This window comes from Oryctolagus cuniculus, chromosome 16, assembly GCF_964237555.1.
Source record: "Oryctolagus cuniculus chromosome 16, mOryCun1.1, whole genome shotgun sequence".
Lineage (NCBI taxonomy): Eukaryota > Metazoa > Chordata > Mammalia > Lagomorpha > Leporidae > Oryctolagus > Oryctolagus cuniculus.
The window spans coordinates 12,048,657-12,116,352 of NC_091447.1; the positions used below are offsets into that span (position 1 = coordinate 12,048,657).

Consider the following 67,696-nt stretch of genomic DNA (forward strand, 5'->3'; position numbering starts at 1 on the left):
AGATACACATGTGCATCATAATTGTTACCTGAAGAGGATGAAAGACGAGCCTAATTAACTATCTCAACTAGATTTCCTTGTTCCTTAAACAACAGACTGAGCAACCAAAATATATCCTCACATATACTATCAAGAAAAAGCAATAACTGCCTTTTCTTTTTCTGATAATAGTTGCAATGATAATAATAACAAAAATAATAAAATCCAAATACAGTTGTGGTCAAATCAGACCAGAATCCAGCAGAGCTACCCCCTTTTCAGGGCCAGAACTCTACATCACATCCATTGATGCTATCTCATTTAGGTAGGATTCTTGTTTGGGCAGTAACCACTTTATACTTGATACTGATGAACTCACTGGCAATTAAGATTTTGTATTTGTATGCCACATTTTCCCATCTTGTACTAATACAATTGGTTTTCCGTATTCAAGTATAGATCCTAGTATTTATTTCTACTTAATGTCATCTAATTAGATTAGTGAAATATTGCACTCTGCCACAATCATTTTGGATCATAGATTCTGTCACCTATCATACCACTAAATCTTCAGTTTGCCATTGTATTTAAATTTGGAAAAGATGGCTCCTTTTTCTTTGTCCCACTCACTGACCAGAATGCTCCACCAAGAGAGCCACAGGCAAGCTGGTGTTAATTAGCTCCATTTTGGAAAGAGTCATCTAAGTGTTGCTTTTCAATCTAACTGCTGTTGTATTTGGCCACGTTCCCTCTCTCTTGACCTTAAGAACATCATGAGAAATCTTCTTAAATTGCTGCTGAGGGCCAGATATGTCATGCTTAATACATTTCTCTGACCATCTGTTCAATAATCCCATCAAGTAAAGAAATGAACTATATCTACCATGACTTGTTCTAAGTACATACTTGCTGATTCCTCATAATCACTTCTTTCTTATGTGCTCAAAACCCATCCTTTTAATAATGTTCCCTAAAATCTTGTTGAGATAAAGCCCTTGTCATTGGTCTATTTTGTGCAGCATGCTGTCTTTCTCTGCTTGACAACAAGAACTTTTGCTAGCTAGCAGCCACAATAAAGGAGACAATGAAGAGAATTTAGTAACACTCAAGACTTAATGGAGAAAATTAGCATTCATATGATACAATATAAAATTATATTGAAGATGAAAACAAAAATTAGCTGGTTATGAGCCAGGGAAAGGAGCTTATCCTTTCATCAAAAGAATGAGTAGAGACTGATGACAAGCAAAGGAGAGAGAGAAGGAAAACCATAAATGTATGCAAAGTGAAAAGACTGCTCATCTAGTATTGGCAAGATCCAAAATGAGAGACAGAGAACCCAAGGTGTTAGAGTCGCACTTTATTATGGTACAAGAGGGAAATTTATTATATTCTCACCAAATCCCACCAGAATGGAAGAAAGATCCAAGACAAGAGATAAGCAAAACCACAGTTCACAACACACTCTTGACAATTCACGCGCGTGTGATAAGTCTTAAGAGGGCTAAGAGAACCGAGATGGTGGAGAAAGTTAGGGTAATTCTGATTTACTCTGAGCATCTCACCCCTACTCTACAGAAAACTAAGGAGATCCCTTCCAGGACACGTAGCGCTGATGGCACAGAGTGGCACACTCCGAAACTTTGCATGGATTATCTTCTTTAACAAAACAAGTACGTGGGGAGGTTTTATGTTTTGTGGATAGATAAATTGAAATTAACAAAGGCTTAGTAATTTTTCTCTAAGTTACACTCTAGTGAGTGGTGATGATGTCTTGTTACCTTAGATGATGTTCCTTCAGACTTTAGTTTCTTTATCATAAGCTTTGAACCCAGCCCATTCTACTTGATATTTCACTATTGCTTTTCCTTAAAATTAGGCATAACTAAACATAAAATGGTGATTGTTTTTTCTGAATGTGTACACCTAAACACTCTTAAAGGTAATCCAGATAGGAGCAATCGAGATACAAACATGTCACACAAACAAAAAACAAACAAACACCGCTAAAGAAGCTGGCTTTGTGGCACAGCGAGTTAAGACACCACTTGCAAAGCCCAGCATCCAACCTTGCAGTACTGATTCCAGTCCCTGATGTGCCTCTTCTGATTCAGCCTCCTGTTAATTCACCTGGGAAGGCAGCAAAGGATGGCTGAAGTACTCTGGTCCCTGACACACACATGTGGGAGACTCAGATGGAGTTCCTGACTCCTGGTTCTAGCTTGGGCCAGACCTGATTGTTGCAGTCATTTGTGGAGTGAACGATGAGATGGAAGATTCTCTCTCTCTTTCTCTCTCTCTCACACACATACTTTCAAATAAATATTTTTTTTCAAATAAGTATTTAACCCTTTTTTTAAAAAAAGATACCATGAGGGGCGTAGCAGGTAAAGCCGTCACCTGCAGTGCCAGCATTTCATATGGGTGCCAGTTTGAGTCCTGGCTGCTCCACTTCTGATCCAGCTCTCTGCTATAGCCTGGAAAAGCAGTGGAAGTTGGCCCAAGTGCTTGGGCCCCTGCACCCATGCGGGAGACCCAGAAGAAGCTCCTGGTTCCTGGCTTCAGATCGGCCCAGCTCTGGCTATTGTGGCCATTTAGGGAGTGAACCAGCGAATGGAAGACCTCTCTCTCTCTCTCTCTCTCTGCCTCTGCCTCTCTGTAACTCTGATTTTCAAATAAAATCAGTAAATCTTAAAAAAAAAGAGACCATGAAATAAATTTCTAGACTTTATACCCAAAAGCAGAAAGCAGATTCTTATAATGGTTAGGTGCAGTAGTTTCTCAGGCCTAAGTGGTTCTTCTTCCTGTATGAAAAATGAAGCAATAAGATTACCCTAAGACCCTATTTGCTCATTGCTCCCATCTTTAAGTATAGTAGGATTCAGGATATTTTGGCAATGGAAACTCTATTTATTTTGTGCAAGTCCAAAAAAATTTAGCCATGCCCAACATGTTTAGTGCTGCAGTTGCTGTAGTCCAGGGGGAGTCTGCCTGCCGTGGCAGATGCCTGGATGGTGAGGGCAGAGTGGGACAGTGCAGTCCAATGTTCCTAAGAGGCTTGAGATGAGCCAAGGCCTATTGCAAATTAGACTGAATCAGAGAAAGCTAGCTGGGCAAAGCCAAGTGAGAATCCTTCAAGGAGATATGAAGACACATAGATGGCCAAAAGAATGCAGATGCCAAGCTCAATTCCTTCACGATTTTCAGACTTCAAACTGGGTTATTACAAAATTCTCTAGAAAAGTGACTTCATCTCATAAAAATATTCAACTTTGACCAATTGGAATAAAACAATGTTTATGTTTCATCAGCCATCTCATTGGATTATCTGTTGATGATCAAGTCCTGGTACATTTCCTTTCATTGGGACAAACACTCTGAAGTTTGGATGCTAGCAGACGATTCAGGCTGTCTGCAGACTTTGGACCTACAAAAAATGGACTGGAACATTTTCAACAGCCATTTGTATTTTCTGGTCAGAATTGTAGTCCAACTTGTTTCCTGTTGGTCGGGAAATACCAAAAGGGCAGACTTTCCTGAGTTATTTGGCCATGTAGCTTCCAATTCTTGGCCAGAATTTAAACAGGCCAAATATAGGGTTGAGGGGGATACAGAAAAGAAAGAGTAAATGCCAAATATTTTAAAACCAGGACAGAGATAATTGGGTAATTTTGGAGTATGTGGTGAAGAATTCAAAAAGAAATCAGAAGGAGAGCAATCTCCCTTTTACACCATTTGGCTTAATCGAGGTTACCATTCTATAACACTGATGATTAAAAATATCAAAACAAATATTTCATAAATTCAAACAGTGAAATACGTCACTAACATGTCTTTGATATGATGGATCAATGTTCTTGGTCCTCTTTGACAGACAAGATGGCAATTATAGCATATTTCAACATAGGATAGATGTGATAATTGGATAAGACATTAGCTATTATTGACCTAAATCTTAGGTAAGAAAACCTAAAAGCAGAATCTTGAATGTTTCCCAAGCTTGAGCCATATCTAAACTTTTGTTTCATTTCTACCTGGAAGAGAGAGAGAATTAGGAGTGAAAAGTCTCCAACATGGTATGAAAAGGGCAGATTCCCAGGAAAATTCTGGATGGTAGACAGCTCTGGCCGCTCTTCAAGGATCAGGAATCTGGGAGTGACTGGCTAAGGCAGCGGACTGTGGTCTAGACACTGTGAAACTCAATCTGGCAGCACTGCATTTGACTTGGGACTTAGTTAAAACTCCTGCAGTGGGTGGTTCTGAAAATAAAAATCCAGTTAAACCATCTGGCCTTTTAGCTCTATAAAATAAGACAATGTGCCTGGCTTCCTCCTTCCACCATTCCCTCTGATGACTTTCATTGCTAGATTCTATTTTTAGCATTCTTATATCAGAAAAAAAAAGTTGAGCATACTGAATGCATCTCTCTCAACAGACATGGGTAGCAAAGCTTCTCACAGCAGCCATAGATAAATTACCTTGTGGGGAAATGCACACGCACACACAAACGTTATTCTAGATATTTTCATATTTCCTCTTACTATCACATAGTTCTATTATTTGAAATGAAGCTATATATAGACACGACTTAGTGCTGCGGTGGCTGGATTTTAAGGGTTTTATAAGCTAGCAAACCATTATGTAACCTACTCAAATAATAAATCTTTTAAAATGGAAAACAGCCCTTCATAAAGTGATAACAATACAGGGAAAGAAAATGAGTTCAGGTAGCATTCATATTTAATGGAGATAAACGCCAAGGGCTGTGGAATTCAATGCTAAATATAGTTAATCTAATTTGCTAGATAATCTTATCCTTTAAAGCAACCCACGCTTTCTTAGAGAATTAAATAAGTATTACATACGCATTTTTGGAATGCACAGTTTTCTTCTGTTAAATATGTCTAGAAAAACACACAAGTAAGGATTAACAGTTTAACGAAGCCAAATGGAATGTGTAGTTTAAGGAATTATTCCTTTTGATTTTAGACACATTTCTCATTTCCCCTGACAACTGTCTCTTGGCTCCTAAATATAAACATATTCAAACATATTCAAGGAATTGTACATTCAAACAATAAGAGATCCTTTAACACAACCAATTTGAAAAAAATATTTAAAAGAGCCTTAGTTACTCAATATTTACTGACCCAATGAAGAGATATGCATACCTATATACTGCTAGTAATAGTATAAAATAGTAGGAAATTCCTAGAGTGTTATTTGACACAAAATAAAAAAAAATTTAAAATAATATTTTTAATATTTTTTAAATAAATGATTCTTGATCAAGCAATTTCATGTCTCACATTTTATTCTAATGACATAGTGGGAGGAATGTGTAGACATATATATATTTATACATATGGCAGAAGAAGTTACTTTTTATGATACATGTATGTATGCACATATCTGTGTATATAGATTGATATTTACATATATACATATAATATCATTTATGTTGGAAAGTTAGGAATAAATAAGCAAAATTAAAGTGTGATTTACAATGCATGGCATATCCAAAGAAAACAATGGTATGAAGTGAGGAATAATTGTGATTTTACATTTATCTTATTAATTTCCGTTTTATGGATGTTGACAGTACGAAGCAAGGGGTATTTCCAGGATTTCTGGGCAGTACAATGATCTTCTCTGTTTTCGAAGTGCTTGTATGTGAATACTGGGGGAGGGGACCAGAGGAAACAAAACATGGGGGCTGAGTGACAAGTGCACGAGAGCCTGTGCTACACAGGCTCCATTTGTTCCTGTTTGAGAAATTTCATGACTGCTGTTTTTCAACTGAACACTACATTCTCATTTTCAGTAGTAATAATTTCAGGTGGTTGTGTTGTGAATGGTTTTCTCTGTTTTTGCTTATCATTGATACATGTTACTAGCAGATTTAAAAAAAAAAAAGATTTATTACTTTATTTGAAAGGCATAGTGTCCAAGAGAAGGGGAGAGACAGAGAGACAGAGAGGTCTTCCATCTGCTGGTTCACTCCCCAGATGGCCACACAGCTGGAGCTGGGCCAGGCCAAAGCCAGGATCTAGGAACTCCATTCAGGTCTCCCAGGTGGGTGGCAGAGGCCCAAGCACTTGGGTATAATCTGCTGAGGGGAGTTGGGTTGGAAGTGGAGCAGCCAGGGCTTAAATATCCAATACGGAATACAGGATATCACAAGCAATAGCAGCTTAAACTACCACATCAAAACACCATTCTCCGGTGGACTTTTTTAAGTGCAAAAATCAACAAAAATTAGAATTAGTTAGTTAACTTGTAGTTTACCCAAACCTGAGCTCCATCCCAGTGCCGTGGACATCTCAGCCTCCTCTCTCAAACTATCTTGCCATCCAAAGCCAACTCTCTCCCAGGGATAACTGGCTACAATAGGTTCTACTCCATCATACCTTTGGTTCAGCTTCAATCTCTTTGTAGCTGAAACCTTGATACCTATTGCCTGTCTACAGCTATGCTAATTCTTCTATTACCTAGAGCCAATACTTAAGTCTTAGCAATTTTCCTGGACTAATTTCCTTCTCCTTGTTGACTGAACATCAGCATTCCGGTTTGTGTTTGCGTGCTCAGGGACAAACACATATGCCTGCTTCCCTGCACCTTAGCCAACCCCCATCCTCTCCAGTCTATCTTCACACTTGACTCTGTCCTTTTTCTGCTCTGAACTTCTCCCCAGTCTCCCTGGATTCCTGACATCATTTATTTTTCTCTGGTTAAATATCTTTATCTGCTACTTAAGCCGACTGTCTCCATGGACTGCAGAGTTTTGGTGCATACCAAAGGAGACCATTATTAGCAGGGAAAGCAAACTCCAGTGCTTCAATTGTGAATGACTGGTCTAGAATTTTTGGACATCTAACATCCTCAGAGATGTAGCATATGTCCAGAGAAGATGTGGTTGACTCTGAAGCTCATCTGCTGGACTTGATTGTTGGATCCACAACTCGGGAGCTATGAGATTTTTAGATAAATGGAAGTGCCTCAATATTACCATAAGTAAAATGGGAACAATATTTGCTATGAAAAATAAATGAGCTAGTGCACATAAATCCCTTGAGACAATACTTTTCCCATGGAAACACTAAATTAGTATTGGTTCTTATTGTTAGCTTCAATATTCATTTTTAAGTCCTTTCAATATAGATAGTAATTAGTAAAAAGATTATCTGTAGAAGAAATTTGGAATGCATATGAAATAAAAGAATAGCAAAATCCAGAAAATTATGTTTTGAAGCAATGTGTGAATTTGATTATTCCTATAATAAATATTTATTGAGTTTCTGTGAAGAGGCAACTATTGTGTTAGATACTGGGCATATGATCGAGAATAAAATAAATGAAGGCTTTGCCCTTGTGGCACTCACATTTTAATGGAGCTTAAATTTGAGTTGATGAATGACTGCATCAATGGCTTTGTGAATGCCAAGGAATATGATTGTAACCTTTATTCTGAAGTGGCTTTCTCTTTGCCAGATAAGTAAATCCATCTCCTCTCTGGGTGTGTTCAATTATTTTGGAAATTGTACCTCTGTTCTTTGTGACCTTGAAAGCTGATTTATGATTCTTTATTTATTAATCATGTTACAGGTTGCACCCTCATTGTGTAAGATCTAATTTTAATAACATAAGCTGTTTATTAAAATCCTGTGTGAGGAATCTTGTAGCAAACAAATGCTAGTCTCCTTGTAATGTATTTAGCTTTTTTGTTTTTCTTACAGATTTCCACAAGAAAAAAAGAGTTTTATTATATGATTTTAATGGAACATATTTATTGACAAACTTTAATAATACAACGAAGAGTGAAGTAAAATGGCAATGGGCAGTTCCCATGAGATGAAACTGTTAATTATTGGTGATATCTTTTCATGAATCTCTTTATGTACACATATGCATATATAATATTGCATAAATGGGACTGTGCTGGGTGAGAAGCTTGAACCACGAATACCTTTACTTCCTTCTTTCCTTCACTTTTCTCTTCTTCCTTTGATTTTTTTGCCTTTTTAAACAAAGCTGAAACAAACATCTAAACATATGAAGAAACTACAAAAAATTGTGTAAAAACAGAATTAAAAGATGTGTATTTTGCAGCAAAGTTTTAAGCCTATGCATAGTTTTTTACAATGTGCATTTTCCACGAACACTTTGAAGTCCCTTTATATAGTTTTAACTTTTACTGAATCTGCCACAGTGCTTTTCGAGTGGTCGTGTCAATTTATCAGCACTTTAAGGGAGTTCTCATTGTTCCTCTATCTTCTCATCATTCAGGATGTTTAGACTTTTAAAAATTTTAAGTTTATTGAATAGAATCATATGTCATCTGAATTTTGACTTATATTTTCCTGATTTAACCTTCTCAGAATTGTCTTCTCATTTTTGAGAGCTTGATGAACTTCCTAAATTGAAGGGTTTTTTTCTTTCATAAAATCTGGAAGATTTCTGTAATTATCTGCTCTAATTCTGCCTGTCTCATTCCTGCTGTCTCTGTCTGGGATGCCATTGAATATGTAAGCTGCATTCAGTCCTTTTGGCCACTTAATCATTCTTTCATATTTCCCATCTTATTTATCTCCCTGTGGTATTTCTATCTAATATCTCCAGATTTCACTTCACTAATGATTTACTTGGTTATATCTAAGCAAGGATTTCCTTTCTACTGGTTCTCATTTCAATCCTTTTGATCTTTCTAGTAGACTTACTTGATTTTTTTTTTCAGATCAGCGAGTTAATTTTTAAATTGATCTCTTTTTTTCATATTGTCCTTAGTATGTTCTTTAAAAGGCAGAGATTCAGAGAGAGACAGACAAAGAGAGATCTTCCATTCAATTTTCATTCCCCAAGGGCCTGCAGCAGCCAGAACTGGATCAGACTGCAGCCAAGACACCTGGAGGGAGGGACTCCAGTGCTTGAGCTGTCACTTGCCACCTCCCAGGTGTGCATCACAGGAAGCTGGACTGGAAGCAGAGCTGTGTCTCAAGTGCAGACTTTCAAATATGGGATGTGGGTATCTTTTTTTTTTTTTTTTTTTGACAGGCAGAGTGGACAGTGAGAGAGAGAGACAGAGAGAAAGGTCTTCCTTTGCCATTGGTTCACCCTCCAATGGCCACCGCGGCCGGTGCGCTGTGGCCGGCGCACCGCGCTGATCCGATGGCAGGAGCCAGGAGCCAGGTGCTTTTCCTGGTCTCCCATGGGGTGCAGGGCCCAGGTACTTGGGCCATCCTCCACTGCACTCCCTGGCCACAGCAGAGAGCTGGCCTGGAAGAGGAGCAACCCAGACGGAATCCGGCACCCTGACAGGGACTAGAACCCGGTGTGCCGGCACCGCAAGGCGGAGGATTAGCCTAGTGAGCTGCGGCGCTGGCCCAAGCATCATCTTAACAGCTGTGTCAAACATCTGCCGTTCCTTTTATCTTATGTTCTGTGTATCTTACTATTTTATATTCTGTGTGCGTCTGATTTTGAAGAGATCAATTTGTTTGTAGTTGCACTAGTTGTTTTTTGAAAGATTACTGATAAGTGAGTCTTTTTCAAAAATTTTACATATATACTTTCATATTTTACATACTTAGAGAGACAGAGAGAGAGCAAAAAAAGTGAGATCTTTCATCTGCTGGTTTACTCCCCAAAACCTGTAACAATTGGATATGGACAGGCTGAAGGCAGGAGCCTGGAACTCAATCTGGCTCTTCCACATGGCTGGCAGGCACCCGGGACTTGAGACTCTCTGCTGCCTCACAGAGGGCATTCATGGTAGTGCAACTTGTTAAGCTGCTGCCTGGGACATTCACATACCATATTAGAGTACCTGGTTTGAGTCCTGGCTACTCTGGTTTCAGATCCAGCTTGCTGTTAGTGCAGCTGGGAGACAGTGGATGGTGACCCAAGTACTTGGTCCCCTGCCACCCATGTGGGAGATCCTGATGAAGTTCCAGGCTCCTGGCTTCATCCAGGTCCAACCCTGGCTGTTGTGGGCATTTGGATAGTGAACCAGCAGATGGAAGATTCTCTCTCTCTCTCATCTCATATTTCAAACAAATACTTTTTAAAAAAATATGTGTAAATGTAATTATCCATGCATTGCACATAACACATTTCCTCTTAAATTTCTCTATCTTATCCTCTCAAGAGAGTAATCACCATTTCCAAAAATAAACTACTGTGGGGAGCAACCCGGACTGGACTGAGTTACTGGAATTAAGACTTATTCTATGCATCTGCTCTCCCACAATATGGCGCTGGGAGAGGAGAAAACAGCTTCTACGCAGCTGCCTCTTGCCAGCTTGAGTGATGACCTCCAGGAGCTGATCCTGCTCCTGATTGGAGGAGAGCAGCGTACTCGGCGTGTGGGCAGCCGAGTTGGGATTGGCGGAGGAGGACTATAAAGGAGGAGAGAGACAACATGCACCAGGAACATCTATCTGAAGGAACACCTGTGCAGCCCCCGAGAGAGCCGGCCGGCGGTGTGCCGCTCCCCTGCGGAAGTGGGGAAAGTGGCCAGGGGGAACCTCCCTCCCACGGAGGTGGAAGGGACAGTAGCCAACCCAGGAAGAACCAGCAGCAAACCCGGGGAGGGCCGAGCAGACGAAAGAACAGCGCAGGGTCCTGTGTCGTTCTTCCACGAAGAGGGGGAGCGACAAACTACAACGGTTAATTAAGTATAAATCACTCAAAAATTGATAAAAATGACATTTAAATAACTGTGAATTCTTATTTAATTTTGAATAATATTTATTCATCATATAAATAATTGGTATATATGCTAGTTAAGGTAATTCTTGCTACTATAATCCACAATTACAATGTACACTAGTTTAAGAATAATAGAAGTTTCTTGCTCACTCATGTAAAATCCAAATCCCTGATAAGTAGGTACCTCTCCTCTCTGTAGTGATTTAGAGTACCAGGCACCTTCTATTTTGTAGCTCACCCTCTAGCATGCTATTTTTAATTTGTTCATCAATAATGAATGGGTGAATGAGTAAAAGCATGAGTAATGATATGCAGGAGGTTTTTATGGCCCAAGTCTGTAGATGGCAAACATCACTTCCATTCATATTGTGTCACATAGCCACATATCACTGCAGGAAAAGCTTGGAAGTAGTGTTGATCCGCATGATCAAGAACAAGAAATAGCTGATGAATAGCCAGCTAGTACCCAACAGTGAGTAATTCTAAATATTTTGTTGTACTGTTAAGAAACAAGGAAAAAATGGGGAATATTGATTATCTGCAAGGCATATGTATAATAACTGATTATCACATAGCTATTGAAATCACAGGGGGGGAATGATGGTGAACAGAAACATAAAGATAGACGCATTAAAGAATATGGAAGAGTGGCCTGAATTGCAAAGTTACAAAGTAAAAGGAGAGGGCGGGTTGAACCAACTGTGTCAGTGTCATACAAGAAGACACTGCCGGAAGTGTTGGAGAGCAGGGGGTGGGTCCTGCAGCAGAGAGCAAGAATGGCTACCCTTTCTCTTGTGGGTCAGGAAGAGAAGGAGCTCTAGATTGTAACAACACCTGGAAAGCCCATTTTCTTAACGTATGAGGGATTTCTAGGTGTGGTTTTGAGTAGGTTGGGGTGTTTGAAAAAAGACGGCATCACAGGAAGGTGAAGATTTTGAATGTTAGCCCCTTAATAAGGCGAATGTTTGCTTCATTAGGGTTGGAGATGATAACAAAAAGAGGAAGTAGAGATCCAACGGTGCCATGCAGTGGGTTTTGCCAATGCTTGGGGTGGCTACATCCCACATCAAACTGTCTGGGATGAAGCTTGTCTTTGTTCTGATCCAGTTTCCTGCTAATGCTCCTGGGAGGCAACAAGTGATGACCCAAGTAGCTGGGTTCCTGCCATCCACGTGGGAAACATGGATGAGGTTCTTGGCTCGTGCCTGTAGCGTGGTATAGCCCTGGCTGTTGCAGGTATTTGGGAAGTGACCCGGTAGTTGGAAAATCCCTCTCTGTCTGTTTCTCCTCCTCTCTCTGTCCCTCTGTCTTTCAAATAAATGAATAAACAAGTAAACAAACTTTAAAAATAGAGGAAGCAGGTTTTTTTGAGGGCTGCACTGTGTGGTGCAAGATGTATTAGCCACATATCTAGCCTTTACTCCCCAGTAGAATTATATCAAGAAAGCGCATGGAGGCTGGTGCCATGGCTCACTAGGCTAATCCTCCGCCTTGCGACGCCGGCACACCAGGTTCTAGTCCCAGTCAGGGCGCTGGATTCTGTCCCGGTTGCCCCTCTTCCAGGCCAGCTCTCTGCTGTGGCCAGGGAGTGCAGTGGAGGATGGCCCAAGTGCTTGGGCCCTGTACCCCATGGAAGACCAGGATAAGTACCTGGCTCCTGCCATCGGATCAGCGCTGTGCGCCGGCCGCAGCGCAGCGGCCACGGCGGCCATTGGAGGGTGAACCAACGGCAAAGGAAGACCTTTCTCTCTCTCTCTCTCACTGTCCACTCTGCCTGTCAAAAAAAAAAAAAAAAAAGAAAGAAAGAAAGAAAGCAAGAAAGCGCATTGAATCTGTTGGTGGGAGGGAAGTTATGGGGGGAAAAAGCCATTGTAATCCATAAACTGTACTTTGGAAATTTATATATTAAATAAAAGTTAAAAAAAGTAAAAAAAAATTAAAAATAAATAAATTCCAAAAGATTTATTTATTTATTTGAAAGAATGAGAGAGAGAGAGTGAGAGAGACCCCACCCATCCACTGGTTCACCCCCCCCCCCCCCAAGTAGCCACATTGGCTGGGGCTGGGCCAGGCAGAAGCCAGGAGCCTGGAGCTTCATCCAGGTCTCCCACGTGGGTGCAGGGGCCCAAGCACTTGGGCCATCTTCTGCTGCTTTCCCAGTCACATTAGCAGGAAGCTGGATCAGAAATGGAGAAGCTGGGACTTGACCCAATGCCCATATGGGATGCTGGCACTGCAGATGGCAACTCAACCTGCTGTGCCACAGTACCAGCATAATAATTTAAAAAATGAACTAAAAAGAATAGAGGGAGTAGGATAATTTAAATTTGTTTTAATGGCTTAATCAAGTGACCTTATTTTGTGAGCCTACTCTGTGTTAGGTGTTTTGTTAATCACTGAGATAGATGGTATGATCTCATCTTTTTTTTATGCAGTAGATTAATTGCCACATGTCCTCTAGGTTGGTAACAGGTTGGGCTATAATTAGAATCCCACTCACATTGCCTTCAGAGTCATTTAAGCATTTCCTCAACCTGTTATCATTTTTTGTCATCTATTGGTCTGTTTTATTTTTATACTTTTTTTAAATTTGACAGGTAGAGTTATAGACAGTGAGAGAGAGAGAGACAGAGTGAAAGGTCTTCCTTCCATTGGTTCACCTCCCAAATGGCTGCCATGGCCGGTACTGCACCAATCCGAAGCCAGGAGCCAGGTGCTTCCTCCTGGTCTCCCAAGTGGGTGCAGGGCCCAAGCACTTGGGCCATCTTCCATTGCCCTCCCAGGCCACAGCAGAGAGCTGGACTGGAAGAGGAGCAACCGGAACTAGAACCCGGCGCCCATATGGGATGCCGGCGCCGCAGGCAGAGGATTAACCAAGTGAGCCACGGCGCTGGCCCTGTTTTGTTTATTTTTAATCAAGTCAACTAAGTGACATTGACTACATAAGTTGTTTAGAGAATACTATAAAATACTGACACTATGAAATTATTTTCAAGTTCATTAACATCAATCAAATGCAGAGCTTAAGTTGCAATTTTAAGGAGGAAAAATAGGAACGATTAAGTAGAAAATGAGTGGCTGAGAGTACTTGATGCTATCATTCTATTTTTCAGCATGATTTTTAAGTTTGAAACCTTCACTCACCAAGTTTAATTTATAATACAGCAGTCATTGCACAAAATGCAAGTTGTGCATTTACAAAATCATCTGGAAATAGAAAATGTCACTAACTCAACTTGGTGAATTTTCATTGGTACATACAATCCTAAAGATAAATTTTTATTAAATAATTAGTTTTGGAAGGTATCACACCTAATATTTAATTGCTACTACACACTGAAAACTTTCAGCTTTTTCCTTCCCTTTAAAAATTATGTTAGCCAAATGTCACTAAAGTAATACATATTTTTTAAAAAAGAAAACCTCTACATTCTAATTAAGGGAAATTGGGATTTAATAAAATGAGTTTCACAGTCCTTTTACATTTAAAATATTCTTCCACCTTGAGAAATATAAAAATAAAATGGTTTCTACAGTTAACAATACTCTAGTGTATGCTTGAAACTTGCTAGGAGATATTATTTGTACCATTAAAAAAAGAAAAAGACACAAAACAAAATAGCAGATATGTTAATTAGGTTGATATTCAAAACATCAACTTGTAGACTGTAAATATATATTTTTCGTGCTTTCCAGGTGTACCTGAATAAAGCTGAAATTTAATTAATCAACAATTTTATAAAGGACAAGTAAGCTCATTTGAAATGTCTAGGATACACTTCTGCCTTCCCCTGTCCTTCGCTGGCAAATTCCTTCAGATTGAAATCTGAATGTCACTTTGCTCATATACATTACATTTTTCTGTAGTCTACCAGTTCTTAGTACCTAAGATAAGCACCTGGGGAACTGGAGACATTTAACATGGTTCTTGAATGGTGAAGGCTTCTTTTGGAAAAGTATAACATTGGCTTTGTTTCTTAAACATTTGGAATACCTTCTCAGAGAAAACACTGGGTTTTACAATTTTCTTAACGGACTGTTTTTTTTTTTTTTTCTGCTGACTTCATTTATTGAAAGTATTTATACAGACATCTGGCTTTCTATTTCTTTAGAGCCAAATTTAGTGAGATACATTTGCCTTGGAATTTGTCCTACCAGGTAGGTAGGAAGGGACCCTAACTAAAGTTGCTCATGCTATCATTCCAAAGATTGTTACTGTTTTATAGATTAACTACACTGATTGTTTTTGTTTTATAGATTAATTGAATTGTGGTCAGAAAAGATATTTTGTATGATTTTTGTACTATGCCAAGATTTGCACTGTAGCCAAGAATTTTTTTTTCCTGTTTTTGAAAACCATAAGCAAATTTAGTCAAACTATATTAAATGACAGGTCATAGCTGCTGAGGTTGAACTCTTTTATTTTTTTCATTTTTTAATATAAAAATGATTTTTACCCTTGTATTGTGGGAATTCGTGTTGGCTGGGTATAGAATTCTAAGTCTTTCAAAACATTTCACATATTCCATTAAATCTGGCTTCCACTGTTGATGCTAAGAGGCCAGCCCTAAATGTAATAGTGATTCTCTTTGCAGCCTGGCTGCTTTAGATTTTGTGTTCCTTGGTGTGTGAAATTTCCTGGTGCTGCTTGGAGATGCAGATCTCATATCACTGATCTGCCTGTTCTTGGTTAGGATTCTTGAGCCTGTGGATTGGTGGCAACAGCCATGGAAGATATTCAGTCATTATCTTTTCAAAGCCCAATAAAAATGAGATGCTTGACTTTCTGTCTGAATAATCATATAGAATATCTTTCCACTTCATATTCTGTCTCCCACTCCTCTGTAATTTTCAACATTTTCTCTCTCAGTGTTGTATATTAGTTTATTTTTGTTGATATGCCTATGAGGTTTTTTAATTATCTCATCTGTACTTAAGTAGTTGTTTCGATTCTCTTTTGGATTTTGTATTTTCCTATTTTTTTATCTCTAAAATTTTCTCTAGTAAACACTCTATAAACATATAAAGTACTTACGTTGCTTTTCCTTTTGTGTTGCTTGCAGATATTTTCATCCTGTATTTCCTTCGCTTAAACATGCAGGCATGGTTGGTTTAGTGCTCTCCTATAATAACCTGTATCTGAATATGAACATTCCCATTAGTTAGGATTTTTGTCTCTTCTCATTAATGGTGCAATATATCATTAAGTGCTTTGTTATATTTTATTTGCTGTTTATCCTTTGTGAAAAGAAAGATCTTCTTTGACTTTGAAACTAAGATAAATGTGCCTCCTTTCCAAAAGGATTTGCGGTCACCTCTGTGGTCTCCCTCCGTGCAACTCTAGCCCACACCAACCTTCAAGCAAATACAGAGCCTGTGATTCCTGGACTGTCCAGGCAAAGGGGACTTGTGCTGAATATCCTGCCAGGGCTGGCTGGGTTTCGGTCCACTCCCATCCTTTGGTGCAGCCATTGCTGTCCTGAATATAAGCAGAGGAGCTTCTGCTCTAAGCATCCTTACTGATAAATCCTCTAAGGTTTTGATTTATTCCCATTTCATCAAAATAAAAATTCAAATTTGCCGTGATGGACCAATGTCCACACTGTAAAATTCATGCTGCATTTACCTCTCTGCATTATAGTTTAACCTCGATTGTGGCCTGATAATTTCATTCTCCTCTGTCAAACCATAGCTCCAGGATTTAAAAAAAAAATACTAATTTTCATTTTTACTTGAAAGGAAGAGAGAGAGAGAGAAAAGAGACAGAGACAGGGGAACAGGGAGAGATCGTCTATCCACTGGTCCCCAAATGCCTGCACCATCCAGGTATGGCCGGAGCCCAGAACTCCATCTGGGTCTCCCACATATGGATGGTAGGGATCCAAGTACTTGAACATTCACCTACTGCCTTCCAGGGTGCACATTAGCAGCAAGCTAGTCAAGACTTGAACCAGGCACTTTGAGTTGGGATACAGTAACTTAAACTTTTTTGCCAATCACTCCCTCTAAGCTTTTAATAAAAATTTTACCCAGGGTATTTAGTTCTTTTCAGGAGATTGTGGATGTGAATAGCTTAGCCTTCTTTTCAGTGGAAATAAAATTGTCTTCCAAAGACTTTACCTACCATTCACTCTTGGCCCATGACTACATATAGGAAAAATTGCTATTTAAAACAAGTGTTTTTTTTTTTTTTTTTTTTGACAGGCAGAATTAGACAGTGAGAGAGAAGAGACAGAGAGAAAGGTCTTCCTTCCATCGGTTCACCTCCCAGATGGCCACCATGGCCGGCGCGCTGCGTTCATCTGAAGCCAGGAGCCAGGTGCTTCCTCCTAGACTCCCATGTGGGTGCAGGGCCCAAACACTTGGGCCATCCTCCACTGCTCTCCTGGGCCACAGCAGAGAGCTGGACAGGAAGAGGAGCGACGGGGACAGAATCCAGAGCCCCAACTGGGATAGAACCCGGGGCGCTGGCGTTGCAGGAGGAGGATTAGCCAAGTGAGCCACGGTGCTGGCCTAAAGCAGTATTTTTAAAAAATAAGGTGGGAGGCTGGCTTAAGCTTCCTCCTGCAGCAATGGCATCCCATATGGGAGCCGGTTCCAGACTCAGCGGCTCCACTTCTGATCCAGCTCTCTGTGGCAGAAGATGCCACCTGCCACCCATGTGAGAGACCCAGAAAAAGCTCCTGGCTCCTAGCTTCTATCTGGCCCAGCCCTGACGAGCAAAATAATTCACTAGGTTCCATGGTACTATTGGATGTATTCCTTTGCTACAAAATCATTTCATTGTGAGGATTCACAGATGGGCTGCTGTTTGCCCAACAAATATCCCTGCTTGCATTTTAAGGGCACCGACTGGCTGCTGAGTAATATAAGGCGTGGGAAGTTTAGTACAGTTGGTAAAACAACCTCATGATGATTTGCAGCATCAGCTCTGTGACTGGAAAAACAGAGCTCACTGAAGCAACGCAGCCTTTAGCTGACACAACAGAGAGCCAAAGTCACCGCAGCCAAGGCTTCTAGCTGGAACTTGGATTGGTGGAGCTGCTTGCTGATGTTTATGTTCCCTTAACAAAAGGGAGGCCCCCATTGCCCTGTGCAGCACGGATACTGTCTTTGATTTTAAATGCCTATAGATGGATTAGGACAAAGACGATATTGGGGAAAGTGTTTTCCTCTCTGGAAAGGCAACATCTCTCCTGGAGGGGAAGATGGAAGAGAAGTGACATTTGAAACATCTGCAACGCCCTGGGATGATCTGTTGACTGCGTTTTCTGTCTGAAGGAGTTTGATATAATGCAGACGATGGATTTGTTTAGCTGTTTTCTCCAAAAGTGCTTATCTTTGAGTTTGGGCTCTAAGGAAATAATTGACTAGGCAGCTGAGGCGTCAGATTGATTTGTAGAGAAAATAAACTGAAGTCTTTAACTCTGGAGACAGCACAGCTCAAGAGGACCCTAATGGGAGCCGTTTCTCTTTCTCTCCTTCCTTCCACCTCTTCCTCCCTCCCTTCCTTCTCCTTCTCTATCTTCTCCTTGAACATGGGTCAAGTGCTTATTAGAAACAGCATAAGATATTAATGTTTCATGAAAATAGTAACAGATCATGCTGGTTTCAAGAAAGTAAATAGGGGATATTTTGGTACCCATTGAGTGTGTACTTCTCTCTACGATTGGAAAAGGCACCTCCACTCTCAACTTATTATGCACAAACTAGAATTAGGAGCAACTTATGAAATATCCAATCCCAGCCACCACCAGTCTTTGATAAAGGATATGAGGTGGGCTACTGGAGCTTCTATATAAGAATCTATTTGACATTTTCAAATTCTTCAACTGTATCTCCATTTCTGGGGAGAGGGAATTTGATATAGACCATGCAGCTTTGGGTGCCTCTCCTGTGACAAAGTCTAAGCCAGCGGGGAATCAGAAGCAGCTGTCCTCAGTGCCATTCTGAGGACATTTATGTCTGACCAGATGGAGCAGCATGGAGCAGGAAGAAGCAGGATGTCAGATTCTCACGGCCTTTGCATCCATTCAAACAGAAGGAGTTCCTTCTCTGAGATTTTGAAACTTTTGTCTTCTTTTTTGCTTAAATATTGGCTTGTGGATTGGAGGGTGATTCAAGGACCGTTATGCCTTACTTACGTTGCTGCATAAAATGGATCAATGACAAGCAGTCTCATTTTGAAGTATTTTGTGCTATGAAATAAAAGTAACATGTTACATTAAGAGCAAAAAGATACTGTCCTGTAGGAAGGAAGTGATCTATCTACCCATCTTTTTATCTAACAAATACCTTCTTATTGCCTGAGACATCCTGGCTCTGTGCTAGGCTCTGAGTGTACACAAGCTGTAAATTACTTTCTGCAAACTGAAATAACGTTGTGGCAATCTTGTAGATTCCGCTCATATAGTAGAATCTTAGCAGCATCAAATAATGCACATCAAGGGATAGAACAAATGAGTTAATAATTCCAACTGGAGAAGAAAGCCGAGAACAGGTCACAGCAAATGCTGAGAGGTGGCCAGGCTAAGAGAGCTTTAACTTGTGCTTATCTGATTAAATTGGGATGGTATCCTGAATTTTCTGGTCTTTGCATATTATTTCAGCTTTCTGAGCTGTGGTGGATATGAAAAAAAAGTATATACTCAAAGTTTATATATGTAAAAAATTATGATCTGAGCAAAAATCACTACGTAAATGCTGGCACGGGATCAAAACTATTGCATTTATAGGTGTATTATAAGAGAATTTTCCCATTTCCCATTTCCCTGTAGCTATCTAGGTTAGTTATGGCATAGAAAAGGCTCGGGTGTCACGAGTTACTATGGCTGTGTTCATGGAAGGCATTGACAATCAATCATGATATTCTATTCTCAGATTCTCACTCAACACTGTGTACTAAGCAGCCAATAGCTATGTATTAGAGGTGGTAATTGAGATGAGAGAGAGAGAGAGAGAGAATCTTTCATCGACTGGTTCATTCCCTAAAGCCATCACTGGGCCAGGCTGAAGCCAGGAGCCTGAAACTCCATCCAGGACTCCCATGTAGGTTGCAAGGCCCCAAGTCCTCAGTCCAATTTCCACTGTCTTCCCAGTTCCATTAGTAGGAAGCTAGATAGGAAGTGGAGCAGCAGGACTCAAGCTGGCACCCATATGGGATCATACATCGTAGGCAGTGACTGACCCACTACACTGCAATACTGGCCTAATATGAGGTCATTTTATCATCTTAACCCTTTCCCCATATATTTAGTTAATAACAAGAAACTGTTGTGAGAAGAGAGAGATTTTCTCAGGTCAAAAAACAAAATGATGATTTCCAATATTTACTGGTGTTTGGGCAGTGTTTTGGGCTCTGTGTTTGCATTTCCTGTCTGACACTCTGTATACATGAACTTCCCCAAGAGTCTCCTTCCTACCACCTCTGTCCCAAGGAAATGAGTGAGCCCCTCATGTTAACTCAATTTCCAGAGCAGGAGATTTGATAAAGGAAACTTCCTGTTTGCATCAAATTCTTGTGCATAAATGTAGCCACATGCATCTGGTACATTGTTACACTTATTCATGCAGTAGACACGAAGGCCTACTGTTAGACAATTTGACATGCCTGATGAGCGAAAGATACATAAGGCATGGGAAATTCATTCATATAGGACACTCAGTACCTGTTTCCTTGTTTTTTTTTTTTTTTTTAATATTTACTTTATTCACTTGAAAGGCAGAGTTACAAAGAAAGAGAGAGAAGAGAGAGGAGGGAGGAGAGAGAGAGAGAGAGAGAGAGGTGTCTTCTATCCACTGGTTCACTCCCCAAATGGCCACATTGGCTGGGGCTGGCCAGGCTGAAGCCAGGAGCCAGGAGCTTCATCTGGGTCTCCCATGTGGACCCAGGGGCCCAACCACTTGGGCCATCTTCTGACACCACAATGTCAGTTCCATCCTTATTTTTTTAAACTTTTTATAAAACTTTATTTATTCATTTGAAAGGCAGAGTTACAGAGAGAGAGAGAGGCAGAGACACAGAGAGAGAAGTCTTCCATCTTCTGGTTCACTCCCCAAATGGCAGGAATGATCAGAGCTGGGCCGATCTTAAGCCAGGAGCCAGGAGCTTTTTCTGGGTCTCCCACGCAGATGCAGGGGCCCAAGCATCACAGGCAGCAGCTTTACCTGCTACACCACAATGACAGCCCCTAAATATTTCTTAATTGAGGTTTTCTTATCCGGGTAACATAAAGGATGTTAATTAAGCTAAATTAAGTCACTAAATAGCGCATATTGCCAACATTCTCATATTAATTTGTATGTGTATTTGAGTGTTCAGGTATACACAGGTATTATTTCAAAATCTTATAACGTATTTATAAATAGAAATAAGTGTTTATGTAGTATATGTGATACAATATGTTGGGAAATTTTGAAACATTTCAAATACAAAATTTCATTTAGTATGAATTAGCATTATTTTCACAATTAAACTAGAAAGAGCAGATACTACACTTGATCTTAGCCAAAAGACTGAGAAACAATTTATTTTCAGAATTAAAAGAGTCATTGAAAGATTTAAGTGAACACATTGATTGACATTATGTACAAATTTGAAATTCCAGGGAGCAACTTCTGTGTCCTATTGAGATTGTTGGTGAATTCAGGAAGTAATGAAAAGGCACCTTTCATATATTTTTCCTAACATAACCCTCCCCTTACCTTCAAGGCAGGTTAAGCTTGCATTCAAAGATATTGTTCTAGAACTAATTATTTTTTAAAACAGCAACTTTCATTTTTAATTCCATTCATTCTGCTTCTCTTGTGAGCACTCAATGGATCCTGAGTGTAAAGATTGTTTTACACTTTCTCCTTAGCTCCTAATGTGAGAAAATTTAAGAATATGTGATCTATTTTGCTCTTTATTACTCAAAAATGTATAGATCCATTTGCCCAAGATTTAAAATAACACTTTAGCTGGCGCCGCGGCTCACTAGGCTAATCCTCCACCTTGCGGCGCCGGCACACCAGGTTCTAGTCCCAGTCAGGGCACTGGATTCTGTCCCGGTTGCCCCTCTTCCAGGCCAGTTCTCTGCTGTGGCCTGGGAGTGCAGTGGAGGATGGCCCAAGTGCTTGGGCCCTACACCCCATGGAAGACCAGGATAAGTACCTGGCTCCTGCCATCGGATCAGCGCGGTGCGCCGGCCGTAGCGCAGCGGCCGCGGCGGCCATTGGAGGGTGAACCAATGGCAAAGGAAGACCTTTCTCTCTGTCTCTCTCACTATCCTCTCTGCCTGTCAAAAAAGAAAAAAAAAAGCTAAAATAACACTTTACCTAAAACTAAGCTTAGAAAATTTCATTCTGAAAATAATCTTGGGGGAAATAAATAATCACAAGAGGAAGAAAATGAAAATGAATATTTCCTTTTTGTGAGTGTCCCCAAATTGCTAAGAGGTTAATATCACCCTCAGCTGTAGAGATGATGTTACATGATGTGAGTGTAAAAAAGAGAGTAAGAAACTAACAGGCTTCTTGGTAGCAAAGAAGAATCCTGGAAAGCTGAGATTTCCACAGGAGTTGGAAAAAGATACAGTTGGTGAGAGGCTTCATTCATATCCAAGAGTGGCTTCTGTCACAAGATGAATCAATCCAGGAGTGATTCTTGAAGTTTCAAACAGATTTAAATACCAGGAGTTCAAGAAAGAGGCTCAAGAGGAGGCAGACTGGTAACTCTCTGTAAGGAAAGAAACTCTGTGGATAGTCTAAGGGGAGCGTTATGAGACTTGCTTAAACATTCCGGAAGGTCCTTGAGTAGAGGGTGGAGGGTGCCGAGGTGCTCTGCAACATTTGATGAGGAGCAGCAAGACTGACAGCTTCAGACTGAAGGAACCCCATGCTGTGAAGGAGCCCCATGCTGTGAATTGTTAGGGTGCACTGGTCAAGTTCAGACATCAACTGTTCCTCCAAACCCAAGCTGTTGATTAGGACATGGATATGACCCTGGGAAACTCAATTGCCAACATCACTCTTAACATTAGAAAATGCTGCCTTTCTGTGTTACATAGATAGCTTTTATTTGGTAAGTTTTAGCCCTGTACCAAGCAGTAGGTTAAGGAGTAATGTGAGGTATTTGGAGTGGTCTCCATGCACTGTTTTTTCAGTTCCTTATTGAAGCATGGGAGTAAATGTTCAAGGTCTTGGTTGAAAGATGAGGGTTCCACAATGTTTTCTTAAAAGAACCTAGCAAGTAGAGTGATCAAGCTGCCTTTTTCTAGAAATTGTTAACTATTGTCAAAATGAGAAACCCAAGAAAAGACTATGCTAGAATGGTAGAAAATAAGTAAGAATAAGAAAGAAGCTTAAATTAGCACAGAGGTTAATATTTTATAATTTAATCACTATTTTCCCAAATACATCTTTTGAATGTCATATATGTGAATTTGTAAAAAGACTTTATTTTTCTGAACCCCTTAAAATTTATACAAAACTTGAGAAGATAGTACAGAGATTTTCCATATACTCAGCAATAGTCCAGTGGATTTAATAGTGAAAAACAGCAGTTTCTTTTCCACACTTCTGGCCAAATCCCTCCCTGTAGAGGCAAAAATATCAAACTTTGTAAGTTGTATTTATTTGTATCCCACGACTTTCAAATTTATCTCCATATCCTCTGTTTTAACTTTCTAAGTTTAAATATTATTTGTTAACTGTCAAAAAAGGAATATTTAGCTACATTTTTCTTGCCTTGACTATAGTAAATAAGTATTTAGCCCTGATACACTTTCTCTAGCACCATAAACCAAGTATTCCAATTTCTGAGAACTCAATATTCATTTTAAATATTATATATAAAATTATATTATATATCATATATAATATTATATATAAATTACATAATATATATAAATTTTATTTTTATATAAATATTTATATAAATTGTATATAGTATATAAAGTTCACAGGCAAGCTCTGCACTGAACAAATTCCACTGAATTACATAAAACCATTATTTTAGGTCCAAGAAATTACATATCAGCTCTATTTTACCTTCTAGAGGGAAATAGAGTATTTTTCAGACTGAAAAATGCTAGAAAATTCTTTGCCAGCAAATACACATCCTGGGAAACACTAAAATATGAGGGAAATGTTGAAAGTTCATGTAAAAGTGGAATGAAAAGATAAAATGTTAAAATATAACCTGTGTTTCTCAACGTAAGTTTCATCAAGGTCAAGAGACTTTTGTAAAAGATGATACAAGACATTTAGTACATCCTGAATTTAGCTATGTCAATACAATCTTTTTTACGTTTTTGCCTGAAGAAAAATGATAACTCTTTAAGAATTTCTTAAATATTAGGAACAAAAAGAAGCCAGAAGAGCCAAGTCAAGACTGTAAGGTGGTCATCTAATGACTTCCCATCAAAACTCATAAAATAGCTTTGATTTAATGATGAAAATAGCAAAAGTATTGTCATGGAGGAGAAGGACTCTCTTGGGAAGCTTCCTGTAGGATTTTCTGCTAAAGATTTGGCTTTCTCAAAACACTTTGGTCTTTCAGAAAGTCAATAAGCTAAAGTCTTTGATCAACAAAAATGTTTTTAAATGCTGTCATACTCTGTTCTTGATAGCTTCTCCTCCTCTTGAACCAGACCGCTTCCACCTCTTGGTAGCCATTCCCTTGATTGTGTTTTGTCCTTGGGATCATACCGACAAAGCCATGCTTTATCTCCTGTTACAATTCTTCTAAAAAGTCCTTCAGAATATTGATCTTACTAGTTCAGATTTTCCATTGAATCCTTTGCTCTTATTGGTAGCTAATCTGAATGAAAAGTTTTGGCACCCATTGAGCCAAGGGTTTGCTCCACTTTATATGTTCAAGTGAGTTGCATAAGCTGATCCAACTAGGAATCTAGGGTGCCAGCTCTTGCTTGTGCTGTTAATTGATTTTCCTTCACAAATTAATGCGAATAGTTAATATTGGTTCATCCCTTCTTAAAATGAGCTATCCATTTCTAAACTGATTTATTTCTTCAGTGCATGATCCCCATAAACTTTCCATGAATGATTTCACAATTCTTCTATCCAAACTTCACCATAAATTTGAAGTTTTTTCTTCTTTAATTTTAACAAAACTCATAATTCTCTGATAGGGGCTCTTTTTTTTAAGATTTATTTATTTACTTGAAAGTCAGAGTTACACAGATAGAGAAGGAGAGGCAGAGGCAGAGAGAGAGAGAGAGAGAGAGAGGTCTTCCATCCACTGATTCACTCCCCAATTGGCCATAATGGCTGGAGCTGTGCAGACCCAAGGGCAGGAGCCAGGAGCTTCTTCCGGATCTCCCAGGCAGGTGCAGGGGTGCAAGGACTTGGGCCATCTTCTACTGCTTTCCCAGGCCACAACAGAGAGATGGATTGGAAATGGAGCAGCTGGAACTTGAACCGGCACCCATATGGGATGCTGGCACCACAGGTGTGGATTTACACCACAGCACAGACTCCAGGGCTCTTTTCGAACTGGTGTCTCAACCGCCTTAGTGTCTCAAACTAGATCTTGTTCAGACATGTCATAATAGCTAGAATGAGGGTTTTTTCTGGGGGGGTGCGATTTTAAAAATTCATGCTTTTATGATATGGACTTTCTATAAACTTTTTGAATATTTCTCATAAAGTCTTTAGACTTAAAGAAGACAAGCCCATATACAAATAGAGAACTGTTGAAAGAATAAAGAGTATCAAAGAAAGTAAAATGTAGGGAAATAAAAAACAATATTATATATTTAAAATAATAACTTATGGGCTTATAAGATAGGTGGAAAGAAAATATTTAGATAAAAATTACACAAGGGATGAAGTGGAGGGTATGAGTAAACTTCTTTGACACTTCATATTCAATAAGTGATCAAAGCACTAGTTTATGATCAAATGTAATCAATGTAAATTATAATCTCTATGTTGATCATTAAAAGAATAATACAATCTTGTGACTAAAAATATAATAGAGCAAATAAAATAGTAAGTAATTCTTGATTAATAAGAGAGCAACAGAAAGGAGAAATAAAGGGACAAAGAATAGATGATACTATGAGAAATCAACGTAGTAGATTATTTAAATTCTACTGTATCAACAGCATTTATATAAATATATATGTATATATATATATAAAGAGAGAGATTAAATAATGCAACTAAAGGACAAAATTTTAGATTGGATTAACTACCAAAGAGGGACGATCCAATTATGTTCTCTTTGTGAAAATGAACTTTAACATAAGGACATAGGGAAGGTAACAAACATTGAAGAAAGTGTACCATGTAAATATTTACTGAAAACATATTTTTGCTTTATAAATATTGCATAGAAGGCAAGAACAATTATGAAAGGGAAATGGGAAGCTTTAATATCTTTAGGTGGAAAATTCATGAAACAGGAAAGACATAAGATAGCTAAGTAGACCTGTTCAGCATTGATATCCTCCCCCACAGAAAAGAATCACAGTGCAGGTAAATAACTGGGTTTTGAGTTGACTGCTCAAGGGAGAACACTGGAACTCAGCAAAGGACACAGGAACCCCCCAGTATACAGAGACACAGGATGGAAGCATAAAGAGAGGAAGAAAGTGTGCCAGCAGCCACTACCCTGGGCCCAAAGTAGGGAGGAATCCACCTTGCAGGGGAAAGATCCCCATAGAGCTCATCTCCCGGGACACTGGACATCAGCAGTGGTACCTACAGGAGGAAACCGCAGTTACCATCCCCCAAGCAAAAGCAGCTCCCTGAAGTGACAGAGTAGCTTTGCCCCAGAGAAGGAACTCTCTGTCCCCTCCCTGACGCCCAGGGCACAGGCTGTGGCAATGCAGTGCCGTCTTGAAAAAGGAGTCATTGTCAGAATCAACGCTTCCCTAAGAGACAGAAGCTCCTTCATAGCCCCCATACTAGCCCAAAGCACTGCAGCCTCAGAATCCCAAACAGACTCTCCAGCAACAGTCACCCTCTCACCTTAGCCCAAGCAGCATCCTGCATTACACAGCACAGGTGATTTTGCACAGCAAGGTGGTTCCCACTCCCAGGACATTAAAAGTGGAGGCACTCTCCTCTGCAGACTTCTCACCCCAGGGCAGTACACACCATGGCAGCCTTGGTCCTGCTCTATCACAGCCCTCTTCCGAAGCAGCCCCCCGAATCCAGCACAGGTGAATGCAGCAGTCATGCATGTTAATTGGGGAAGTGGGACAGGCACTGCCAAGACCGCAGCCACCATACCAGGACTCACACACATTTCTGGTACAGAGAGGATCCCCACACACACACTCACACCCCTGCCACACTGCCGTCAGTCACAGGGAAAGATGGTGAGGAGATCACAGCTCACGGTCCTGCTGGAACTAAAGCCCAAGAAGTCAACCAAACCAACACCTGAAGGAAGATTCGTCTGCAGAAAAAAGCTTTTCATCCAAAAAGCCACCCTTTAAAGGGGAAAGAAACAACTGATTCACCAGATGCATAAATATCAAGAATTCAGATAGACAAATAGAATTAGGAAGTCAATGAATGTTGTACATGAGAAATTTGGCAAAGAGATAGAAAGCTTCTATCTGACACTGTAGAAATGAAGAACTTGGGTCCAGTGTTGTGGCATTGTTGGTAGAGCTGCCAGCTGCAATGCCAGCATCCCATATATGTGTCAATTCTTGTCCCAGCTGCTCCACTTCCTATCCAGCTCCCTGCTATAATGGTCTGGGAAAAGCAGTGGAGGATGACCCAAATGTTTGGGTCTCTGCTACCCACATGGAAGACCCAGATGAAGCTCCTGGTTCCTAACTTTAGCCTGGCTCAGCTGTGAGTGTTGCAGCCATCTGGGGAGTGAGCCAGCAGATGGAAGATCTCTGTCTTTCTGTCTCTCCCTCTTTCTCTCTAACTCCAACTTTTGAATAAATATAAATAAATATTTTTAAAAAGAAATGAAGAACTCAGCAAAATTTTAAAAACACAGTTACAAGCCTCAATGACAGGCAGATTAAGAGGAAGAAAGAATATTTGAACATAAAATGGTGTTTGAAATATCTACCAGACAATAAAAAATAAGATGGGATGATGATAACCTCTGAGAACTTTGGGACCATTAAATGAACAAATATTCAAATTTTAAGAATACTTGTGGGAAAAGAGAGAAGTGATGGTATAAAGAATCTATGAAATGATAGCTAAAATCTTCCCAAATCTGGGGAGAAACATAGACATCCTAGAATAGGAGGTCCATATGACTCTAAACAAAAACATGAACAGAAGGTGGCCGGCGCTGTGGCGCAGTGGGCTAAAGCCCTGGCCTGAAGCTCCGGTGTCCCATATGGTTGCCAGTTTGAGTTCCAGCTCCTCTTCCAATCCAACTCTCTGATATGTCCTGGGAAAGCAGTAGAAGGTGGCCCAGGTCCTTGGGCCCGTGCATCCATGTGGGAGACCCAGAAGAAGCTCTGGGCTCCTGGCTTTGGATTGACGCAGCTCCGGCCATTGTGGCCATCTGGGGAGTGAACCAGTGGATGGAAGACCTCTCTCTTCCTCTGTCTCTACCTCTCTCTGTAACTTTGTCTTTTAAATAAATAAAATAAATCTTTTAAAAAAATGATCAGAAAAGATCTTCACTATGACATCTTGTAGTCAGATTCTCAAAGTACAACCAATGAGAGAATTCTAATATCTGCAAATGGGAAGTGCTAAGCCACTTTTAAGAGAATTCTTACCAAAACAATAACATACTTTCAACAGAAACCTTACAGGTTAGGTGGGAATGGAATGATGTATTTCTGTACAAACCAAGATAAATTGACCCAGCCAATCTATGTTTCATAAATGAAAATGAAATGAAGGCTTCCCAAGATAAACAAACACTGAATGAAGTCACCAAAGTCATTACCATCAGAACTGCCTTACAAAAGATGCTTAAGGGAGTTGTACACACAGAAACAGAGAAAGGGAAACTACCATCATGAAACATGTAACAGTATGAAATCCATCAGAAAAAAACAACAACAAAGGATGTTAAAAATAAACAGAACAATTTTCTTTTAGTAAGAGAACTACATCACTATTCATTAATAATAATTTTGAAAGTAGATGTACTAAACCCCCCATAGACTTACTTAAAAGATAAAAATAAACAAGACTTATTGATACTCCATCTGCAATAAACTCAGTTTACCTGTAAAGCCACACACAGGCTGGAAGTAGAAGGATGCAAATGATACTCTATGCTAACAGAAACCAAAAGGAGTAACTGAACACCAATAACCAGTATGAGGTTGAATCAGTAACAGAGAAGTTCCTGACAAAGAAAATCCCAGGACTAGATGCCTTCATGCTGTATTCTAGTAAACTTTAAGGAAGAACTAACACAAATTTTTATGAAACTATCCCCCCAAATGAGAAGTGTGGGCACTCTTTATATTCATCCTATGGGGCCAGCGTTACATTGATTGCAAAACAAGACAAGACACAGCCAAACAAGAGAACTATAGACCATTATTCCTGATGAACATAGATGCAAAAATTCTCAACAAAACACTAGTAAATCAAATCCAACAACACTTCAAAAAGATCATGCATCATGATCAAGTGGGTTTCATCCCAGGGATATAAGATGGTTCAACATATGCAAATCAAGAAACAGAATACTTCACATCAACAGAATGAAGGATAAAAATCATGTGCTCATCTCAATTGCTGCAGAAAATGCACAAAATTGATTCCAAGTGGATTAAGACTTAATATGAAAGCTAAACTTTATAGCATCCAAAAAAGTATAAACAAATTATCTTCATGACCTTACAAGGGTAGAAGAAGTGTTCATATAGAAGGGAAAATGAATACCTTTGACAATATATACTTAAGAATTCCTCTTTTGCAAACACCCTAAGAGCTAAAGCAAAACTCACAAAACAGAAGCTGTGCAACACATATGACTATCAAAACCACAGTATAGGGGTCAGCATTATGGTACAGTGGGCTAAGCTGCTGCTTGTGATGCCAGCATCCCAAGTTCCCATGGAGAACTAGTACAAGTCCCAGCTGCTCCGCTTCTGATCCAGCTTCCCACCAATGCACCTAGGAAGGCAGCAGAAAACCGCCCAAGTGCATGGGCCCCTGCCACTCACTCATGTAGGAAGTGAAGATGGATTTCCCAATTCCTGGCTTTGGTCTGGCCTAGACCTGGCTGTTGCAGCCACTCAGGAAGTGAATCAGTGGATGAAAGATATCTCTCTCTCTCTCTCTCTCTCTCTCTCTCTCTCTCTCATATGCTGTTGTTCAAATAAATAGACCTTTAAAAAAAACACTGTGTAAAGGGCACTGAGTCAGTAGTTAAAAAAATCACATAGTCACATAAAAATGGGAGAAAGATCTGAACAATTACTTCAACATAGAAGAAATGCATCATTGCCCAACTGTATATGCCACTCATTGTGGTTTCATGTGGTGTAACATGCCCTTGTCCTCTCAGATGCATCCTCATATGCTCTACAAATTATTTGTCCATCACCCGATCTTTTTTATTTTCAAACCTACCCTTCATCTCCAACTTCTACTATATCTGAGGCCACTAATTTAATAGCCTCTCTGTATCTTCACCAAATGAGTTTCCCTGTCTTACTGGCTGGTCCAGCTGCAGGCTTCATCTTTCTGTTCCTCTGTTTTCCATTTCCCAGAGTGGCATCATCCATCTCCTCTTCTCTTTGTCCTTGTGAGTTTACCATACGTTATTTCTTCACCAGCATCCCAAGAGAATGAGGACAAATCCAGAATAAGTGATTGCAGTCAAAGCCCATGCTTTACCCAAAGTGCTCATTTACTGTGGTCGGTTCATCACTTAAATGCCTGTTGAAACTACATCCACTGTAGAAATCCTTCCCAACAAAAGCAGGAAAGAGATAGTGACGCCTACCAAAATGAGTGTTGGGTCATCACCCTGATAAATATATGTTGCTTTTTGCATCTGTGATCCCATATATCTGTCAACTTTATTGCTTTTAAAGAATGTTTTTCAGAATTAAACTGATTTGCTGTGCGTGTTGTATTTATTCACTGTATGGGAACTGATGCCTGTAAGACAGGAGCCTGTGCCACATGAAGAGTTTCATTGATTAGTGTGTGCTTGTGGGCCTCCTGCATAAAGAGAGGTCTCATTTAGATGGTTACAGCTTCTGGGGTCACAGATGACATGTCTGAGATTGATGACAATGTGCCGTTTTCACTGTGTTGTTTCTCCTCATGATTTTTATTCACAGTAGCATAAATACAGAATCTGATTAATTTGGTAAAAATCTACCCTTTTTTGCAAAGACGGAAGTCCAGGTTCTGGGGTCATAAAATAATAATTGGATGAAATTATTTTGATTGTTTTCTGATAGAAGACAGGAGTCATGTTTTAATTTGGGAGGGAGGTGTTGCTATTGCCAAAGAAGGGATATTTACGAAGTATTCAGGATGCCTGGTCACGATTCTCTCGTTGAGTGGAAGTACCTGTGTCATTTTAAAAGACACTGATGAAATGACACCATTCTTCCTCCCTCCAAGATTTTATCCTCTCGGTATTAAAGACAAATGCAGGAGGTGACTTATCCAGGAAGAAATGCAGTCATATCAGCATTTCACCTAGGTCGAGTGGGTACATCTATTTCAAGAAAGAGTTTTTGTGAACAGATAAGCTTCTTTGGGAGGTGAGACTTTCATGAAAGAATCTTTCTCTGCTGGAAAAAAAAAATTTCTCCAAAATGAAGCCTTTACAATGGCTGGATTCTTCATTTCTATTTTACTAGCATAATAAAAGGATACTGGAAAAGTGTCATTGAGAGGGAAATCGATAATTGCTTTCTATACACTGACATTATGCCCTGAGGTTCAAACACAGTCTGGAGCCTTTAACTGCAGTACCTGTGCTCCCAAGAGGAAAATAAATCTATCTCTACTCATTTCACAGCAGTCTCTATCTGGGAGAAAGTTTTCTGCTCCAGTCCTGAGAGGTAGTCCTAGGGAAGGATGAATGTCTTTACTTGAAATATGTTGAAACTGAGAACAGAGAGAATTTAAATAACATGAATAAAATCCCTTTCTCTGTGGCAGGCTAAACACTGAATGTTGGCTTCCTGTTTCTTTTTTCTTTTTTTTAAAAGATTTATTTATTTATTTGAAAGTCAGAGTTACAGAGAGAGGAGAGGCAGAGAGAGAGAAAGGGGTCTTCCATTCACTGGTTCACTCCCCAGATGGCCGCAACGGCCGGAGCTGCGCCAATCCAAAGCCAGGAGCCTGGAGCTTCTTCTGGGTCTCCCATGTGGATGCAGGGGCCCAAGGACTTGGGCCATCTTCTACTGCTTTCCCAGGCCATAGCAGAGAGCTGGATCTGAAGAGGAGTAGCCGGGATTCAAACCCACGCCCATATGGGATGCTGGCGCCTCAGGCCAGGGCTTTAACCCACTGTATCACAGCACCGGCCCCAACTTCCTGTTTCAACGTTGGATCTCCTGCACTGGGCCTGGGAGAAATCTAAGCACAGCGACAGAAAACTGCTATCACGACAACCTTGGGCAACCTCTTTGTTTCTGGCTGTGCAAAGAGCTCATATCTTCCTTGTACTTCCCAGGGAGGGCGCTGGACTTGGAGAGTACACTCTGCACTTCCCTGTTGGTGACTTCTGTCCCTATGTGCTTGAAGCAATGGCAGTGATCTAGAAGGTGCCTGGTCGTATGAGGCTGGGAGCAGAAGATGAGCTAAAAAGGAAGCACTGATTTAGTGTGACTGAATTGGAAATAATGAAATATGTAAGAAGAAGTAGTCTAGCCAAACACTGAGTCTTCTATTAACAGAATTCATTAAAATAAAATAGTAATGGATTTGTATTATGCATGGACATTTACTTTCCGTACATCTATATATTGTATTTGAGCTAATCTCCAAGAAGTTTCTAGATAGTGGATGTTATCATTGCTAATTCTATAAATGAACAAATGGGCTCAGAGAAGCTAATACTGTACTCAGTATCATTCAACCATTGAGTGGTGAAGAAAATGATTAGTCTTTTAAAGTTTATATTTATTCATGTATTTATTTTCTTGTTACTTGAGGAATGGACAAAGATCTCTTACTTGCTGCCTACAATAGCCAGGTCTGGTCCAAACAGGTACCAGAAACTCAGCCTGGATCTCCTTTACAGGTGATAAGAACACAACTACTTGAGCCATCTCAATGAGCATTTGCAAAAAACTGGAATTAGAAGCAGAGACAGGAGTTGAACCCAGGCACTCTGGTATGGGATGCAGACTTCCCAAGTGGCATCTTAGGCACTGCATCAAACACCTGCCCCCAGACCCAGAAAATTATTAGTCCTAATGGAGGGCTCAAATGCACATCTTTTCTTTCCTTTTCTTTTTGCAATAGAAAAGGACGAATGATAGAATAATGTTAGTAATGGTGGTTTTTGAGCAACAGGGCCATAATAACCTCATTATGCTTTTAATGCTAAGAGGAAATTGAGTATAATATCAAGACAAGTTGAGCATCATCATTAAACATATTGAATAGAAAATACGATCCTTCCTTTGGGCCATTTATGATATTACAGAACTTGTACTCATGCATATCAGCCTAGACACTAGATCATTCACCCCAGTATGTACATATTGGGAACATTTTTATTGCCAATTGCTCTAATGGCTTCCAATCTAAAACTTGCTTTGTAATTACTTCATCTTTGGAACTTCTTGGCATTCCTTAATTGCATGATGTGCTTTTTTATTAATGAAAATACAAGGACTTCAAAGAAGATAAAAATTGTGAGAGGATGTGAGAGAAAAGATTCATTGTGGATGTATCAGGACCTTCCAGATAAACAGTAACAATTCCAGCATAGTCACTGAAAAGTGTGCCATTAAGCAGGAAGCCATCCAAACCATCAGTGAAGCAACTGAGATAAATCATATAGGTGAGTCTTCCATAAGCACTTACTGGATGAATGACTATGTAACATCTTATTCATGAACTCGACTTTGAGGATCAAACACTGCCATACTATATATTATTTTTTGTAAGACAAAATAGGTTGAATATACTCGGCCTTGAACTATTGAAAGATTTAATCATTTTGATCTCTTATTTTCAAACTTGCAAATATCTGCATCTCCTGACTGATTTTTCTGGTACAATCATACATAACTTTGAGAAATGCACTGTCAGGCAATTTTGTCATTGTGTGAAAACCATAGACTGTACTTAAAAAATTAGATAGGATATCTTACTTCATACCTAAGTTGTGTGACATATGTGATTTATCATTGATCAAAACACTGGATTTTTTTGAAAGATTTATTTATTTATTTGAAAGTCAGAGTTACAGAGAGAGGGAGAGACAGACAGAGAGAGAGAGAATCTTTTTGTATCTGCTGGTTCACACTCCAAATAGCCACAATGCCTGGGCCTGGGCCTGCCTGAACCAAGATCCTGGAACTCCATCCAAGTCTCTCATGTGGGTGCAAGGTCCTCAAGGATTTGGACCATCCTCTCTCTTCTGGTTTTCCACATGCATTATCAGGGAGCTGGACTGGAAGTGGAGCGACTGGGACTCAAATTGGTGGCCATGTGGGAAGCCAGCATTGCAGGTGGTGACTTAACCCACCATGCCACAGTACTGGCTCCAAAACATTGTTATGTGTCGTGGTAATACACATAGGCTCTTCTTTAAACAATAATAGTAGAGTAGGCATTTAGCCTAGTGGTTAAGACAACCAAATTCTATACCAGACTACTTGTCTCCAGCTCTTGTTTCCAGCTTCCTATAAATGCAGACCCTAAGAGGTGATGGTGAAGGTGCAAGTAATTGGGTTCCCGCCACCCACATGGGCAACCTGGATTGAGGTCTACTTCCTGACTTTGACCTCAGGCAGGGGCCATTGCAGGCATCTGGGGAATGGTCCAGCAAATGGAAGCTTTTTCTCTGTGTGTCTCTGTCTCTCAAATAAATAAGAAAATAATAATAATAATAGCTTTCATTTTCCAAGCACTGGGTGTTTGCTAGACAGGTTTACATAATTCCTTGTTTAATAGCCACACTAAGCCAGTAAATGGTTATCCTCATTTTATCAATAAGGACACTGAATCTCAGAGGTAACTCACTCTGCATAACACAGCAGTAATCAACAGGTCTAAGATTTCAATCAAAATCAAAGTCCTTGAGGGTAAGATAATATCTCTTGTAAATCTTCTGTATCAGTGATTTGGAGGTCTTCTATATCATACATGCACCTGAAAAACTGAACATACATTCCCACTTTGTACCATCTGGAGATTGCGATTCAGTTCATCAAGGATGAAACATCAGGTCTACATTTCTCACAATTTCCTTGGCCCGCTTCTACTGCAGCCAGCTAAGTATATGTCATCTGGTATTATTTAGGGTTACCATATCAGTATTTTCTATATAATGAAAATATAACTTACGAATTTAATTTTTGAAGTGAATTCTAGATATCAAGCAGGAGTTCATGTTTTATAAAATTAAAAAAATTTTGATGGTGGGACATAACATACATATGGTCAAGGAGATAAAAGACAAAATTGTTTATTACATCTGGCTCAGAAAGATATACTATTACTAGGCAGGCCCTAATAAAGTCTTTCACTGAAAAATGTGGTCACAGCAAGTTAGAATTGTGTGAGGCAGCTGATGAATGGCAGGTGCGATAAGACTAAGCAAGGTTTCCTAGGACTCCCTGTGGGTTGACTAATTTGGATAATTTTGTGGACTCCAAAGCATTGAAGCTGTCCCTACTTGTCTGGTCCCTGGTTCTGGTGGTTAGGGCCGGTGTATGTGGGTCTTGAGTGTGACAGCTCGCAAGGGCAATGCTTGTTGGTATAGACTCAGGAAGAGAGGACTGCTCTAACTGACCCCTAGCCAGTCCTCCAAACTGGATCAAGACAGCACAATTTTATATACATTGAACTGTGTTTCTGAAGATCTTGCTTAAGATTGGCTCAAACCTCCAGTTCACAATTTCTAGCTAGTTAAATCCTCACCAATACACCTGCAGTTTCCAAAGGCAAGGTGTGGAGGAGGTAAATTATGCCTCTGGCTATTTCTGGCTGCCACTTCTAAACCGAGTTTCCAAACTTTTAAGTTTTGAAGCAGTGGTTGTCTGTCCTAGAGTGAACCTTAGCACTTCACCCTATTTTACATGTTATAAAACATCATAAACATATTCAGATACAGACACAATCATACAGAAGCACTTACTGAAGGCATTGCGTGAATACCAGACTTTAATGAAGTTTGGAATTTATGTTAAACAGAGCTCAATTTGCTGCAACAACCATTTAACAATAATCAGCAGACACAGCCGTTGCTTGGGCAACTGGACAAGGTTGGTCAGGCATTCACTCTTCTTGATGTTCTGTTCTCCGGAATGCACATGTCTAAAGCAAGGGGTTTTACTATGTCTCTGGTTCACTGGACTTCCTCTAACCCTCTTTGCATGGTCTCATATTCCACTCCGTGTAAGTTATCTGAGTATTTTCTGAAAGACAGAATTTTCCACTGGTGCTCATTATTAATAGTAATATTTACTTTCACTCTGCTACTGAAGACATTTGCCCTCTCGTGGGAAATCTGCATTTCCCAAAATGATGTCATGTAAGGTCTGCGATTTAAATTACTCCACCAAGTAGGTATCATTCTGAATTGCTTTACATAATAATTATAAGTTAATTATCATGCTTTCTATTCAATAACCTCTGGGAATAGAAGAGTGTGTCCAGAGTTTGACGACTACTGCTCCATCTACTCTCCCTTGTAAATTCCATGTATCCTGTAGAACATGTAGCTCAAAACAGAGCTCATTGAATTCTTATTTCATAATTTGTGGGACCAATGATAAATCTTGAGAAATAGTTATATCAAATACAATATGTATATAAAATACATGATTAGAGGCTCTAACCAGTATGAAATAACTGATAGAATAAGGAGGGACAAAAAATAAGTAACACACTACATTTCCTTTTGCTCAAGTGAAACATGAAATAGGATCCCTTCCTCAACCTTGCCCTCTCCTGGATCTGTCTGGGAATTTTCCAGGGCTCTGTTCTCAGTCTAGCTCTCCTCTGTGTCCACACGCCATAGATGGCCTCAGCCAGTCCTGTACTGCAAGGCCCTCTCCCGAGGAAACATCCCTCTCCTTGCCCCTTCCCTGACCTCTGCCCACTCTACATCCCCCTGGGGGCCTAATAAGCACTTCAAGGGTGCATGAGCAGGGCAGAATTCTTGATTTTTCACTCTTTACTTCCCCAGTCTTTCTCAAATTAATGGTCCCTATCATTTATTAAATGTAACTTAGACCTTTGCTTTAGCTTACATTCTGTGAATCCATCAGCAAATCCTGTTAACTCTGCCATCAATGCACTCTGAATTCTATCACATTTCACTATCTGCCACTAGCACAGGGGCAATTATCTCTTGCCTCAGCTACTGCAACCAATACTTCAGGGTTCTACTTTCTCTTTCCATTCTATCCTTCACAATCTGCCACTCAACTGTCAGAGCCAATGTTCTAAACACCTAAGTGAAATCACAACATTTTATGATTCAAAGCCCTCTAATACCTGCCTATCCTTTGACTAACATGGAATTGGGTTATTATGATCTGAAACTCTACATAATCATGACCCTGATTCTCACTTAGACCACAGCGTTTGTAGCTCAGCCCTTCCCTTCCTCAGCCACAGCATCGCCAGAATTCTTTTTTTAAATTCTTGAACATCCCAAGCTAAGAGACTGTGATTCTTGCACACTTGACCTGAAGTAAATGTCCCAAATCATTTATTTTCATAAAAACATGCATCATCACATGATTCAGCCTCTCTCTCTCTCTCTCTCTCTTCTCTAATTTATGGCATTTCTTCCACTATGTTGCATTCCTCCTGGCGGCCCGGACTTTGGGTTCTTCATCACATTATAAACCCAATCCCAAAGAAGTACCTGTCACATACTCAATGGTGAATGAACATTTTTTAAATGAATGCAGTTAAATGAATCTATTTCTCAAATCCAAAGTAAATAGAAAAGATTATATATACTCAGCAATATGTGTATAGATGACAATGATTTTCTGAAACAAAAATTCTCTATTCATAGTTTGTATAACATAATTGTCACGACCAGTATTTATTGACTGTTTAGTATTCCTTGCACATTGAGCTGTGTGCTTCATGGGCATCATCTCATTTATTTCTCCAAACAGCCCTCCGAAGGAGAGTTCTTACTTTTCCAATATTACAGATGAGCACACTCAGGTTCATAGAGGTGAAGTGACTCATTTTCCCATTATCAAACGACTTGAAATATTGAAGTTGGTACTTCAACCAGTTCAAACTCCAATGCCTATGCTTGCAATTACTGCATTATACAAAGGCGACAATGCAGCTCTATTTAAAGCTGAACTACATGAACTCATGTCTTCATTACTTAAAAATACTGATAACTCCATGATTCTGTAAAAGAATATGTAGGAGAAAGCACATCTATACCGTAACCACACAAAGAAATATAATGGAAGTGCATAGTTTGGAGATAAGAAAAAAGTGTGTTCTAGTTTCATGTAGGCTAGTCTCCAGTTTTGAAGAGTAGACTCCATAGCCTTTCCCATGAAAGATGGAAGTTAGACTGAAGTCAAAGATTTAAATTGGGTAGTGCTTGAGCCAAATTCAGATCACAAGCATGTTTTCTTAGGCTGTCTTTCTCCTTTCTTTAAAAAAATATATTTAAGCATATGTTTAGAATTAACAACTAAAATTGCATGTATTTTCTGTGTATAGCATGTTGTTTTGAAGTATATATATACATATATATATATGTATAGTGTGGAATGACTAAATTTAACAAATTAGCATCTGATAAGCACTTTTACATGTACTTTTAAAAGCATTTTTCTAGAATACAGCATATTATGTTGTTTATTCTTTGTGAAGGAGATAGAGACAGAGATAGATACATGAAGAGAAACAAAGCTCCCATCTGCTGGTTCACTCCCCAGGTGCCTGCAAAGGACAGGGTTAGGCGAGGCTGAAGCCAGGAGCAAGGAACTCAACCCAAGTCTCCCATGTTGGTGGCAGGAACTCAACTATTTGAATCAGAACTGCTGCATCCCAGGATTTTCTTTAGGAGGAAGTTGGAACCAAGAACTTGAGCCAGGACTCAAACCCAGGTACTTCAAATTTGGTTACGGACATCTTAAACAGCATCTGACCATAGAACTAATGGTCCACCTCCAGAATGCAATATATTGGTAACTACAGTTGTAGAGTGACCTCTTGAATTATTCCTTCCCTGAACTGAAATTTCATATCCCTGGCAAGTTCTCCTCACTTTTTTAAGTGTTTTCATCCCTTGTGTAGGAAATTAGTCAACTCTCAGCCCCTTGGAGTTCCTGTTGTCTTTCATCCAGCTAAATTAACCTATTAGTCCTTTCTCTCCAGGTTTCTCAGGGCACATGGTTTTGTGTAATCTTGGCCAGACTGCATGGTGTTGCTTCACTTTCCTACTCAAAGTACACTGGAAATACACAGATCTGGAATCACTACTAAAAACCTTCATTTAAATACTTCAGTGTTCGTCAATTCTCAAAGAATAAACTAATGTTACTCTTGTCTCGCTTATCCATAAAAGGGTGAAAACACACCAACTTATAATACATTTCTTTAATATTCACTCTCAAACATCACCTTTACCTTGACTAGACTGATGTGTGGGAGATACATAATTTGCTTCATTGCTGTCACGTTAAGATCTTTGGCATCCTAAAGAATCATGGCAAGAAATGACTGTTTATTATAACAGCCAAGAAAATGTGCCTGTGATAGCAAAACATCCAGATGCATAGTGGAAAATCCAGCCATGTGATGTCTTCTTTATAGAATGCCAAACATCTGGAGCTTTGGGGAGAACTTCAAAATTACCTAAATATCACGTCTCAACTGCAAGTTCACTTCCCGGTAGCTGAACTCTGATCTGGCACTTTGTCAGAAAGTAAGAAATAGGGTGTGAGGATTGTTGAATTCCAGGGAGAAAGCTCTGTTTCTTCTCCAAAGAATTATTTAAGATGTTACTGTCTAAAATGTTTTTAAAAAGAGCTTTAGTCTGATCAAAGACATGTCTTGTCTTTTGGCAGTCTATTTTTCCATTTTTTAGTTTATTTTTTAAATTTTGAGAGTTAGCAATTTTTAACGTTTTGCCATATTCACTCATGTGTAGATATTATATACATTCACATGCATACTATTTGCTTGGAAACAGGAACATTAATATCACATGTGAGATTTGTGACAAGGATCGGAGAGTGAGGAGAGATGAGTAACATCATCATGCAGATGGTATAATTCAAGGAAGACAATATTTATAACCATACACCAGAAAGCATGGCATTCACATGATTTTTATATTCTATATATTAACTTCTACATTGAAGAGAAAAAGTGATATTTCCCTTTCTGTGTCTGGCTGATTTCATTTAAGCAGAATGATCTCCCATTCCATCCACATTACCAAGTCAAAGACAGTCCTTGAGCATATAATTCACAAAGTACAACCCTCAATCATGAAGATGTTCATTTACCTTTTTTATAATAAGAAATGGTGCAGGGAACAGAAGAATTGTAATTGCATAATACATCTTGTATTATTAAACTTGAGATAATTCATCATTAACCTAATTACAATGTTGTTTGTAGAATATGCACATTAAAAGCATTGTAAAGAAATAAAGCAACTGTCACTTTCTTTAATAGAATCTTTAGGATTTGGAAGGGATTTTTAAGATCAATTTTCTATAATGGTTAATAGTCTTTTAAAAAGGAGACTACAATAGTTTAGTCTTTAATGATAATTGAAAATATTTATGGATTTATTTTTCATGAAAAGGAAAATCTCATCTTTTCAAAGTCATTTTCTATCCTGCATTCCTGATCAACTGTTTCCTATGATCAGTGTTCAAATTGCTGGGAATCTGAGTAGGTGGGAGGCTGCTAATATTTAGAGTGTGTGGGTATCCAATATCAGGTCAACAGTGTAATACAAGGCTTTTACCAATGAATGGAGACAAACATTTTCAGAGCAATGGACCCTCCAAATACCACATGTACAAATTACTCAGGAATTTTATATAGCAAGGGTTAAGAAACAATGTTTTAGAGAGAAAGAGAGAGAGATTGTGAGAGAAAAAAGTTTTCATCTGCTGTTTCACTTTCCAAATGCCCTCGGTGACCAGAGCTGAGCCCAGCCAAAGCTGGGAGAAAGGAGCTCAATCTACACGGGTGGCAAGAATTCAATAATTTGAGCCATCACTGTTGCCTCCTAGGTTCTATGTTAACAGGATTCTGGAGTCAGCAGCTAGCACAGGCGCCTGGCAGTGAATCAATGAGAAAACAGTAGTATCATCAGAAGAACGACTTGCAAAATGATTTCCTAAGTCTTCTATGATAATTGGCAAATTCACTCCCTGCAGCAAACTAAGCAACAATAAAACCAAGAAAACTACAGAGCATGTCATCCCAGTGGATCATTCATTATTGTACTTGGGCCATAAGAAAATACCATAGACTCATGGGTAATTTAAGCAACATAAATTTATCTTCTCATAGTTCTGGAGGGTGGAAGTTCAACTTCAGGGAGTCAGGAAGGCTGAGATATGGTGATGGTTTTTTTCCTGACCGCTGCTCTCTCACTGTGTGGTCCCTTTCAGGGGTGGAGAACACCGGGCCCATGGGCCTTCTATGACTGTGAAATCCTTTGGTCTGGTCCTGCCAGGGCAACCATAGATGGGACTGGAAATTCAATACATCTATAGCAGGCTAATTTTTAAATTGATAATTTTATGTGGCCTGTGAAAGATGTTATAAATATTCAAACAGTCCTTGGCAGAAAAAGATTTGCCACCTCTGCTGAGCTTAACCTGAGTGTGAGTGAGTGTGTGTCTGTGGGTGTGTGTATGTTGGAAAGAGGAAGTTTGATAAAGCACCCACTGGCCTAGTATTGCTATATATGTTCAGAGTAAGACTCCAGGATAGAGGTGAAAATGATAAGACTACTAAAATGTTAGAGTGCCAATTGGTAAGGTTCTCCATCAATCAATGAATTTACCTTACTCTAATACTCAAGATATGACAAGTACAGTTTGGATCAATGGCAAATTCAGACTCAAAGGGAAAAAAAATACAGATCCATTTCTTACAACTTGCTTCTCACAATAATTTTTGGTACCCCTAAGTGTAAGTTTCCTAAACACCATCGAAGTACATTTAAAGCTTTTCCTTCATCACCTGCTTCAATGGGAATGAATAAATTGATAAAAATACAAATGAGTACATCCAAAAATGATTCACAGATTATTGAAAAGACAGAAGATGACCCAAGTGTTTGTGCCCCTGCCATTTGTGCGAGAGACCCAGATGAAACTCCAGATTCTTGGAGTCAGCCTGGCCCAGCCCTAGACATTGAAACCATCTGAGGAGTGAACCAGCAGATGGAAGATCTCTCTTTCTCTGTCTGTCCCTCCCCCTGCCTCACCTTACAGCCCCCAGTAACTCTGACTTTCAAATTAGTGGATACACCTTTTCCAAAATGGTTTCAAGTTAGAAGGCTGCATTCAAAGTAAAGAACATCAAAGTTACAATAAAACTTTTAAAAGAGCAAAATACTTAACAGATATGTACATATGAAAAATAAGCATGTAACAAAATGTTACTGAGGAAGTACAAATTAAATCTCAGCACACTGTTGCTATACACTAAACAAATGGCTAAAATAAAAGAGAACAACCATATTAACTCCTGGTGAAGATATTGAACAACTGCATGATTGTAGTAGCGATGGATATTGATATATCCATTCTAGAAAGTTTGGAAATTTCCTAAAAAGTTAAAACATACACTAACCATACAATCAAACCAGACCATACCTAGGTTTCACAAGAAGGAAAGGAAAGCATATGTCAGCACAAAACTTGAACACAAATGTTAATAAGAGATTTCTTTGTAATTGCACCAAACTGAAAACAACTCAAGTGTCCTTCAACAGGTGAAGAGAGAAACAAATTGTGATCTATTCATACAGTGAAAAAAAAATCACAGCAATTAAAAAGGAACAAAATACTGATGCACAAAACAACCTGAAAGAAAAATTATGCTGAATGAGAGGAAGACTTGAGTGTAGCAGTGAATATGCCCATATTTCACATCCTAGTGTTTGGGTTCAATACCTGGCTCTAGCTCCTGACTCCAGCTTTCTGCCTATGCAGGCCATTTCAAGTAACTGGGTACCTGCCACCCACATGAAAGACTTAGATTGTCTTCCTAGCTCCAAGCTTTAGCCTTGTTCCAACCTTGACCATTCGAGGCATTTGGAGGGGAGGAGGGGATGTGTGAACCAATAGATGGGAGTTCTCTCTATCTGACCCTTTCCTTCTCTTTCTCTGCCTCTCAAATTATAAAAGAAAAATGTGCTGTGTGAAATAAGCCAGATACCCCTCAAACAAAAAGAGCATGCCTATGTATGATTATGGTTTCAGAAAATTCTAGAAAGCTCAAACTAATCCTTCCTGATAGAAAGCAGATCGGTGTTGCTTGGAGAAAGGGGACTATAAAGCTAAGAAAGAAAACCTAGGGGTTCTGGGCAAGCTCATTACCTTTATTAGGTGTGATCAGTCAAGACTCATTAGCAAGTAAATTTTCAATATATGTAGTATAATAAAGTCAATTATATCTTACTAAAGCTATAAGTGTAACTAAAATAAACACAACCCTGTACGAATAGACGTCAGGTAGTGGTTACCCTTGGTGTGCATGGGTAGTCACTGAAGGTGGGGCATACCAATATTCTTAGTGGCACACATGCGTTCACATTATGAAATTAGTTGGCATTTAGGATGTGCATACTTTTATACTTGGGTGTCATGCTTCTGTAAACATTTTACTTTAAGATTACTACATACAAAGTTTTCCCTTATCAGTATAGAGAAGACCAACATGGAACATACCAAGCAGGTTTTTGAAAACACACGATGGTAGCCGGCACCATGGCTAAAAAGGCTAATCCTCCACCTTGCGGCGCCAGCACACTGGGTTCTAGTCCAGGTCGGGGCGCCGGATTCTGTCCCGGTTGCCCCTCTTCCAGGCCAGCTCTCTGCTATGGCCCCGGAGTGCAATGGAGGATGGCCCAAGTGCTTGGGCCCTGCACCCACATGGGAGACCAGAAGCACCTGGCTCCTGGCTTTGGATCAGCGCGTTGTGCCGGCCGCAGCATGCTGGCCGCAGTGGCCATTGGAGGGTGAACCAACGGCAAAAAAGGAAGACCTTTCTCTCTGTCTCTCTCTCTCACTGTCCACTCTGCCTGTCAAAAATAAAAGAAAAATAAAAGAAAAAAAATAAAATAAAATAAAACACACAATGGGGACAACGGGGTTGGGGGTGGGGAGGAGGAAGGCTGAGAAAGACATAGACAGCACTGTAGGCTAAATCTAAACCCTACTTCATTGAAACATAGCATGAAACTTCTCCCCAGCTCCTGACTCTACAGGGACCTCTCATTTCCAAACTAGCTATCTTTGTCAAAAACATGGTATTTTTTTCTTATATCCCTTTCTCTGGGCATTATTTCTAAATGTGGGTTTTTCAGAAGTGTTCTTTAGCAGCAGAAATTATCTGGTGCAAAGTGTTGCATGGTTGAAAATGTTAGAAACTTTCATGTTATTAATTTTTATTTATTTGAAAGGTGGGGTGAGAGGAGACAGAGAGTATGTTCCATCTACTAGTTCACATTCCAAATGCCCACAACAGCTGAAGTTTGGCTAGGTGAAAGCCAGGAGCAAGGAACTCCATCTGAGTCTCCACGTGGGTGGCAGGTGCCCAAGGACTTGAGCCATCATCTGCTGCCTCCCAGGGTATACATAAGAGAAAGCTGGATCAGAAGCAGCGGTGGGACTGAAACCCAGGCACTTAGATATGGAATTCAGGCACTACAAGTAGCTGCTTAACCTGCTGTGCACAATGCCTCCCGCGAATTTATATTACTCAAGGCTAAACTGTGTTCCTCCCTAGGGTACTTTAAAAACAAAACTTTAATATATTAAAATATGCCGTGAGTCCCATACAAGGTTATGCAATGTTTCTCAAACTTATCTATTCATAGAATCTCCTTTTTTTAGAACAGCACTTAAAGAACTAATATTCTAAGAAATAAACACATAATTCTGTAAATTCGGTATCCAGCGTGGGCATTTACTATTACAGTTAAAAGATGTACTCTCAAATAAGATCATCTGTGTCTGAATCCAGGGTCTTTTCCTTTGTTACTTGTGTGACCTCTGAGTGCTGAGTTTATCTCTAAAAAGGAGATGATAAAACTACAATTTTTGCAGGGAATAAAATGACCAAACAGGTGCTCATATGTATAACAATGCTTGCTACATAAGTGAGCATTGAAGTTCACTGTTAAAATTATTTTTAAAAGTTGCCTAGGGGGCAGCGTTGGGCCTAGTGAGTAAAGCCACTGCCTGCAGTGGTGGTATCCCATATGGGTGCCAGTTCAGGTCCTGGCTGCTCCACTTTTGATCCAGCTCTCCGCTGAGGCCTGCCTGTGGGACAGCAGTGGAGGATGGCCCAAGTCCTTGAACCTCTGCACCCACATGGGAGACCCAGAGGAAGCTTCTGGCTCCTACCTTCGGATCTGCACAGCTCTGGCCATTGCGGCCAATTGGGGAGTGAACCAGTGAATGGAAGACCTCTCTCTCTCTCTCTCTCTCTCTGCCTCTCATTCTATCTGTGTAACTCTGACTTTCAAATAAACAAATAAATTAAAAAAAAAAAAAAAGAAATTGCCTAACCAAGAACTACAAGGGCAGAGATCCTGTTCCATTATTGACCTTGATAGACTGGATTTAGTTTCCATCTTCCCGCTCTTTATCAAAGTGGCAAAAGTCAGGCAATAGAATCATGATAACCCCCACCACTAGTATGCGTGATTAAGACACGAACTCCTTGAGCCAGAGACCATATCTGTCCATCATCTTCCTTTCTGAGGGTTAGAATTGAGCCGAATCAGGCTAAGAACATTAGGAACTCTGAGATGCCTAGTATGAGGGAATCTAAACCACTGGAAGTAACCGTGAAGTTGATCTTGAGCCAAGATGATCTGTGCTCTGGATCAGCAACATGAAAATGTGTCAGTAAAATATGAGAGAGGACTGCTTTGAAACAAATTTTACTTGGGTTTACTGGGATGATGTAAATGAGTCCCAAAGTCAGGATTCTACTTACCAAACCTTCCCAGCAGATGACAGCTGTGAGACTTGAGGATTGTAGCCAAATGGCTTTAAGTGTTTGCTTTCTTGTGAGAAGGATGTCAGGATTCTGTTCATCCTCCACACTGCCTGCTGTTTAGTTGCACATAGTAGGTGTCACCAATGTTCTTTTGAGCATGTGGCATGATCAGAAAGGGGAATGACAGTGGTAAGACCAGCACTGTCACTCTCCCACTCCTGTTGCAGAAGGAAAGAAAACAAACAAGAATGGTGAATGCATAAAGCAGAGAGAAAGGGAGAATTTTCCAGTAGCAAAACAAAGATGACTCCCCTACAGAAAACATGTTTTGCATCTCAAAGAACAGAGACACAAGGGAGAGTAAGATACTGCTTACCTTCCAAGATTTCTTCAAGGGTTAACTTCTGTAGGCGAAATACTCTGAAGCCACGGGGATGAAAACTGCTTGAATAGAAAGTCTCACCATGGTGACCTGCTGCATTATGGAGCTGCTATTTTTAGCCCAAATTCGTGCTGCTCTGGGTCAGAGCAGGGGACATCTGTGGAGAGAGGAATGAATTGCTTGCAGCAAGACAAGTTCTGATGAATAATTACTTGTGCTATAATGTGCAGTCAGGGCCAACTCCGCAGCACACACTGAAAAGTGAGCCTTCCAGGAAGTAAACATGAGCAGGTCCTCAGCGGCGGCTGTGGCTTCCAGCACTAATGATACTTGGCAGTACTGCCAGGATGATCAAAAATTAATTGATTTGTTGTGAACCCTACTAAAGGTTAGCGCTAACGCTGGTGTTATACAATGCAGCTACATTTTCAAAGCACTTTATAATCAGTAATTATTTTTGTATGCCAGCGTTCCAAGGAAGTCAAAGCTACTTTTCATTGTAATTTTAATGTTATCTTTTCAACCTTATAGTCACAAACTCTAGACTTTTTACTAAGTGCAAAGGCACGTTCACAAATTTCATGCATCAAGAAACAGGTAAAATTTCTTGGTTTTATGCACTTATAGCTGTTTCTTTCTTTTATGCACTTATAGCTGTTTCTTTCTTTTTCTACTTTCTTACAACCCAATGGTGCCAGCACCTAGCTAACTCTAGCTCCTAACACCCATCAGATGGTCCCAGTAGGTCAGAAGAGGCTTCACCACTGAATCTGGATCCAGTTTTAGGGCTGTCAAGGCTTAACTTTATCCTTTATTTAAAAAATAATTCATCAATTGTGGGTGCAGCAGGTCAGATGCCTGAATGCTTGGATACAAGTCCGGACTCCACTTCTTATTCCAGCTTCCTGTTAATGTGCAACCTGGGAGGCAATGCTGATGGCTTAAGTAACTAGGTCCTCACCACCCATGTGGGAGACCTAGATTGAGTTCTAGGTTCCTGATTTCAGCTTGGTCAGCCCTGGCTTTTGAGGGCATTTGGAAAATGAACCAGCAATTGGGAGATCTCTTTCTTTCTGTCTGTCTCTGTCTCTTTCTCTATGTCTCCGCCTTTCAAATAAACAAAAATAAGTAAAGGTACTGGAAAATAAAAATAACTAATTAGACACATTAAATGAGTATCTAGAAAGTGTTAGAAATAACTTGTAATATTTTTGAGGATTTTGTTTTCATTATACAAGTATCATTTACTATACAACAAATTAGAAAAAAATGTAACTCAACATTTTGATTCATATCCTTTGTTTTTAAAATGCATTTATGCTTATGTTGTGTCCAATCATTGGAGCCTGACTTTTATTTGATATTTTCTGAACTTTCCTGCATATATACATTCTCAGAAAACATGTCAATGCCTCTTAATTATTTTTCTATAAACATATCTATTTAGAGATCTGGATAAACACAATTCACAGTATCTGCCTTGTTAGTGAACGAAGTAATAAGAATAGACTTTACTTATCTAGTTGGTAAAGTGAATAAGTTCTTTGTAATTGTTGACAACCATGCACTAACCTCTCCAGCACTCTGTCCAATTTAACAGTAGTACCTGGAATCTCATTTTAGGGTAGAAAACTAGAAAGGTAGCATCACATGGCCACTTATTCAAGTGCCTAGATGGTAGCATTCACCAGAATTCAGCACAATAAATTCATATAGACTAACCTTCTATTTCATAAACATTATGCATTGTGTAAAAAAATAAATCCTTCATACCACTACTACTTTCCACTCCAGGGAACTCAATCAATTTTCATTTAGCATATCTCAGGTTCCTAAGTGAAAAAAATACAAACAATAACAATGGCAGGAAATAATTTATTCTCTCACCATGTTCCAGACAGTTCTGTAAGTTTCCTACTATTCTAAGATTGGCAACTTGTGGTATTCCTGTGATTTCTGGCTCTCCCATAGTCCTGGATGTACAACAATTGTTGAGAGCATGGTCCTTGGAGCCAACTGTTTGAATTATTATCCTAATTATGCACTAAGTAGCTGTATGACCATGGGCAATTACTTAACCCCTTTGTACCCCAGATTCCTTATCTATGAAATGGAAATGATAATCAAATTTACCCCATAAATTAGTTTTAATGATTAATTAAGAAAATATGATATTATTAGGCAATAATAGAGAAGTTCTTCAAATAAGAAGTTGAACCAAGTCATCCTTTAATACATTACTATTATTTTCAATGTTGCTATCTTTTTATATTTATTTTATTTTTTTAATTTTTTAAACTTTTATTTAGTAAATATAAATTTCCAAAGTACAGTTTATGGATTACAATGGCTTTTTCCCCTCCATAACTTCCCTCCCATCCGCAACCCTCCCATCTCCTGCTCCCTCTCCCATTCCATTCACATCAAGATTCATTGTTGCTATCATTTTTACTACTAGTTCCATACATTGAGCAAATCACATATCCTTATTCTATGTGTGTAGGCTGAAAGATGTTTGTATGTCTTATATGTGAATATTTCACTAACTACACACATGCAATTTAACAACTAAAGTGCTAGAGTTTTAAAAATATTCTTGGAAATGTGTCGCTCCCCCTCTTCGTGGAGGAACGACACAGGACCCTGCGCTGTTCTTTTGTCTGCTCGACCCTCCCCGGGTTTGCTGCTGGTTCTTCCCGGGTTGGCTACCGTCCCTCCACCTCCGTGGAAGGGTGGTTCCCCCTGCCACCTTCCCCACTTCCGCGGGGGAGCGGCACACCGCCGGCCGGCTCTCTCGGGGGCTGCACAGGTGTTCCTTCAGATAGATGTTCCCCTTAGATGTTCCTGGTGCATGTTGTCTCTCTCCTCCTTTATAGTCCTCTTCCACCAATCCCAACTCTGCTACCCACATGCCGAGTATGCTGCTCTCCTCCAATCAGGAGCAGGTCCTACAGTTTGTTGGTTGAACTGGAGGCAGCTGTGTAGAAGCTGTTTCTCCCTTCTCAGCGCCATATTGTGGGAGAGCAGATGCATAGAATAAGTCTTAATTCCAGTAACAGTCTAGTCCGAGTTGCTCCCCACAGAAATGGAGCTTAAGAGAAATCTAAAGCTTGCCAAGTAAATTCTGGGGGTGAGGTTCAGCAATGTCTCTTCTTACAAACTCTTCCAATGACACTGATGCACACTTTAAGAACTGTGATTTTTCATCTTGCTGTCAAGTTTGATTGTTTTCCTGTCTGAACTGAGACTTGGTACAGATTGTAATGTATGTTATTCCTAAGAACTCAAGATCTGGGGGCTGTTTTCAAGCCTAACTCTCTTCTGAGGGATGCACGTCTTGTGCATCACACCTCATGGGAGCTGCTGTAATCAAGACACAGAGTCTGTGCTGATGGACTTGCCCAGTTCTTAATACATCCAGAGAAAAGAGTTGGGAACTATAAACAAAAGAAATACAAATGGACTTCTGAAGAATTAGTGTACTGATTATTCTTCCATTTTCCATCTATTTTCCTGATATGCAGTTTTTTAAAGATTTATTTATTTATTTAAAAGTCAGAGTTACAGAGAGAGAGAGAGAGAGAGAGAGAGAGAGAGAGAGAAAGTCTTCCATCTGCAGGTTCACTCCCCAAATGGCCACAAGGGCTGGAGCTGAGTTGATTTGAAGCCAGGAGCCTGGAGATTCTTCCGGGTCTCCCATGCAGGTGCAGGGGCCTAAGGATTTGGGCCATCTTCCACTGCTTTCTCAGGCCATAGCAGAGAGGTAGATGGGAAATGGGGCAGTCAGGACTTGAACTGGTGCTTATATGGGATGACAACACTGCAGGAGGCAGCTTTATCCCCTATGCCACAGCACCCACCCCTCTCATGGGCAGTTGCTGCAAGTTACTATGAATGACAGGATTAAGGAGTCTTGGTATCCAATATTGCGTAGCTGAAGGGATAAATACAGACATCATCTCTAGCAGCAAGCTTTTCACCCACATGTGCCTCCTTTACAGGCTGTGTTACCTTGGTGGGGTAAACAAGTGCTAGTTCTTGGCTTTGTGGGATGAGAAATATGAACTTATGCCTTAAGTTTATCAGTCTTTCTGTGATTACTTCATCCTTACCAAACTCAGATAATGCTTGTACTAAATAGAACAGCAAATGAATAATCAATAATAGAAATGACTTATGTTTTCAATTATTTGGGATCTTCTCTTCAAAGCACACAATCTCTGGTATAAGATATTTTAGGAAATTAAATGATGATCAAATGGTTTCTTATCTTCCTGTCCTGATGGGCTGATACATGATAGCTATTTATCACTAGACAAGCTCAGCATGTATGAGCTGATTTTACTAATCTAACTCTCAGAGAGGAGTTAATCCTTAGGCTGTCTCACTTTAAAATAATAACATTGAGAAACCACACGTTATCTCATGAAACCTCAGTGATCCTGTTGGCAATGGCAACATAGCATCAGAAGACTTCATTGTCTTTCTTTTAACCAAGTACCAAGTATTTATATTTACAATGATAAGTACTGAGAATACAAATAAATACTCAAAACACAAATAAGAAGAGTAAACACAGTCCCTGCCTCCTAATATTTACTGTCTAGTAAATGGTGTGTACATTAATATGTAAAAGGGAAATTCAACTCTACATGAGAAAGTCCACAATAGAAATTCTCACCACAGAGAGTTAGGGGGACCCCAAAGAGAGGCATATGTGAGAGAAGAAACTGGGGTTCAGTAAGTAGCTCTCTTTCCTGTGGCCAGTGCTGTGATGTAGCAGGGAAAGCTACCACCTGCCATGCCGGCATTCTATACGGATGTTCCGGCTGCTCCACCAATCCAGCTCTGCGCTATGGCCTGGGAAAGCAGTAGAAGATGACCCAAGTCTTTGGATCCCTGCACCCACGTGGGAAGACCCAGAAGAGGCTCCTGGCTCCTGGCTTCAGATCAGCACAACTCTGGCCTTTGTGGCCAATTGGGGAGCGAACCAGCAGATGGAAGACCTCTCTCTCTTTCTCTCTCTCTCTCTCTCTTTCTCTGTGCCTCTCCTTCTCTCTCTGTGTAACTCTGACTTTTAAATAAATAAATAAATCTTATATTTAAAAAAACCTCTCTTTCCTGTACTTAACAATGAAATCTGGTTTGGGATAGCCTTAGTTTTATAACAGCCATGTTTCTTATCTTCAACATAAATCTGCATCAGGGATATTTCTGAATATAGTCCATTCTTTAGAATGCTTATCAAGTGAACCCTGTGTGTAACTTTAAAGTAAATAGGTCTAGAAATTGATTATGTATAAAATGTTAGAGCACAGAATAGTGAATACAAATTATTATCTATTAGACAAATTATGTAATACATAACAACAAAAAAGCGTGCTTTGTCTCCAGCCATTGCAGACAATTGGGGAGTGAACCATCGGATGAAAGACCTCTCTCTCTCTCTCTCAGCCTCTCCTCTCTCTGTGTAACTCTGACTTTCAAATATATAAATAAATCTTTTTTTTAAAGAGTGCTTTGTGCTTTTAAGAGTCTTGTGCTTTGTAAGTAACATGAAATTAACTGAATGTTGGCCAGTGCCGTGGCTCACTAGGCTAATCCTCCGCCTTGCGGCGACGGCACACTGGGTTCTAGTCCCAGTCCGGGCGCCGGATTCTGTCCTGGTTGCCCCTCTTCCAGGCCAGCTCTCTGCTGTGGCCAGGGAGTGCAGTGGAGGATGGCCCAAGTGCTTGGGCCCTGCACCCCATGGGAGACCAGGAGAAGAACCTGGCTCCTGTCTTCAGATCAGCGTGGTGTGCTGGCCGCAGCGCGCAGGCCACAGCGGCCATTGGAGGGTGAACCAACAGCAAAGGAAGACCTTTCTCTCTGTCTCTCTCACTGTTCACTCTGCCTGTCAAAAAAAAAAAAAAATTAACTGAATGTATTGCTGTTAAAAGAGATGTACTCTTATATGCTTTCTTTCCAACAGGCAAATAGGTCAGTTATACACGCACTTGAATTTTAACACATCTAATGTCCGGCTAAAGAGTTAGAGTCTATTAATAGCGTCACATAGCAATTTAATCAAAGTATGTTGTCCCAGTTTACTCAAACAAAAGGAAGAATTGCTGAGACTTTTTTGTGGTTAACTTGAGCACCTATCCTGTACTCCCATCCACAAAATAAAACAAAATATATATTTTAATCAAATAGCTTTAAGTAAAAGGTGTTCAAATACACAAAGCCAACTCCTCTGACACCAAGAACATAAAAAGCATAGAAGATATCTGGGCATCATATGATATTTCAATTGACTTTTTTCAAGCAAGGTCAGTAGTATGTGAATCTCTGAGGTTCGAAGGCTATTCTAGGTAGCTGACCTGGAGTCTCTCGCACATGCCTGTGCATTTAGCATGCCAATAAAATCCAAAAGTGATGAGCAAAAGGAATGACTAAGAAAGAACAAAAGGTATCAAGAAGAGTTCAAGGCAAATAGAAAATTAAGGTATGGAAAAGGGAAAGTAATGGGGAAGAAAATTGTGATAATCCTAGAAAAAAGAGAAGCACATTATGCCTTTAAGTTTTATTATTTTCTTGCAACAGAGGGAAGGAAAGAGTGTGTCTCATTTGTATTAGCCTAGTTACTTAAGCTATTTTACTTCTAATGGCAAGAAAATAGGTATCTCTATCTTCCTTTTAAAAAGTTAAAGCTTTTGTTAGGTGTTATAGTTTTTTGTTTTGTTTTGTTTTTTGACAGGCAGAGTGTACAGTGAGAGAGAGAGAGAGAGAGAGAGAGATAAAGGTCTTCCTTTGCCGTTGGTTCACCCTCCAATGGCCGCCGAGGCCCGTGCGCTGCAGCTGGCGCACCATGCTGATCCGATGGCAGGAGCCAGGTGCTTCTCCTGGTCTCCCATGTGGGTGCAGGGCCCAAGCACTTGGGCCATCCTCCACTGCACTCCCTGGCCACAGCAGAGAGCTGGCCTGGAAGAGGGGCAACCGGCACAGAATCCGGCGCCCCGACCGGGACTAGAACCCGGTGTGCTGGCACCGCAAGGCCTAGTGAGCCATGGCGCTGGCAGGTGTTATAGTTTGTGATTTCCAGTGATTTAAGAAGAGAATCCACTAAATTAAACTTTGCCCAGATTATAACCCTGAATAAAACTCTTTGCTATAGCTAAGGAAAATGAAGGACACTGGCTAAAATGGCTACAGAAACAAAACTATAAAGATATTTTTGCCATTGGACATTGCAAAATAAATACACAATTGGAGAAAACACCAACTCTGATCCAATTATTTTAATGTAATATTTTTATAATGGTTTGAGAAATATAAAATAAAATCTGAGGGCAGGGCAAGGTGGAAGAGCTGAAAAAACATTCTTGGTGTTATCAAAGTTGTTTGATGCACAACTTTCCAAGCATCATTGTGTATAGCCATGGGCTGTCGGGGATAAGTATTAATCAATTAAATGAAGGCAGCAGGCAAAGTGAGTACCATTGTAAGCACTGTGAAGTGTTGGCCCTTAAAGGGATGGTTTTACACTGACTTTCTATATTACATCACATACCCTCCAGTAATGGTTGCCAGTAACAGAGGAACATTTTCTACTCCACAAGGCAGCACAAATCACCGGGGCAAGTAGAATTGGATTGCATCAGCAGTGCACAGGTACAAGGCAGTAGCCACCCACTCTTCCCTGTGCATTTGTATTAAATATTAATTGGGATTGCATCTATATTTTATTCAGGATCTCAAAATCCTATAGGAGCAGAACAATCACTTTGAGTTTGAAGACTGAACTATATTAAAATGGGATAAGTGCTCTTACTATGTATCTTTCAGAAGATGTAATATCACAGCCATAACTGAGACTTTGGATTCAGATCAGGTTATTGCAGTCTCTACTGACCAATTTGTGTGCAGTGCCCAAGAAAATCCCTTGTGCATCATACTGCAAAGTAAGTGTTAGTAACTATTATTATTATTATTATTATTACAAGGAAAGCCATTGTTATCATTAATATTGCATTACAAGATAATGAGGTAAACATTAAAACAATTAAGACATTTTATAGCTACAATAATCACCTATGTTTCATCCTATAAAACCATTGTTTTGAAATGGAGACAAAGGAAGAAACATATATAAGAAAAGGACCTAATTTTTCTATTTGAATCTTAGAATACTTGAAAAAAGATGTTATGGATTTGATTCATCTGAAGGAGTTCTTGGGGAGGAAAATGATACTTGAAAGGCCCTACCTACAATTCATGAGAAATTAGACATTAAAGGAGACTAAGCAAGATGCAGTGAGGTTAAGGTGATTAAGATGGAATCACTCAGCCGAATTCAGAAATGAGGTGTGGATTTCTACTGTCTCAGATACTGCACGAAGCCAATGTGCTCATATTGGGGCTAAGTCTGAACCTCACTCACCAATTAAATAATTGTTAGACCTTGAGAAGAGCACTGAATTTCCATGTGTCTCATTTCTCATGTTCACCAAAGGTGAGTAATGGTATCTCCCCACTTTTGTAATTGTAAGCATTAAGTGAAACAGTGCTTACAAAGTGTCTGACTCATCCTGGGGCTGAGAAATGTGAGTTCCTTCTCTTCTATCAACTTAGGGAAAGTATGTTTATGAACTCAAGAGACCTGGGAAGCCCTGACTTTAGACATCTATGGAATAGTGAATATTCACTTTTACTAAAATAGTCCCATATGTAATTTGTGGTGCAGTGGGTTAACGCCATGGCCTGAAGCGCCGGCATCCCATGTGGGCACCGATTCTATTTCCAGCTGTTCCTCTTCCAATCCAGCTCTGTGCTACAGCCTGGGAAAGCAGTAGAAGATGGCCCAAGTCCTTGGGTCCCTGCACCCACATGGGAGACCCAGAGGAAGCTTCTGGCTCCTACCTTCGGATCTGCACAGCTCTGGCCATTGCGGCCAATTGGGGAGTGAACCAGCGGATGGAAGACCTCTCTCTCTCTCTGTCTGTCTCTACCTCTCTCTGCAACTCTGTCTTCAAATAAATAAAATAAATCTTTAAATGATTTAAACATGACTTCTTGAGTAGAATCTTGGACTGTGCTTTGAGAGACTAGAAAGTGAAGATTCAAAAAAAAATCCTACACTCTCTTGAATTATAAACAATGACAATGATTTCTGTTTTGGAGACTCACCCTTGGCTTTAAAGAAAATCCTCTTTTTTTCTGCATTGGATGGGGCTATTAACAGTCAGATAAGGCTGGTCTTTTCCCTTGCCTTCACTTCTTCTGCAGGCCTTGATGCTGTGTAGAATTAATTTCATCCAACCTCCATTCTCAAGGTAACATTCAGATTCCTATGACTGGCTGATCCAAGAAAGGCAATCTGGCCTTGGTGTAAGGGCCTAAGGGATGACATATCTTTTTTCAATCTTTTGGGTTGCAAAAAAGGAAGAGCTCTCCTACATATTCTTGTCTGGTGTGTGGACATCACCAAGATGTTTCTGACTCTTAGTAGCTTTGTGAACTAAACTAACAGGGAATGACTCTTCTCTTGCTACTACAGTAGGAATGTATTGGAAACACAATTGGAAATATCAGACAGCATGTATCGATAACAACAAAATTAAATTAAGTTTCAACTGGAAAAGAATTTTATGAGGGGATCTTCAAAAGATTTATGGGAAATGTGTATTATGGAAAGAAAATTGTCTGTATTTCAATTACTTCCATCACCAAAATAAACTTATCTAAAAATTCCATTTTCCATGAACTTTTTGAAACACCCTTGTATGTGCGCAGCAGGATCATGTTGGAAGCTCCAGTGAGAGAGGTGCACAGAACTTGGTGCTGCAGTGTCCTGCAGTATTTGTAATTCAATAGGTGCAGCTTACAAAGACTGGGGCTGGGATTTCAATGCTATTTAAGGGGCGATGGAGTGCTAGAAACCTGACTTCCTCTTCCATGAGAAACTCTAACTACAGGCCCAAAGAATTGAGACACTTTCCTTACTTCAAGGCTTTTACTGATGGAATAAAGCCATCCCTGGCTAATCAAGAACCTAAGCTTATACCATACAAGAATTGCTTGTGTGAATGTTATATACAACCAAGTTGCAAGATTAGAATAAATATCAATTTGGGACTGGTGAACTCCCATGCTCCCTTTTGCTGTGGCTATATGGACACAGTCCATGGCCCAAGACACTAAACACTGGTGAAATTCAGAGAGCAAAATTCCTTCAGAGAAGTTGCAGTCACCAAGAGGGAGCAGCAGAAAGAGACAGGGGAGGAGGAGGAGGTGGCTAATCAGATGAGATGGAAATGCAGCAGAAATAGGACCATGGAGATCATAGAAGAATATGAAAGAAAATGATAACAGACATATTTCAAATGAATGAACTCGAGAATAAAGAAGAAAATTCAAGCCATGACTAATAAAAAAGGTACAAAGAGGGAGAAAAGGGGACAAGCAGATGTGTATAAACCAAATTGAACCTCTAAAGTGAAAGCTTACTAGATCCAGCTGAAAAATAATGTGAACTGAAACATACAATAGGAGAAATCATAGAAATCAAGTCAAAGACACACAATGTTTTAGAGTCAGGGAGAGTAGAAGGAGAAGCCCAAAATACCCAGCAGGAATTTTAGAACAAAGCAATAATGTTTAAAGACATAATGACAAAAGACATTCCAAAATTGAAGAATTGAAAAATTTTCCATATCTACCAGACAGGACAATCTGAGCCGAATAAGTGGAAACAGATTTGCACCTATGCCCATCATTATTAAACTTTGTGTATCAGAGACAAAGTGAAAATCTCAATGTCTCTGACGGCAGATTTTTCATCAGCAGCTGGCTGCCTTCCCAGTTTTTTCGTAGCTCATTAAATGGTAGCACCATTGCCCATTGTTCAGAGCCAAAACCTCTGAGTCATGTTTCACTCTTCTAGGTCCCTAACATCCGTATCCAGTCATCAGACTAGGTCTGTTTATCTTCTGAATGTCTCTGGAATCTGAAAACTCTGCCCACCTTCCAGGCCCGCCCTCTAATAACACAAGAGCTTATCCTATCTCATCTAAAGAACTGAAATAGCCTCCAAATCATCTTCCCCTACCCTGATCCTGACAGTGACATCTCTTCATATCCCCATCTCATTCAGAGCCAAATCCAAACTTTTCCACAGCCCACCAAGTTCTCCAGGATCTCTCACTTCCTCCCAATTATTCTCCTGGGTTGCCAGCTCCCTGGCTCCAAACTGGAAATAATCTAAAAAGAAAGAAAAAAAATTGGTATAAAGTGACTGAAATTCAGTAAGGCAAAGCAAATAAAATTGTATTACATAAGGTCAAATGTAATAATGTTCATAACATCAGAAGACTTAATTGAAGTGACTAGGACTTTATTGATAGATAGCATTTAACAGATACAGCCAGGGAAAGGAAACTATTTCCAAATGGAAGAATTGCTTGTGGAATCAAGGGGGTTTACAGCACTTTGAGAGGACTAGGAAGCCATCCAAGCCAGTGGAAATATAGACTGTACATGGTATTGGTAGACTAAAGGTGAATGTAGAGAGTTTTAGAAGCCAGGTTGATGAAAATAGAACTTAACAGGCAGGTGATGGGATATGCAGGAGGTCTTAGGGGGAGAATCGTACCAGTATAGATCATACTTTGGAAAAGTTTAATTTCCTGGGGATCCTATGCGCTCAGAAGAGGGCCCCTAGAGTTCTTGAAACCCAGACGGATGAGTCTTGGATGACTAGTGTGGTGCTGGGAGAGGCTGCAATAGCAGGAACGCAGTCTCATCTGGCCACAGAGAGGTGAGCAATGGCATTGTCATATAGAGATTGTGGGCAGAAGGATTGATCACCAGCACACTCTCCCAGAGAGAGGCAGAAGGAGAGAGCGAAGAAACATAGCTTTCCATGCTCTTTTGTCTAACACGCACCCCTACATTCTGATAAAGATGAAACCATGCTATGCATTTCTACTCACACCTCTGTGCCAAGAGAAAAGAAATGCAGAGTCCTGTGAGATTTTACTAATTTTGAACCATTAGAAAAGTGACCTTTTAAGAACGCATAGCTTAAAGGTGAATATCCCCTGCTTTCCATCACTGAGAATAAAGAAATCTCTGTTTTCACCACTGAATGGAAGGTGGCTAAATGAGATGAATATTGTTCTGAGTTACTGAACTATGCAGGATATGCTGAGTAATGTATTTACATTCAATTTGCACAACTCCTTAATTAGTTCTAAATATCAAGTTTATCCTCACTGACATCTAAGTTTTAATATTATCTGATTCAAGCCAAGTAAGTGGTTTTGAATTTGCTTTGCAAATGGTATGTTCTTTTGGATTGCTTATATAGCAATATCTTGATCTCAGTTGCTACATGATCTATCTTAAGACTTCCAACCATTAGAATAGTTAATTCTATTTAACCACAGAAGTAGAATCTAAGTTTCTAAACAGATCTGTACAGAACATGATTCAGAAGATTATATTTATCTGCTTTGGAAATTTTTTCTAAATTTCATTTCTGTTATAAAGATATATCAAATAAATATTTATAATTTAGCTTCCTCTGAAAATAAACACATGCAAACTACTGCAAAGGGATTAAAAATAAAAAGCAAAATTCACGAAGATGAGATAAAGAGCAGATGCATCCATTGTGCCCATAGCTGTTGTGTATGACAGAGGCTGGGATGAGGGCCAGGGAGACAGAAAATCCAGCTTTGTGCTCTGCCCTCACCACAGGACACTCGTGTCCTTCTAATTCATACAGTGATAACTGGCCTAGCACACCCAAGGAGGCCGCAATGAAAGCTGGCAGCAGGAAATTCAAATCACCAGCAGAATTTGTATTTCGACAAGCACAGGCTCAGCAGCAGTAGGGGCACCAGGGATACAATGCAGTCTGGCAAGCTGGAATCTTTCCCACACCACTCCCCCGGGGAATTTTGTCTCTGCATCTCCAAAAGTCTGGAGGTTTGGGCCCCTGCTCATGTGAAAAATGAGGCTTGGAGAGGGAGAGAGAGGGAAGTACCATTATCACCTTAGAACTATACCTACGAAGCATTTGAAATCTGTTCTGTTTATATTAATACAATTTTTTAAAAGAGAATCATCTCTGTCCTGGAGATCCCAGAAAGAATTCAGAAGTCACATCACTGAACCTGGGAGATAAAGTGGCCGTCAACATTCAAACACAATGCGGAACCATCACCAGCCTTTCTCCTTCAGTTGACTGACAGAATTCTGGAACTCCGCGACGATCCTGAGCAATCCTATGGCCTAAACTCGTTGACCTCAGGAGTTCTTGAAAAACAGCCCACTCACTTAAACCTCAAGGGAAACTGAAATGCTACAAAGATTGCAATTCACTTTTGTCTTCCTCTCTTCTCAATGAGCAAAGTAATACATTTTAACTGACATTGAAGAGAAAGATGCCTTTTATGTGGAATGAAGTAATAAACACTCAAAAAGGGGGCAAAAGCAAGTTGAATGAGACAGAGATCATGTGATGCTAGAAAATGCTGATATGACAGGATGTGGGGAGAGAGAGATGTTTCCTAAAATGTCTCAAGTTAGTTCAGCAAAATAGAGAAATAAGAATTTTGGAGAATTTAAAATATAATTCAATTCAAATGTTAATAGAAGATGGATAGTTGAAAACAAAATTAGTTTAGGCAGTCCAACACCCAATGGGTTCCTCATATCCTCTTTCTATTTTGGTATCTCATTTACTGCTAATATGAAGCATATGTATTCTCTCTTGAGAAATCCTTCATTCAATTTATTTTATTTGTTTAAAAACCGGAGAAGTGTCCAGGGGAGAGGTCTCCCATCCACTGGTTCACTCCACAAATGCCCACAGTAGGGAGACTAAGCTAGGTTGAAGGCAATCCAGGTTTCCCATGTCGGTGTCAACGACCTAACTCCCAACTACTTGAGCCATCACCTGCTGCCTGCCAGGGTGTGCGTTGTCAGGAAGCAGCAATGGAGAGCAAAGCCAAGGCTTGAACCCAGGCACTCAGATGTGGGATGTGGGCCTCTCATGTGAATCTTTACTGCTCTGCCATATTCCCACCGCTTGAGAAATTCTTAAAGAGATAATGTTGTTTGGATAGCTGTAAACAAAATTTGAAGACCATCAGTCTAATGAGCTGCTCTTTATAACTGAAAGCTTCGCCTCTATATGCAAACTAAAGAATTATACGGGCATCACACCCACTTACAGAAACAAAATCATCCACTCTGCAAACCTTCATCTAACCACATCTGTGAAGCTCTTGCCTCTGTATTCAGATTATGTCCCATCAGTGTGCCATGACTCACTGCCATGTCACCACCCATGAGATTGCATTTGTTGGCACATAGAGAACATTCACTAAAATTGTATTGAATAAATATTAAATGCATTGCATAAACATTTATCTAGTAAAATGTTATGCTTTACCTGATATATAGAGAAATTATAGGTGACTCAACATCAGCAGCTAAAATTCAGTTGTAAAACTGGACACATGATCAAAGGTTCTCACATATTTACTCTGAATCTGGTCTAATTAGACAATGAAAAGCTTATTAAATACCGCCGGTGCCGCGGCTCACTAGGCTAATCCTCCACCTTGCGGTGCTGGCACACCGGGTTCTAGTCCCGGTCAGGGCGCCGGATTCTGTCCCGGTTGCCCTTCTTCCAGGCCAGCTCTCTGCTGTGGCCCAGGAGGGCAGTGGAGGATGGCCCAAGTGCTTGGGCCCTGCACCCCATGGGAGACCAGGAGAAGTATCTGGCTCCTGCCATCGGATCAGTGCGGTGCGCTGGCCGCAGCGCGGCGGCCGCGGCGGCCATTGGAGGGTGAACCAACGGCAAAGGAAGACCTTTCCCTCTCTCTCTCTCTCTCTCTCTCACTGTCCACTCTGCCTGTCAAAAATAAAAAAATAAAAAAAATTTAAAAAAAGCTTATTAAATATCAAATAAGACAACACCAACTGTAGAGACAATACCTGTGGAAGCTATCTTCTCACCAAATCACTACTGGTGTACCAGACGCTGTGTCTACCAGCTGGAATACGTGGTTCCTGGAAATAGGGTCAAAGTAGGAGTGACCCCTTGTAATGTCACTCCCAGTGCCACACTTGCATCTCTGAAATCTTGGGCTTATGAAGTGAAACGCTAATTCCATGGGAAATGCTTCTACCAGGAAGGGGGTAAGGATTGCCCTGAGTCTAAACCTCTAGCTGGTGGACAGGTAGCCCCCCCATCCCCTAAAAATCAACATATTGTCAGAGATGATCAACTTTGACTTGAATTACCCTTAAGGAATTGACTAATATGCAATAGAGCCAGGAATGAGTACATCTATATACATGAAGACTTTATTTTATTGTATGTTTACTATAAGTGGCTAATTATGGCATTCTTAACCCAAGAAGAATAAAGCAATCAGAGGCTCCAGCTGCTTAGCTGGGTAATAACAGGTTGCCCTCTTGGCAAGCCTTCCAGATGCAAGAAAGTACTGAAAGCATGGTAGATGGAGGTGATGAAGATTAACTATGGTATTGGGACCATTTACAGCCCAGAGGCTTGTAGCTGGTACATGGATTGATTCTTTTGGAAAGTTTATACCAGTCTCCAACTTGAAGACTCTGAGAGCCTGGACTTGATGTAGACAGTGAGAAGCTTGTGAAGGCCCTGGTAGTGTACTGTGCCCAATCAGACACCTCTCACCGGTTACACCACACTCCCTCAGCCCAGTGTTTACGCCAGCAGCTACTGAATAAGCAAACACAAGGAGTATAACTCTGTGCATCTGTGTCCAGCTGGGTTTTCCTCCCTTTCTGCCCAGGGATTTTCTACCACCATCACAGGGTTGTGTGCTAGACTTCCTCAGCTATCCCAACACAGAATACATAAATGAGAAAAGGCAAAGAATTAGACACTCTAAAGCAACTGGCATATAGCAGATGAGAGCTAGTTGACAAACAGTCCTTTGCTCCATGGGCAGGCAATTCCAAGATCCATAAACAGATCCATAAATGGTCTGTGGTATGATTGATGGCCAGTTGTCCACGTTTGTGATCCATGTGCTCAGCAATACATTCCTGGGCTGGTTTTCCCTCCTCTCCTGTTCTACTTTCTACTCCTTCCTTCCAGCTCATTTGAGTCTCTGAGCAAAATGAACACCATGCAAGCCCTTGTCTCCAGGTATGTTTTCTGAGGGGGTAGTAGGTTAATTTATTAGGACATACTCATGGAAAACAACCCAGCATAAACAGCACTATTCTCCAAGAATTATAACTATTAAAAAAGGAAAGATATTCTCTTTGGAAGTAAACTCAAAGGGAGAGTCTATTACCTGATTTTTTCTCTATGAATGGTACCAGAGTTGATTTTTAGAAGAAAAAAAACCACTATATTTTGCAGGTATATTATGAACAGATAATGGGGTTCAGGGTATTATTTAGGATCATTTGATATTTCAGTAATATTTCTAACCTTTTTCCTAATACATTTTAATTTTAATACATATTATAGCCATTCTTTCTGATAGTATTATAAATGTTAAATTCTGGATGAACAATAGTGTTGAAAGAATTACAGGTAAACTAATCTAAATTACACAGAAACATTAAAAGAGAAACCCTATTATTGCAATAACTAAAAATACTACAAATTGAAAAGATTTTTTCACATATGCACTACTTACTTAATAAGATAGTGTCTATGTTTTTCCAGATGTCTAGATATGGAATTTTAAACTTTTAATTTATGTCATACACACCAACTCCAATTTATGACTGGAAACTAAATGGGAACAATTGGGCTGTACTTAAGTACTCTGTAGTGAAACAAGAGAATCATGACTAGAAGTAATAAGGTCTTTAGACAGTTTTGTCTTCCTCTAAATTGTGTATGGATTAAACATTTAGAAGATTGTTTCTATGTCAGTATTAAAAGAACAGAAAAAATACGGTTTCAGTTGTGAATGAGTAAAATGACAAAAGATGACAGATGTAAAATATAGGGGCCAGCACTGTGGCACAGCAGGTTAAGCTGTTGCTTGCAAGGCTGGCATCCATAGCACAGTGCTGGTTCAAGCCCAGGCTGCTTGGCTTCAGATACAGCTTCCTGCTAATGTGTCTGGGAAGGCAGTAGATGATGGCCCAAGTACTTGAGCCCATGCCATTCAAATGGAGACCAGGATTGTGTGTCTGGATCTTCAGCCTGGCATGAAGTGATGGCCATTTGGAGAGTGAACCAGCAGATGGAAGATCTCTCCTCTCTCTCTCTCCTCTCTCCCTCTTTCCCTCCCCTTCTCACTTTCTCACCCACTTTCTTTCAATTTCTTCTATCCCCCCAGTCTGCCTTTCAAAAAAACAAAAATAACAAATCTTTCAAAAATAGAAGTAAAATATAATCACATGTATTCAATATGATCTTTTGCACAATACAATTACACCTTGCTTTAAAAAACAACAACAACAATGGGAATACGATGCTAACCTGGATCTGATCTTGGCAGGCAGAATTCTGAAGGCACCAAGTGTCCTACAGCCTGGTGTGTATTTTCTTATAACGTCTCTTCACCCTGACAATAGGGGGCGCTCTGAACATACTGGAACTCACACCTGTGATCCTCAAGTTACATGACAAATGAATACAGCGCACACCTACGGAGAATATCCTGGGTTCTGGCACAGTCAGGTGAGTCTTTAGGAGACAATGCACCCTTTCTGAAGGAAGAAACACAAAGCATGAGAACAATTCTCATGCTGACCCCAAAGACGCTAATCTCCATGTAGAGAGAGGACCGGCCTCGAGTTAGAAACCTAAGGGCTGCCTCCATTTGCTGAGAACAGCACCCAGCCAATGGCTAGCAAAGAAGGGAGGCCCTCAACCTCTGCCAAAGACACAGAAGTGCCCGAAACTGGACTCTGAGCTCCACACTGAAAGCAGTTCCCAGCTCACTGTTCTGTGAGCCCCTAACACAATCCAGCTACTCCATGACCAGACTCCTGAGCAGAAGTATGAAATCGTAAATGGGTATTGTTTTAAGCCACTAAGTTCCTGGTAAATTGTTACATGGTCATAGAAAACTAATACAAAGATAAACTGGAACACAATATTTGGGCCTTTTATTCCAGCTCAAGTTTAGCTCCATAGGCTCTGAGGATAATAAATAAATAAATACGACTATCTTCAGAGTCTGGAAAAAATTCAACTTTTATTTTCAGAGTCCTGTCTGTATGAATTTAAAACTCACACTCTAAAATTAATTCAAATGAATTGTTTTCTGAAAGTGGGAGACTAGATGAAAAATGTTGCACTATCCATTTGAACTTTTAATTTGAAATCAAGTACATGAAGTGATGTGAACTCATTTTCCTTATTTCAGAAATAATTTTTCTTGTGCGTGACTTTGATTTCAAAAATGTTGCAGTGATATTAGACTCTGGTGTAAGAATTCATTACTCATTATAATCAAGGGAGGAAAATGAGACTTCTAAGTAAATGAATTCAATTGGCTAAATGAATAATCCTAAATATATCCAAAAGTAAATAAGAAGTTAACATGTTTAGCACTTATCATATGCTCAAGGCTGTACTAATTGCTTTATGTAAGCTATATCCCTCATTGCTTGCAAAAATTCTGAAAAGCAGATATTTTAGACATTACAGACCTTAAAACTCAAGGATTTGAGTAATTTATGTTATGTAATATAGTTATTAAGGGCAAAGCCAAAATCCTAACCCTGGTCAATCGGACTCAGAAGTTCACCATCACACTTGGTTGGCTTAAATTCAACCCTTCTTCCCAAGGAGGTCAGCTCTCTCCTGGCTCCTATTCATCTTCATATTAGTTCTTTCACTTTTGAAATTAATTTGGTAATTCTAGTTTGCTTCATTTTAGAAATCCCTCTCCTGTTATTTCCGATTTTCCCATTCCACTCACATCCCCAAGTCTACCCTTTTCTTCTTGATATTCAGCAGCTGATCCTCCTACCTACCAGGATGGCATTTAATGGGTGAGCCCCCTCAACCACCTCCACTGACTGTCTAAAAATTATTCATATGATTACAAGACAAGCCCCTTGGAGGAAGTGAAAGATGCTACGAGGATATCAAAGGAAAATATTTCTATTTTTATCTCTTTGTATCTCTTTGTTTTCCTGAGCCAATCAATGTTAGTGTTTTTCAGTCTTGCATGTTCTGCTCCTGCATGATGCCTCTTAATAACAATAAAAAATACATTCCCATGACTGTATACATTTAGTTATTTTTATTTCATCAAATAGAGCCACAACAGTAGAATCAAATTAGAAAGAGTAGAATGCCATTACAAACTATTATAATCTATTTTTGACTTGAGACCTTTCTCAAAATTCTGAAAATATAAAAACACACACACTAGCACATCTATAAATAGTTTAAAAAGACAAGCATATAAGATGCTGAAGGATTTTAGGGCAATACCTACTTTTTCAGTCCTTACTGAACACACCTCATCTTTCTCCCTGCAACTTGCCCTCAACATCACTTCCCTGGTGGTCACCTGTGTAAACAACCTGAAACACCTATCCTTAAGTTTCACTGATTGTATAGGAGATAGTTGAGAATTGGCTCCGGCCATTGCAGCCATCTGGGGAGTGACCCGTGGTTGGAAGACTCTCTCTCTCTCGCTCTCTCTCTCTCTCTCTGCCTCTGTGTAATTCTGCCTTTCAAATTAATAAATAAATATTTTTTTAAAAAAGTTTGTGGAAATGGAACAAAAAGCTTGCAGCAAAACCTGTTTGAAGTCCATGTGTAGTTTTTCAGTATATGCATTTCCATGGGCTTTTTGAAGACTCCTCATCTATGGAAACAAGGCACCATTTCATCCATCAAAATTCGCTGTTCCGCTGAGATGTTTCATTCATATGATTAACCTTTGAATGTTGCAGCTGCCCCTTCTCTTTCCCTAACTTCCCCACCAGCACACACACACATTTTTTTTCTTTTACTTCCAGGAAATCTTTGGAATTCTTTTTTTTTCTCTTTTCTCATCATAAGTCTTACTCAAGTTTTAAATTTTACCAAAGCAACTTTACTCTTCCATTTCCAAACTATTTTTTGGATATGAAACATACTATTTACCCTTGATTTTTAGTTTCTTACTGTAAATTCCCATCCAGCCTTCAATTGCTGTCCTCATCATTGGACCTCCAGATGTAAGTAGATATTCTAGGGCTGCTTGGTTACCATTGCTTTTTGTATCTATGCATTGTGCTTTTCCATCTTGACTGTTCTAATTTCCTTTTCATTGTCCTCCTATTGGGCAAATATGTTTTCTAACAACATGTGTGTCTATAAATAATCTGCATTTCACTTTGGGTATAGATGCCAGCTTCAATAGACTTAGGACTTTGGAGTTGTCCTCCATTTCCTCACGGTCTAAAGATAAAATTTCAGCTTGATCTTCTCATTAGAAACACCTGGGGAGCTAAAAATACTGATCCTTAACTTCAGCCCCAGGGATTCTGACTTAATTCATTTAGGATGAAGCCCAATGTCAGCATTTTCTAAAGTTACCCAGCTGGTTCTGATGTGGATACAGTGTTGAGATCTCCTGAATATTGCTCTACTGTGATGCTATTCTGTTGTAGATGTTACTTGTGATAGTATTCTCCTGTGGATGTTACTCTGCTATGATGCTATTCTATTGTGCACATTCTATTCTATTGTGGTCCAATATGGGAGAAGAGAAGCCCAGTTCCACTTTGACAAGCCCACTTTCATAATGTACTCTTTTTTTTTTTTCATGTGAAAGCTTTTAATATTTTATCTACATATTTGAAATTTGGCATTGTTTATGTTGCTTGGGGGTGAGATTTTTTTCTTATAATTCCTGACATGATCTTGGGTAAATCCTACTAATTGGGCTCCACTTTTTCTTTATGCTACTAATTCACCAATCAACAGCGAACATTTTTTCTTTCTATTGACATGGTGAACTTTTAAACTTGAAGGTGGTGTTATTGAAGTATAATCATTTTGGGCTATACTTGAGTATAGATCATACTTACTTAAAATGTTTTCTGGATTTTCACTAGTGCAAATGCAGCCCACTACCCTCTAATTTTTGCTTTTGGACAAAATTTATTAAACTACATGAGACAGTCAATATTTTATTATAAAATGTGCTTTGTGTTGGATGGTTTTACTAACGTAAGTGTTCTTGCCATGTTTAAGATAGTCTGGGCTAAGCAATGATGTTCATTAGGTCTGGTGTATTAAATACATCTTTGACTTAAGAATATTTTCAACTTACAATGGGATTTTCA

At 39.7% G+C, this 67,696-nt stretch overlaps 1 long non-coding RNA gene and 1 pseudogene across 2 annotated transcripts; both read right to left on the reverse strand.

Moving 5' to 3' along the window:
* Positions 1-21,102: 21,102 nt before the first annotated feature.
* LOC127492701 (U2 spliceosomal RNA) lies at positions 21,103-21,213 on the reverse strand (annotated as a pseudogene).
* Positions 21,214-22,052: 839 nt separating this feature from the next.
* LOC108177211 (uncharacterized) lies at positions 22,053-53,400 on the reverse strand. Of its 2 annotated transcripts, none has more exons than XR_001794015.3 (3): positions 46,382-53,400; positions 46,003-46,223; positions 22,053-23,260 (listed from the first exon to the last, which is right to left on the reverse strand). It is a non-coding gene; the product is annotated as an uncharacterized lncRNA (long non-coding RNA). The 2 variants fall into 2 exon arrangements; XR_001794014.3 differs by lacking the exon at positions 22,053-23,260 and adding an exon at positions 35,030-36,215.
* Positions 53,401-67,696: the final 14,296 nt, after the last annotated feature.